The 68,845-nt window shown below is 46.5% G+C and overlaps 5 protein-coding genes across 8 annotated transcripts in view; 2 read left to right on the top strand and 3 right to left on the bottom strand.

Annotated features, from left to right (window-relative positions):
• LRRC49 (leucine rich repeat containing 49) overlaps positions 1-18,604 on the bottom strand; it is a 30,991-nt gene extending 12,387 nt beyond the window's left edge. Inside the window, exons 1-10 of the mRNA XM_087707387.1 lie at positions 18,483-18,604; positions 17,218-17,280; positions 16,042-16,129; positions 14,788-14,982; positions 14,054-14,144; positions 12,823-13,026; positions 11,662-11,728; positions 9,492-9,635; positions 7,808-7,869; positions 1,689-1,836 (exon numbers count right to left, since the gene is read on the bottom strand). Coding sequence (XP_087563513.1) covers positions 1,689-1,836; positions 7,808-7,869; positions 9,492-9,635; positions 11,662-11,728; positions 12,823-13,026; positions 14,054-14,144; positions 14,788-14,982; positions 16,042-16,129; positions 17,218-17,280; positions 18,483-18,539 — 1,119 coding nt within the window. The 5' untranslated portion in view covers positions 18,540-18,604. The remainder of the gene's footprint in view (positions 1-1,688; positions 1,837-7,807; positions 7,870-9,491; positions 9,636-11,661; positions 11,729-12,822; positions 13,027-14,053; positions 14,145-14,787; positions 14,983-16,041; positions 16,130-17,217; positions 17,281-18,482) is intronic.
• Positions 18,605-21,138: 2,534 nt separating this feature from the next.
• Positions 21,139-27,822, top strand: LARP6 (La ribonucleoprotein 6, translational regulator). Its single transcript, XM_087703980.1, has 3 exons — positions 21,139-21,316; positions 24,200-24,389; positions 25,247-27,822. The coding sequence occupies exons 1-3, from the start codon at positions 21,171-21,173 to the stop codon at positions 26,306-26,308; spliced, it is 1,398 nt and encodes a 465-aa protein (XP_087560106.1). The 5' UTR covers positions 21,139-21,170; the 3' UTR covers positions 26,309-27,822.
• MAPDA (N6-Methyl-AMP deaminase) lies at positions 23,875-45,327 on the bottom strand. Of its 3 annotated transcripts, XR_015695409.1 has the most exons (11): positions 45,241-45,327; positions 42,853-42,983; positions 42,015-42,075; positions 40,662-40,749; positions 40,435-40,516; positions 39,278-39,404; positions 39,070-39,150; positions 37,738-37,876; positions 35,929-36,029; positions 34,758-35,010; positions 23,875-24,013 (listed from the first exon to the last, which is right to left on the bottom strand). XR_015695409.1 is itself a non-coding variant. In XM_087703981.1 (10 exons), exons 1-10 carry the CDS (start codon positions 45,298-45,300, stop codon positions 34,810-34,812), a joined length of 1,071 nt encoding a protein of 356 aa, XP_087560107.1. In that variant the 5' UTR covers positions 45,301-45,327; the 3' UTR covers positions 34,034-34,809. The 3 variants fall into 3 exon arrangements, 2 of the variants coding, with proteins under 2 accessions (XP_087560107.1, XP_087560108.1); XM_087703981.1 differs by lacking the exon at positions 23,875-24,013 and having other exon boundaries at positions 34,034-35,010; XM_087703982.1 differs by lacking the exons at positions 23,875-24,013; positions 45,241-45,327 and having other exon boundaries at positions 34,034-35,010; positions 42,749-42,983.
• A 790-nt stretch (positions 45,328-46,117) lies between these two features.
• Positions 46,118-52,704, top strand: TM2D3 (TM2 domain containing 3). 2 transcript variants are annotated; one of them, XM_087703983.1, is made up of 6 exons: positions 46,118-46,248; positions 48,318-48,413; positions 48,886-49,043; positions 50,663-50,837; positions 51,651-51,726; positions 52,387-52,704. In XM_087703983.1, exons 1-6 carry the CDS (start codon positions 46,155-46,157, stop codon positions 52,550-52,552), a joined length of 765 nt encoding a protein of 254 aa, XP_087560109.1. In that variant the 5' UTR covers positions 46,118-46,154; the 3' UTR covers positions 52,553-52,704. The 2 variants fall into 2 exon arrangements, with proteins under 2 accessions (XP_087560109.1, XP_087560110.1); XM_087703984.1 differs by lacking the exon at positions 48,318-48,413 and having other exon boundaries at positions 46,137-46,248.
• Positions 52,705-54,723: 2,019 nt separating this feature from the next.
• LOC106542017 (threonine--tRNA ligase 1, cytoplasmic) overlaps positions 54,724-68,845 on the bottom strand; it is an 18,268-nt gene continuing 4,146 nt past the window's right edge. Inside the window, exons 5-19 of the mRNA XM_087703979.1 lie at positions 67,690-67,811; positions 66,460-66,577; positions 65,572-65,636; positions 65,275-65,353; positions 64,275-64,421; positions 63,828-63,926; positions 61,613-61,779; positions 61,121-61,283; positions 60,283-60,420; positions 60,126-60,203; positions 59,351-59,451; positions 57,855-57,959; positions 57,682-57,754; positions 56,918-57,032; positions 54,724-55,934 (exon numbers count right to left, since the gene is read on the bottom strand). Of these exons, the coding sequence (XP_087560105.1) occupies positions 55,786-55,934; positions 56,918-57,032; positions 57,682-57,754; positions 57,855-57,959; positions 59,351-59,451; positions 60,126-60,203; positions 60,283-60,420; positions 61,121-61,283; positions 61,613-61,779; positions 63,828-63,926; positions 64,275-64,421; positions 65,275-65,353; positions 65,572-65,636; positions 66,460-66,577; positions 67,690-67,811 (1,719 nt within the window). The 3' untranslated portion in view covers positions 54,724-55,785. The remainder of the gene's footprint in view (positions 55,935-56,917; positions 57,033-57,681; positions 57,755-57,854; positions 57,960-59,350; positions 59,452-60,125; positions 60,204-60,282; positions 60,421-61,120; positions 61,284-61,612; positions 61,780-63,827; positions 63,927-64,274; positions 64,422-65,274; positions 65,354-65,571; positions 65,637-66,459; positions 66,578-67,689; positions 67,812-68,845) is intronic.

The raw sequence follows: 68,845 nt of genomic DNA, 5'->3' as shown, positions 1-68,845 counted from the left end.
AAATAAAATCTAGGAGGTGTGGTAGAGGGGGAGGGGAAGTAGGGTAGAGGGGAAGGATGGAGGGAAGATGGAAAGTTGGAGGGGGGCGAAAGAAAGGGTGTATGGAGGGTCGAAGAGGCACATTGGCGCAGTGGTTAAATGCAGCACTGCAGGCTACTGCTAGATCAGCAGGTCAGCGGTTCAAATCTCACCGGCTCAGGGTTGACTCAGCCTTCCATCCTTCCGAGGTGGGTAAAATGAGGACCCGGATTGTTGGGGGCAATATGCTGACTCTCTGTAAACCGCTTAGAGAGGCCTGAAAGGCCTATGAAGCGGTATATAAGTCTACTGCTATTGCTATTGCTATTTTGGGGGGTATTATTGACAAGAGGAATGGCTGTGTTTATTGTTTAATGTTATATGGCCCCGGTTATGCACAGTATATATGTGACTGTACGAAAATGAAAATGGAAAATAAAAAACTATCTATACAAGAAAAAATAAAATCTAGGCAAGCAGGCTGGGGAATTCTGGGAGTTGAAGTCTACCAAGTTGCGGGATATTTGAGGGAAGCCGTACTAAGCTCGCTGCTCTGAAAAATGCTGTAGGAATTAATAGCCAGAATTTTTAAAAAATGAAAGCTCTTATTTAAAAAAAAAAAACCAAGCCATCTTGCTTATTGAAAAGCTGAACCTCTGGCGGCCAACTCAGGGCTTCATGCTGCAGCTTCGTTATGACTATATTGGGCCTTAGAGAAAATCATTTGTCTGCCCTAAAATCTCAGCAACGGCTTCGCCTCCCCAGATTCAAAGGCGGTTTGGCATTTCCTGCCCCCCGGGAAACTTTTGCGGCTGTCAAAGTGTTTCGTTTCATTTAAAATTCAACTCGTAAATCTGCCAAGTTTAAGAACTGTGGGTCCCCTTGTCGCTGTCTGAGCTGGGTGGTTCCCTGGCAGACGTTTCGTGACCAAGCCGGGTAACATCACCAGTGCTTGCTAAGGACTGAAATTTTAAAGAAAAAAAAAGAGAGAGAGAATTTTTATCCTGGTTTTCTTTCTGAGAACGAGGAGGAATGTCCTAGCGATGCTGAAGGGAGACCTCAAGGCAGTGTTTCTCAACCTTGGCAACTTGAAGATGTCCGGACTTCAACTCCCAGAATTCCCCAGCCAGCAAATGGGGACGGGAGTCAACGAGATTGAGTTTAATGGAGGGGAAAATGCGAGGAGCGAGTTGCCAGTTTCATCGGAGCATCTTGGGTCAGAAATTACGAAGATGAGCATTATAGTAAGCCACAAAGCTCAGGTGGAGGCTGTAATGTTGTCAGGAACAGCTCTGAGTAGGAAGATCAGGGATGGATGGATGAATGAATGAATGAATGAATGAATGGACACCAAGGTTAAAAATATCAAGAGTTTTATGCTGGTCCAACAGATTTTTTTCAGACTGGAAATGGGGTAAAATTAGGATAGAAAGAAGTTCGCCTTTCCCTTCCCAGCATTGTAGGATCTTACTCTAAGTCAGTGTTTCTCAACCTTGGCAACTTGAAGATGTCCGGACTTCAACTCCCAGAATTCCCCAGCCAGCATTCGCTGGCTGGGGAATTCTGGGAGTTGAAGTCCGGACATCTTCAAGTTGCCAAGGTTGAGAAACAGTGCCTCTCAAGGGCTGCTTAGCTGCTGGAAGCTCTTCCCAAGGGCCCCGTGTTCTCACTGTGATTTTTTTCATATCCAGCTGCCGGAGCTGCATCATATGGTGGAGAATGGTCGGCTTGTACCATGCCTCCTGCGCTATGGGGTTGCCATCTAGGGCGAGTTCCGAAATGGACGCAGAGTCCGCCAGGCACAGGATGTCTTCCACGCTGGGGAAAAAGGGGAAAAAAAACAAAAACAGGGTCACTGAATGGAAGGCCCCCCCAACCACGGACACAGCCGCTCGGCCTGACTTGTCTTAAAAGGAATCCCACGGCCATCGAAACCTCCCTCGTTCCACAAAGGTGCCTTTTGGTAAGAGTTGTCAATATTACTTTGGTGTGTTTACCTGGGTTCTTCATTTACCTATTGATTTCACCCTGTGCAATATTCGAGATAATGGGATCTCTGGGCAAGACATCCTGCTAAAAGAATGGGGCTAAGGAGAGGGACGCTGAAGCAAGGAGGTGATCGGAGGGGAGGGGGAAATGCAGGAGGACTTTAAGGAACTTTTGGCAACTTTTTAAAACGTGAAGACTTCAACTTCCATGCTGGCTGGGGAATTCTGAGAGCTGAAATCTAGAGCTGAAATGGGATAGATCTATGTATCCAATCATCCAGGCAGGCAGGCAGGCAGGCAGGCAGGCATCCAGCCACTCATCCATCCATCTTATCATTCATCCAATCATCCAGGCAGGCAGACTGACTGAAAGGCAGTCACCCACTCAACCACCCACCAACTCACCCAACCAAATTTCCATCAAATCATCCAAAGATCCAGTAAGTAAGTAAGTAAGTAAGTAAGTAAGTAAGTAAGTAAGTAAGTAAGTAAGTAAGGTAGGAAGGAAGGAAGGAAGGAAGGAAGGAAGGAAGGAAGGTAGGTAGGAAGGAGGAAGGAAGGAGGAAGGAAGGAGGAAGGAAGGAAGGAAGGAAGGAAGGTAGGAAGGAAGGAGGAAGGAAGGAGGAAGGAAGGAGGAAGGAAGGAAGGAAGGAAGGCTGTGTATCTGTCAGGCAGGCAGGCAGGCAGGAAGCCACCCACACATCCATCCATCCATCCAATCATTCAAACACCCAGGTAGGCAGGCAGGCTTGCTGGAAGACAGGCAGGCAGGAAACCACCCATCCATCCAATGATCAATCCAATTATCCAATCATCAGGCAGGCAGGCAGGCAGCCACCCACCCATCCCTTCATCCATTCAATTATCCAATCATCCAGGCATGCAGGAAACCACTCATCCATCCAATCATAAATCCAATTAGCCAATTAGCCAATCATCCAGGCAGGCAGCAAGCAACCCATCCATCCATCCTATCATCCATCCAATCATCCAGACAGGCAAGCAGACAGAAAGGCAGCCACCCACCCACCAACCCACCCATCCAATCATCCAAACATCCAGGCAGGCAGGCAGGCAGGTAGGAAGGAAGGAAGCCACTCACCCATCCATCCAATTATCCAACCATTCAAACACCCAGGCAGGCAGGCAGGAAACCACCCACCCATCCATCCAATGATCAATCCAATTATCCAATCATCAGGCAGGCAGGCAGGCAGGCAGCCACCCACCCATCCCTTCATCCATTCAATTATCCAATCATCCAGGCATGCAGGCAGGCAGGCTTGCAGGAACAGAGGCAGGCAGGAAACCACCCACCCATCCATCCAATCATCAATCCAATTATCCAATCATCCAGGCAGAAAGGAAGGCAGGAAGGAAGCCAGCCAGCCAGTCACATATCCATCCATCCTATCACCCATCCAATCATCCAGGCAGGCAGGCAGGCACACACCCACCCAACGACCCTCCAACCCACCAGTCCAAACATCCACCCAATCATCAGGCAGGCAGGCACACAGGCACTTGCCCATCCATCCACACCCTGATAGCTGGAGAATTCTGAGTGTTGAAGTCCACATCTGTTACTTGGGGAATTCTGGGAGTTGAAGTCCACATCAGGTAGCTAAGGAATTCTACGATTTGAAGTCTAGACCTCCAGTTGGAGAATTCTGTGAGTTGAAGTCTGCACCTATCAGCTAGGGAATTCTGGGAGTTGAAGTCCGACCTGCTATTGGGGGAATTCTGGGAGTTGAAATCTGCGTCTACTAGCTGGGGAATTCTGGGAGTTGAAGTCTCCTGGGTAGGCGTGTTTTCTGGATTACCTCGCAAGGCTGACAAACATCCATCATCCATTCATTCAAAGAAGTACATCTCTCCCTTGGCAAAAACCAAGTAATCCCAATAGGGCTGGCCTAAGCCTGATTTCCAGGCTAAAGTAGGATAGTATGAAAAGTCCAAACACTGGGCCACCCTTGAGACCCCCTAACAGGGCCTGGAATCAGGGTTGCAAGGAAGCGACTGCTTGTTTCCCAAGTCAGCACACGCACACACACACACACACACACACACACACACACACGCTTCCCTGGTAAGGGCTGGGAAATCTGCATCGTGGCCAACTGCCAGTATGCAGCAAGGAGGCAACCTGTGCCAAGGAGTTTCCCAGGTCCTCAAGAGTCCCACCTCCATCAGTGCATTCCCCAAATGCCTTAAGTCAAGCCCGGCACCGGAGTAGGAGCCCCCAGCTTCAGAGAGTGGCCAAGAGGGCTGCGCAGTGGGGCTGCAGGACCTTGGAAAGCTCTCTAAGATACAAGGCAGGAGAGCAGAGATGAGCAAGGGAACAGAGTTCCGCTTCATTTAATTTCCCCTTTTTCCTCGACTTTCCATTTGTAAAGCAGCTGGCCTTTTTCCTCCCCAGGTTTTAGCACCCAGAGATAGAGAGATAAATAGATAGATGATAGAGAGAGAGAGATAAGAGATAGAGAGATACATAGATGATAGACAGATGATAGATAGATAATAGATAGATAGATAGATAGACAGACCGACAGACAGATGATAGATAGATAGACAGAGAGATAGATGATAGATAGATAGATAGATAGATAGATAGATAGATAGATAGATATAGATAGATAGATGATAGATGATAGATGATAGATAGATAGATAGATAGATAGATAGATAGATAGATAGATAGATAGATAGATGATAGATAGATGATAGATAGATAGATAGATGAGATAGATAGATAGATGATAGATAGATGACAGATAGATAGATAGATGATAGATAGATAGATAGATAGATAGATAGATAGATGATAGAGAGATAGACAGAGAGATAGACAGATAGATAGATGAGATAGATGAGATAGATAGATAGATAGATAGATAGATAGATAGATGATAGATAGATGATAGATAGATAGATGAGATAGATAGATAGATGATAGATAGATGACAGATAGATAGATAGATGATAGATAGATAGATAGATAGATAGATAGATAGATAGATAGATAGATAGATAGATAGATAGATAGATAGATAGATAGATAGACAAACAAACTTTGGCTCAACTCTGCTTCAGAGTTGTGGGGTTTTTTTAAAGTAAATGGTACTTTTAAAAAAAAGAAAACAAGTTTCTCTTTTCTTTTTCTCAACAAAAGACTCACAGGGCTATTCCAGCTTCTCCTTTGTGCTTCCTGCCCTCCGGGCACTTACAGAAGCTTCAAGTAACCTTCCTCTCCCTTAGCCATCTGAGGCTTCCCCCTCCCTTCCAAAGAACCCTGGACCCTGCCCCACCGCTTTCCCAAGGCCAGCCCCTCAGCTAGGCACGCAAAGCCCAAGGCGGCTGGAGGAAGTCTCACTAATGTTCACCTTGGCAAGTGCCAGGCGGGAAGGATGAGGTCAGCCACACCAAAACAGAAAATGATCTTCTGCAGAGCTCGCCTCCCGCTGCAGGCAAACCCAGGGAGGCCTGCAGCCTTTCCACCCAGCAAGACCCAGCAGAATAAAAGGCTGGGCGAAGTCCCCCCTGTTGGCCTGGGGGTACGGGCATTCAGCACACAACAACTGAAGCATCGTAGCCCCCCCAAAAGCCCCTGGGCCAGTGGTCGGCAACCTTAAGTGCCCAAAGAGCCATTTGGACCCGTTCCCCACAGAAAAGAAAACACCGGGAGCCACAAAACCCTCCCCGTGCCTGGCTATTTCCCGAGCGCCCACAGAACTAGCCGAGGTAGTTGAATTAAACGGTTCGTTTTCTTCTGAAACTTTTCTTTTCTTGGGATTTATCCATGGTTGGTCTACCGGGAGTCGAAAAGCTCAATAAACTGTGGCGGGGTGCCGCATATTGGCGCTTGTGACGCATATTTTGAGCCACAGGGAGCCGCAGCCGAGGGATGAGAGAGGCAGATGTGGCTGCAGTGCTGTGGGTTGCTGACCCCTTCCCTAGGCTGTGCAAGAGTGGTAGGATCAGCTGCAGATGCTTTGGACCTGGTCCTGGAGGGCAGCTGTATTCACGTCAAAGCGATACCTCCGGCTTTAAAGCAGGGAGAGAGTATATTATATCCCGAACTTCAGTTTTCTTTTCCATTTTTCTGCAATGCAATAATGGAACAGGTCCACCAGGGGTGGAGGTGGCTTCTGTGTTGGAAGAATTGAAAGCAGTGGTCCTCAACCCCGGGGACTTTTAAGAGGTGCGGACTTCAACTCCCAGAGTTAGCAATAGCAATAGCAGTTAGACTTATATACCGCTTCCTGGGGCTTTCAGCCCTCTCTAAGCGGTTTACAGAGTCAGCATATCGCCCCCACAGTCTGGGTCCTCATTTCACCCGCCTCGGAAGGATGGAAGGCTGAGTCAACCTTGAGCCGGTGAGATTTGAACCGCCGAACTGCAGTCAGCTGAAGTGGCCTGCAGTGCTGCATTTAACCACTGCGCCACCTCGGCCAGTTCTGTATTGGCTGGGGAATCCTGGGAGTTGAAGTCCCCACCTTTTAAAGTTCCTGTGGTTGAGGAACAACAACGCTTTAAACAGAAGCTGGGTGTTTCTCTGTTCAGGGATGCTGTTATGAGGAATTCTTGCGCAAGACAGCGGGTTGACCTAGATGATCGTCAACCTCTCCTCCATTCTTGGGTTTGCCTCTTAGTACGACTAAATCTCAAGAACATTAAGGTTACCCAAATAATCCCAGAGGGACGCAATTTCAAGCGGGCGTGGGTCATCGTTACAAGCTCCGTGCCCTGTATCTGCAGAGTGGAAGGTGCACACCGCCCCTCCCAAGCGCCCAACTAGTTTGGGGAGGGTGAGAATCAACGCTTCCCTGCCTGTTGCCCCCCCACCCCAACACGCACTTCACACACACACACATACAAACACAATAGGGGGGCCCCTGGCTGAACAGCTGATGATTATGAAAAGAGACCGGAAGAAGATTTAACGAAGGCTCTCAGCAAAGCGTATTAAAGTCTGCCACGCCGGGAAGGAAACTTGCAATCATCGAGAGGTGTTGGCAGTACAGAATTAACATTTACACGCCCACACAAATAAGTCACTGCACAAAAAAGGAGAGAAGAACTGGCACCCCTCCCACTTCAAGGGATGGCAGCCTGCTTGGCAAGGGCGGACAGAAAAGGGTTCGCCCCGAGGGAACAGCAGGCAAAGAGGAAGGCTGAAAGTCTGCACAGCTGGAACTCAGGAACTCCAGTTCAGGGGAAAACTCCCCCCGTCTTGTTTCCAACCTATAGGAAGGAGGGTGGGCTGCCTAGGTCCGTTCTTGGCCCCCCTTTTATACAAGGGGGCCTCAGGCTGACTCACGACGGGTCACCCGGAATCCGAAGAATGGGGGGCATTGGGTTTCTCTTGGGATCCACTCGGATCCTCTCTTTTTTCCATCTCCTCTTTGAAGAGCAAAAAAAAACCTCCCAGCCGGTGAAAGAGAAGCAGAGAACTTCCCGTCTTGTCGCTTTAAAGAGCGGGAAACACGCTTGTTTCACGCTCTTTACCAAGTTCTGCATCGTCTACGGAGATTCGCCGTCATACATATCGGACTTGTCCCAAAGTTGCTTTCTTCCAAAAGGCAAGTGGAGTTTTTTTTTTAAAACAAAAAAAGGTGCTTTTTTCCAAAAGGCAACTGGAGTTTTGTTTTAAAAAGTCCAGCTCCTTTTTTGGGGGGGTGGAAGCACCTTTGGGACACATTCCACATACACACACACAGACACACACTGAACCAGTGAGATCAAAAAGATTTGGGACAGATCCCCAGAGGACGAAAGGCTCTCGAGCGGCTTCGGCTTACCCAGAGATGTTGTTGAAGCTGAGGAAGAGACGCTGCAGGCTGGGCAGGGTATCCGCATCTTTCTAAAAGGAGACGGGAGGAAGAGTCGGCGGCGGTGGTGGCTGGGGGGGGGGCAGCACTCCCGAGGAGGAGGCAACCGTGCCCCCACCCCACCCCTTCCCTCCTTTCCCTACCCCCTTCCTGCAGCCCTGGTGGGAGGAGACTTGCGTGGCGCAGGTCGGAATGAAGGCAGAGCCCTCTTTGGAGAGGGGGGGAAGGAAAAAGAAACCCCCCGCTGTGCGGCTTGCGACAGGGTGAAGGTGGTGGAGGAGAGAGAGGGGTGGGGAGGCTGGCCGGGGTGCCAGACGCAGCAGCTGCTCTCTGTCTGCTTGAAAGCCGGCCGGCTGGCTTCTCTCTCTCTCTCTCTCTCTCTGGTGCTGTCTCAGCATTTGAGGAGGGGGGGGGAAGCACAGTGGTGCGCAAGGAGGGAGGGAGGGGAAATGTGCCGCAATGAACAGCAGGCAAAATAAAACAGGGCTGGAGAGCCATGTGGCTCTTCCTGCATCAAACTGCTAAGTCATGCCGGCGTGACGGCAAGAGACGGGGCTTTTAAGCCACTGACGGTTTTTTCCTTTTGTTAGGGAACAGAGTCTGGGAGGGGAAGAAGAAACGGATCATTTCTGATTTTGCAAAAGGGAAAAGACTTAAAAAAACTGTGTTGTGAGGGGTGGGAGGGGGGTGGGGGAAGAATTAACAGACCTTGGAGGTCTTCTAGTCCACCCCCCTGCTCAAGCAGGGAAACCCTACAATATTGTCTTGATCTCTTCTTAAAAACCTCCAGGGTTTGAGAGCAGAAACGTCTTGCAAATTGCTAAATATCTATGGAGATTTCTCTGTCATCCAGGCCATCCTTTTTTTTCTTTTTCAAGAGGCCGCTGGACTTCCTGGTTTTTCTTTGAAGGTACGTTTCGCTTCCCATCCAAGAAGCTTCCCCAGCTCTGAGCCCGAGGACACCAATAAACCTCCAGGACTCCCATCGAAAAGGATTGAGAAACGACAGGCTGTCTGCAAGGAATTATCAACCTTTCCGTTCCTCACCATCCAGTCAAAGCCGGAGAACTTCTCGGAAACTTCTTCAAAGAAAAAAACCAGAGAGTCCAATTGCCTTTGGGGACTACGGATCAGGCTGTCTTGGAGCCAAGGGGCATTTTCTCCTTCCCTCTGGTGTTGATTGATTGATTTGATTTATTACATTTGTATGCTGCCCTTTTCCGCGAAGGGGACTCAGGGCGGCTCACAATTCAATCAGGGAAGGGGGATACAGACAAAAAATTAAAAAACGACACGTAACAATGCATAATTTAAAAACACACAACAGTCATACCAATTCGAGACGGGGGCAACAGCTCTTTAGCCCCAGGCCTGTCGGAACAGCCAGGTTTTAAGGGCTTTGCGGAAGGCCTGGAGGGTGGTGAGGGTTCGAATCTCCACGGGGAGCTCGTTCCAGAGGGTCGGAGCAGCCACAGAGAAGGCCCTCCTCCGGGTAGTCGCCAGTCGACACTGGCCGGCGGATGGAATTCGGAGGAGGCCTAACCTGTGGGATCTGATTGGTCTGGTGGAGGTAATTGGCAGCAGGTGGTCTCTCAAGTGTTAAGGAAAACCCCTCTAAGGAACGAGTCGGGAGTCGGGCTGAGCAAGCGCTTACCACCGATCGGATCTTGTTGTAGCGCAGGTTGAGTTCCAGCAACGAATCCAGCCCACTGAGGTTTTCGGCGTGGGTCAAGCAATTTCGGGCGAGGTTCAACATTCGGAGATCTTTTAAGTGACTCAGGTTTTCCAGGACAGAAATCTGGGTTGGTGGGGAAGGGGGGGGGGAGGAGGAAAGAGTCACTATTTGACCCACTCATTTCCCTCCCATCACCGCCATCGAAGAACAATTTGCCTTCTGAAATCTGAGATTTAGCAATAGCAATAGCAGTTAGACTTATATACCGCTTCATAGAGCTTTCAGCCCTCTCTAAGCGGTTTACAGAGTCAGCATATTGCCCCCAACAACAATCCGGGTCCTCATTTCACCCACCTCGGAAGGATGGAAGGCTGAGTCAACCCTGAGCCGGTGTGATTTGAACAGCCGAACTGCAGAACTGCAGTCAGCTGAAGTAGCTTGCAGTGCTGCATTTAATCACTGCGCCACCTCGGCTGTGGCGATTTCAATGCCACAAAGGGATGTTGTAGAAATGAAATTGCCCATTATTTCATTAGAACACGTCTCTGCGCTTATTCCCTTGACGTCTCTAATTAGCCTATAAAGGACAGTAAATCGCCTAACTTGGAGATAGGTTGGTTTCTGGTTCCAGTTCATCCCAGTTTAAATCTGCCATCAGTTAAGCGTCTGAGCAAACCACGTGCCTTTTATTAGAACAGGGCTCTCCAAACTTGGCAGCTTTTAAGACGTGTGGACTTCGATTCCCAGAATTCCCAGTGATGCTGGCTGGGGAATTCTGGGAGTTGAAGTCCACACGTCTTAAAGCTGCCAAGTTTGGAGAGCCCTGTACTAGAATTAATAATTTATCAGAGACGGTGCCACCAGATTCCTCCTGATTTTGGGCTGCCACAGAATAATATTTGTATTTGTATTTTATTATTTGTATGCTGCCCTTCTCCGGGAGGACTCAGGGCGGCAAACAATTCAAGGGGGGGGAAAAAGGGAACATAAAAGACAAAATACAAATAATAAAAGTAAACAACAGTCGCACAACCATACATGTCGAGAGGGGAGGGGAACTCATCACCCCCAGGCCTGCCGGCAAAGCCAGGTTTTGACGGCTTTCCGGAAGGCCTGGAGAGAGGTGAGGGTCTGAATCTCCGCGGGGAGTTCGTTCCAGAGGGCCGGTGCTGCCACAGAGAAGGCCCTCCCCGGGGTAATAGCCAGGTGGCATTGGCTGGTAGATGGCACCCGGAGGAGGCCAACCCTGTGAGATCTAATGGGTCTGTGGGAGGTAATTGGCAGCAGGCGGGCTCTCAAATACACCGCTCCTCCTACACGGTAGAGAAGGTGAAACCAGGAACAGTGTCAGAGTTCCAAGTAACACACACACACCCACGAAAGAAGACTCTGAGGCTTGGGGTTCCTCAAAGTTCCATTTGATTACAGGCGTCATATTGGGACATCTGGGAAATCCTGAATCTGAAAGTTTCCAGGTTTTCCCCACCCAAAAGAAAGTCCAAACCCTTGTCCAGCACCCACATCTCCCTCACATGGCCCAATCAGGCACCGTCCCAACTGGAGATGCCTCCCAGTCACACCCCTCAAGGTGCAGAGCAAGGTGTCCTTGACTCTCTGAGAAAGGAATGTTATTTAGACGATATCTCCCATATTCCATATAATCCCCGCTCCCGTTTCCCCCACAGCGTTGAACAGGCCTGAAGGCCAATGTAAAAAAAAGAAGGCTTCCAGGCCTGAAAAATAGCAATAGCAATAGCAATAGCAGTTAGACTTCTATACCGCCTTCATAGGGCTTTCAGCCCTCTCTAAGCGGTTTACAGAGTCAGCATATTACCCCCACAGTCTAGGTCCTCATTTCACCCACCTCGGAAGGATGGAAGGCTGAGTCAACCTTGAGCCGGTGAGATTTGAACAGCCGAACTGCAGAACTGCAGTCAGCTGAAGTAGCCTGCAGTGCTGCATTTAACCATTGCGCCACCTTGGCTCAAAATAGTTGAGGCTCTCTGTAGTATCTCCTTTACACCCAATCCTTGGACACTCTCTTCTCCTTACTCATCAGGCTGTCGGAAGGAGTAGTTCCTACTAACTGCCAGCTGACAGTGACTCACACCCCCCCCCCCACAACTGCCAAAGCATTGGTGAGTCCTACCTGATTGCCATGAAGATCCAGCACATCAAGGTTGACAAGATTATCCAGGTTGGAAATTCTCCTTATTCTGCAGCGGCATTTGAAGCGGATGGATGGAAGGGGAGAAAAAAAGGGGAAATCCATTATGGCAGTGTTTCTCAACCTTGTCAACTTGAAGATGTCTGGACTTCAACTCCCAGAATCCCCCAGCCAGCATTCACGTATAAACAATTCAGTGTCTAGGACAGTGTTTCTCAACCTTGTCAACTTGAAGATGTCCGGACTTCAACTCCCAGAATCCCCCAGCCAGCATTCACGTATAAACAATTCAGTGTCTAGGACAGTGTTTCTCAACCTTGTCAACTTGAAGATGTCTGGACTTCAACTCCCAGAATCCCCCAGCCAGCATTCACGTATAAACAATTCAGTGTCTAGGACAGTGTTTCTCAACCTTGTCAACTTGAAGATGTCTGGACTTCAACTCCCAGAATCCCCCAGCCAGCATTCACGTATAAACAATTCAGTGTCTAGGACAGTGTTTCTCAACCTTGTCAACTTGAAGATGTCCGGACTTCAACTCCCAGAATCCCCCAGCCAGCATTCACGTATAAACAATTCAGTGTCTAGGACAGTGTTTCTCAACCTTGTCAACTTGAAGATGTCCGGACTTCAACTCCCAGAATCCCCCAGCCAGCATTCGCTGGCTGGGGAATTCTGGGAGTTGAAGTCCGGACATCTTCAAGTTGACAAGGTTGAGAAACACTGCATTATGGCATCGATCTGAGAAAGAGCTCAAGGATCTTGTGGCCAGGTGGCAGGAATTCTTTTAGCGCTGAAGAAGCTTCTTGGGTGAGAAGCTGAAACACCTTCAGGGAAAAACCAAGGCCAGATGCCTCCTGAAAACGCACTCTCGCCAAACGGAAGCACCTCCAGCCATTTGAATCTTAGTAGCTCAGCTGAGGTTAGTTACGTTGTTGGTTTGAGCTCCGAATTGCTTGGCAGCTTGGCTGCAATCGCTTCGTCCCCATTCGGGGAGACATTTTCAGTGCTCTCGGAGACAAGCACCATCGAACCAGAAAGTTCTGGTTGATCTAGACTGGATCTCTGCAGCCAAACCAGAATTCTACTCCGCACAGGAAATAAAACCTGCCATAAGAACCCCGCTTTCCCCAATTTCTTTACCTGTTATTCCCCAGCGAAAGGACCCGGAGGCACCTCAGGGTCGAAAGGCCGCTGATTTCCTCGATCTGGTTGTCGTACAAGTCCAAGAAAATCAGGCGCTGCAAGTTGGAAACGTTCTGGATTCGAGTGATGAAGTTGTGCTGGAAGCTCAGGAGGCGAAGGTGCTCCTCCCCGTCGATGAGGGGGCAAACCGTCAGCTTCTGCCTGAGAAGGGGGTGCCCAGATACAGCTCTGAGAAGGGAAAGGGTAGCCGGTGCCCCGGGGGGGTGGGGGGTGTCGCTCTCCAACTGTGACCCCAGGCCTGTGTTTCTCAACCTTGGCAAAGCTTTAAGCTGTGCGGACTTCAACTCCCAGAATTCCCCAGCCAGAAAAGCTTTTGGGGGAATTTGGGGAGTTGAAATCGGTTCCACCACAAAACCGCGGTAGACAAAAGCGCGCTCGACGAAAGCGCGTACTTGACATCATCACAGCGCGACGAAAACATCGCGCTGTGATCGATAAATGTAAAATTAAAGCGAAAACCTTACCCTAACCCCCCCAAACCTAACCCTTAACCTAACCCTAAACCTAAACCGAACCCTTAACCTAACGGTAAACCTAACGCTAACCCTTAACCTAACGCTAAACGTAACCCTAACGCTCTAACCCTAACCCTAACCCTTAACCTAACCCTAACCCTAACCCTTACCTTTATGTGAATCGGCTTGTTTTAATTTTATTTTTATTTCAATTTTTAATTTTTTTCATTGCGCTGTGATGACGTCATGTACGCGCTTTCGTCGAGCGCGCTTTTGTGGACCGCGGTTTTGACGGGTCACGGTTGAAATCTGCATAGCTTAAAGCTTCCAATGGAAGGAAACAACAACTTGAAACGAAAGGGGGGTGCCAACAAAGCATTACCCCCATTCCTAGATTTTCAAGATTTGAAACAGTTCCCAATGTTTTTAAAAACTGTAAAAAGCTAAGGAAGAAGAGGGGGAGAGGGGAAAAAGGGAAGACTGGAGAAGGAAAACAAGATTTAGCAAACCCGCTAAAAATGAAAGTCTTCCCAGATCCCTAAATCCATCTGTTAAAGCAGAATATCAATTGCAAGCTTTTGTTAATTACTGGTAGAATTCCGAAGCTGGGAAAACAGGGATTCTCCCTCCCAGGGGCAACAGATGTTTGCAGCCAATGTCCAGCTGCAAACACCTGCAACAAGAGCAGTCCCCCCCCCCCGCCTTCTTTTTACCTCTCAAGGGTCATCCGGTCCGAAAGCTGGATTTTCTCTTCTGCCGAGCGGAACACCAGAGGAAATCCTGTGATCCCATAAGTATTGCTATCTAACAAGGAGGGGAAATGAAGACTTTTCTTCAACTACCAAAATTCGGAGCATTCTTAAAGCCAAGCGGCCCTTCCAGTTTCCGATGGGACATACTGGTTTTGTCACAAAGGAAGGGGCCATTGTTAAAGGCATCAGGCTAGAATGGTAGAGCTGGAAGGGACCTTGGAGGTCTTCTAGTCCAGTGTTTCTCAACCTTGGCAACTTGAAGATGTCTGGACTTCAACTCCCAGAATCCCCCAGCCAGCATTCACGTATAAACAATTCAGTGTCTAGGACAGTGTTTCTCAACCTTGTCAACTTGAAGATGTCTGGACTTCAACTCCCAGAATTCCCCAGCCAGCGAATGCTGGCTGGGGAATTCTGGGAGTTGAAGTCCAGACATCTTCAAGTGGACAAGGTTGAGAAACACTGTTCTAGTCCACCCCACCCCACCCGTCCAAGGCCCTGTTCTCCCAGAAACTGGGGGACCATGAGCCGGTCACTTCCTTTCAGCCCTAGGAAGCAGCCAAGGGCAAAGATTTAAGTGACAGTTTAGAACAGAGTTTCCTCGACTTGGGAACTTCCCAATGCGTTTGGGCTTCGATTCCCAGAATTCCCTGACCGGTTTGGACCATAATTGCATCAGGCCTTTGCAGAATTACCTGGGCCGTTCGCACTGACATTATGGCAGCCCTGTTGAACTCTGTACTTCAAAGGGTTTGGGAAAGAGCCGTCGCCACAGACCGCCAGGGAACCCTGGCCGTATTTCATTTCCAGACTGGGGACATCGACAAAATTCGCTGCGATGGGGAGGCAGGCTTTTTTACTCCGTGACAAAGGGCTTAATCTTCCATCTGCTAGAAGGAGGGGGGGAAGAGAGAGAGAGAAAATTATTTGCCAACAGCAAAAAGATTAATATCAAATTTTAGAGCCTTTCAGACTCCTGGGCATAAGAGCCTCTGAAAATATCAGGGGTGGCTATTTCACTATCCGTTTATTATTTTGCAATATTATTTTTTATTTTTTATTTCATATATACATTCACAATTATATGATCTCATAACTGTTATTAATAATATGTATTTATAACAATTTTTCCCTACTGTTAACAATATACTTGAAGATTGCTTTTTTAACATCCCATAGATCCATCTTATCTTACAACGGTCCTACTTCTTCTTCCCTCCCTCCCTCTTTCCTTCCCTCATTTCTTCTCTCCTACTCCCCTTCCTTCCCTCCCACCTTCCCCTTCCCTCCTTCCTTCCCTCCTTCCTTCCTTCCTTCTCTCCTTCTCTCCTTCCTTTCCCCCTTCCTTTCCTCCTTCCTTCCCCCCTTCCTTCTCTCCTGCCTCCGTAGTTTTTTTTTTATTTATCAATTTCATATATACATTCACAATTATGATTTCATAACTGTTATTAATAATATGTATTTATAACAATTTTTCCCTACTGTTGACAATATACTTGAAGATTGCTTTCTTACCATCCCATAGATCCATCTTATCTTACAACGGTCCTACTTCTTCTTCCCTCCCTCCCTCTTTCCTTCCCTCGTTTCTTCTCTCCTACTCCCCTTCCTTCCCTCCCTCCTTCCCCTTCCCTCCTTCTTTCCTTCCCTCCTTCCTTCCCTCCTTCCTTCCTTCCTTTCTTTTCTCCTTCTCTCCTTCCTTTCCCCCTTCCTTTCCTCCTTCCTTCTCCCTTCCTTCTCTCCTACATTCCCTCCTTCCTTCCCTCCTTCCTTCCCTCCTTCCTTCCCTCCTTCCTTCCCTCCTTTCTTCTCTCCTTCTCTCCTTCCTTCCCTCCTTCCTTCCCTCCTTGCTTCCCTCCCTCCTTCCTACCTCCCTTGCAATCTTATATGCTGTTGAATTGTTAGCAATCTTGATTTTGAGACAGCCACTTTCCCCCCCCAAAAAATACCTAGTTTTCCAGGATGGTTTTTCTCAAGGTCGTGCTGCAAGAACCGATTGTGGAGATACGGCTGTTCTTTGTGCAACCTCAACTCCAGCTGCAGTAAAAAACGTCAGGAGGGAAATGCATTAGAGGCACCTTATGAAAACCAAAAATAAAAAGGATTCTCCCAAGAAATACTGAGATGATGAAACACACAAGATTTTATGGGGCTACCCTTGAAAAGTGTTCAGAGACTGCAACTAGTCCAGAATGCAGCCGGGCGAGCGATATTGGGTGTACATAGGTACACCCACATCACACCGCTCCTCCGCGAGCTGCACTGGCTACTCATTGGTCTCCGGACGCAATTCAAGGTGTTGGTTATTACCTTTAAAGCCCTACATGGCTTAGGGCCAGCATACCTCCAAGACCGCCTACTGCCACATACCTCCCAACGGCCGGTGAGATCCCACAGGGTGGGCCTCCTTCGGACGCCGTCAGCCAGTCAGTGCCGGCTGGCGGGCCCCCGGAGGAGAGCCTTCTCTGTGGCTGCTCCGACCCTTTGGAACGAACTACCCCCAGAGATCCGGACCTTACCCACTCTCATGGCCTTCAGAAAAGCTGTGAAAACCTGGCTATTCCGGCAGGCTTGGGGCTGTTGACCTCATTGTTGAGGTCCAGCCCCGATAAGAACGAATGTATGTTTGTTATTTTAACATGTTTTTATTGCCATTTTTTATTATTATTATTCTTTCTTCAATGTAAGCCGCCCGGAGTCCTCCAGGATTGGGCGGCCTATAAATCGATTTAATAAATAAATAATAAATAAATAAAAGGAGTGGCCAATTACAGTGACATTTCTCAAATTATGTCACGAGAAGGCTAATAGGGCTAGGTTTTCCTGGGGTTTTCGCAAAACCATTCCCACTCATTGATTGAACCTTATTACTGCTTCTTTATTTAAGATAAGTTTTATTAATTCCAACAACGGGAATAATGAATGTGCTTGGGAGGTGTAAACGGTGCTCACCACAACACAAAGCATGCAAGAAGCGTGAGCATAAGAAGAGCAAGAGACGGCACATCTACGCACCCACATCAGAAGACATCACAAAACACCAAATTCACTACACAACTACAAGTCGGGACCTGGGGGTGGGGGGGTGGTTCTCTAAATGTTTATAATAAAAATGCAAGTCTCACAGCTCTGTTCCTTTCTGCCGAAGACGTACTTTGGAGAACTAGCTGAACTCCGTAATTGTTGGCCTGCGAACAAGAAAGGAAAATTAAGCACCTCTAAGGATCTGACATTGAAAAGAGGAATAGGCAGAAGAGCATTTTATCTTAGCCTTGTTTTAGGCAAATGGGGTGGGAAAAGGGCTGCTAAAATAATGCATGCATAAAATAGGGGGCATTTCATTCATTTGGGAAACCCCACATTTTTCTAAGAATATATCGCTAAGGTATAAGGTATATTGCTATCTGTCTCACCTGGGTGATACTGAGGGGGTTGGAAGCAGAAAGCGATAGGATGAAATGAACAAGAGAGAGCAGAAATCTATTCCAAAGCATGATAATCAAATCAAAAAATCAAACTTAAAACCTAAAATGAAAATTGGAGCTGGGGGAACAAGTAACATGAAAAATGGCTAAAAACAATGAAGGTCAATATATATATATATATAACTCAAATATAAAAAAAAACAAACAATAAACCATTAGAAGAAAATGATTAAATTTTAAACGGGATAAAAATCGATTAAAGTTTATTTTTAAAGGCCAAAATAAAAATAATTTTAAATGACAATTTTTTAAAAAAGGTGATTTAAATGAAATTTAAAAAGTTTAAAAAATGCAAGGCGACATTATTTTTGGATATTTTTTTTAAAAAAAAAACCTGAAAAGCAAAATTATTTCTGGATTTAAAAAAAAAAAACCTGAAAAGCAAAATTATTTCTGGATTTTAAAAAAAAAGCGAAAAGCAAAATTATTTCTGGATTTTTTTAAAAAGCGAAAAGCAAATTTATTTTTGGATTATTTAAAAAAACGAAAAGCAAAATTATTTCTGGATTTTTTTAAAAAAAACAGAAAAGCAAAATTATTTCTGGATTTTTTTAAAAAACGAAAAGCAAAATTATTTCTGGATTTTTTTAAAAAAAGCAAAATTATTTCTGGATTTCTTTTTAAAAAGCAAAATTATTTCTGGATTTTTTTAAAAAGCGAAAAGCAAAAATGTTTCTGGATTTTTTTAAAAAAAAACGAAAAGCAAATTTATTTTTGGATTATTATTATTTTTCTAAAAAAATGACCAGTTGGAGGAGGAGGAGAAGTGGGGGGGAGGGGGGGAGCCACACTCACAATGGCCTTCCCAAGCAGAGGAAGGACTACAGCCCCCATGCTGCACGCCCCCGGCTGCGCTCCATGGGACCTGTAGTCCCCGGCCTTCACGGGGGGGCCCCCTCGCTTACCGAGACGCTGTGGGCCGGCCTCCCCACCCCGGCGGGCCTGCATTTGCTGGGCACCATGGCAACCGTCCCGGCCGCCGCAACAAAGCGCGGAAGTGGCCGCCGCCGCCGCCCCTCGCGCAGCCCCGCCCAGAAGCCGCCCCCGGCTGTTGCCGTGGCAACGCCCGCTTCCGGGCACGCTTTCCAAGAGACGCCAGGCCGGGGTGCGCAAAGGGGATGCGGGCTTCGAGGCATTTTACAAACACTTCGGGTTCCCCCCCCGTGGGTGGTTGATGAGGGGGGAAAAACAAAACCGAACTTCCTTCCCCTCACAAGCCGTCCTAAACGAACCGGACGTTGCCGTTGCAATTGGAGGAGAAGAAGGGGGGAGAGCGGGGGGGGGGGGTTGCAGGCTGCAATTCGAGTGGGAGAGCAATGGGGGCCCTGGAGGACCAGCCTGGTTTGTCAAGCGGGAGAATAACCTCCTGCTGCTTTGCTACTTATAGTTGGGTCGAGTTGCCTGCAGAATAGCAATAGCAATAACAGTAGACTTATATACCACTTCATAGGGCTTCCAGCCCTCTCTAAGCAGTTTACAGAGTCAGCATATCGCCCCCAACAACAATCCGGGTCCTCATTTTACCCACCTCGGAAGGATGGAAGGCTGAGTCAACCCTGAGCCGGTGAGATTTGAACCGCTGAACTGCTGATCTAGCAGTCAGCCTGCAGTGCTGCATTTAACCACTGCGCCACCTTGGCTCTGAAGCCACGATGGGCAGACCATCATGGTTAGCTTAGCATCCTTGCCCTAAAGAAGTCCCCCCCCCCGTTTCTTTTTTGAGATCCCGCAGCTGGGTTTGAACCCACAGGTTTCCCCTCGGGCCAAGCCCAGTTCGCAAGAAATGCCAAGCACGGATGGAGAGTTTGCTGGCCAAAAAAAAGCATCGACAGCTAAATCTCAAAGTTAGTTTGCTTGGGGTTCCCATGACCCGCTAAGCCAGTGTTTCTCAACTTTGACAACTTGAAGATGTCCGGACTTCAACTCCCAGAATCCCCCAGCCAGCATTCGCTGGCTAGGGAATTCTGGGAGTTGAAGTCCGGACATCTTCAAGTTGCCAAGGTTGAGAAACACTGTCCTAGACACTGAATTGTTTATACGTGAATGCTGGCTGGGGGATTCTGGGAGTTGAAGTCCAGACATCTTCAAGTGGCCAAGGTTGAGAAACGCTAAGCAATCCGAGACTCCGCGCGCTGCAGGAGACACGCAGCTGGCCCAGATTTCCCTTGTGCAAAGTTGCATCCCCAAGAATCGCTAGGCACACGGGTTGAGAGTCCCGTCTCCACGAAGCCCTGGGAGTCAAAATCGGATTCGTCCACCGGTGGGTTTGCCTTCTGCAAGGCTGCAGTTCCCCCACCCCCCCTGCAATAAGCCGAGGTGAGCGCAGTGGTTAGAGTGCTGTACTGCAGCCACTTCAGCTGACTTGTTAGTTGCAGTTCAGCGGTTCAAATCTCACCGGCTCAAGGTTGACTCAGCCTTCCATCCTTCCGAGGTGGGTAAAATGAGGACCCGGATTGTTGGGGGCGATATGCTGACTCTGTAAACCGCTTAGAGAGGGCTGAAAGCCCTATGAAGCGGTATATGTCTAACTGCTATTGCTATCTATCTATCTATCTATCTATCTATCTATCTATCTATCTATCTATCTATCTGTCTCTGTCTCTGTCTCTGTCTCTGTCTCTGTCTCTGTCTCTGTCTCTGTCTCTGTCTCTGTCTCTGTCTCTGTCTCTGTCTATCTATCTATCTATCTATCTATCTATCTATCTATCTATCTATCGATCTATCGATCTATCGATCTATCTATCGGATTGTTGGGGGCAATATGTTGACTCTGTAAACCGCTTAGAGAGGGCTGAAAGCCCTATGAAGTGGTATATAAGTCTAACTGCTATTGCTATCTATCTATCTATCTATCTATCTATCTATCTATCTATCTCTGTCTCTGTCTGTCTGTCTATCTATCTATCTATCTATCTATCTATCTATCTATCTATCTATCTATCTATCTATCTATCTATCTATCTATCTATCTATCTATCTATCTATCTATCGGATTGTTGGGGGCAATATGCTGACTCTGTAAACCGCTTAGAGAGGGCTGAAAGCCCTATGAAGCGGTATATAAGTCTAACTGCTATTGCTATTGCTAATAAAAAGCCTGTCCAATGGCCCATTGACAAAGACGGGGGCTAGTAAATCTGCTCCCTGCCTTAAAAAACACCTTTCTCCATTTCTGATGCAGGGAAAGAGAATATTCCGCCTTTTCAACATTCCCCAGGAGATTCCACGTCTTCTAGGGGAAGGGATGGGTTTTAACCTCCGGCAAGCCCAGCTCTGAATTGCCCACCGCTGGGTTCGACCTTCTGTAAGGCTGCAGTCCCGTCCCCCCCCCCCTTGCAAGCCAAGCCTGGACTCCGCTGGCTCCAAAGGACGCAAAGCGGGGACCACCTCCCTCCTTGCGCCCGGCAGGCAGGGCTGATGCGCGGCGTTCCCCCGTGCAGAAGAGGGGAGGTCTCCGCTTGCCCCGCCGCCCCCAGCCCTGCCCAGCATCGGAGGAGGAGCGCGGCGGAGGCGGAGGCGGAGGCGGTGGTGGACTGGCTGGCTGGCTGGAGCCGAGGGAGGGAGCCGCTGCGCCAAGGCCGGGCTGGAGAAGGATGGCGGAGCCGGAGCCCGCGGTACAGATCCGGGTAGCCGAAGCGGAGGACGAGGAGCCGCGGTGGTCGAGCCCGCCGGGCGGCGGCAGCTGCAGCGAAGACGACTACGGGCGGGGCAGCGGCGGCTTTGGAGGGGACAAATCCAGGTAAGGGGCATCCCAGGGACTAGCGCCTTGCTCTCGTTTGGATCCCGGGGATGCCCAGCGATGGAGGGAAGTGGGGGGGGGGGAAATCCCGGGAGGAGGGGATCCCCTCTTGCTCCGCCAGGGCAGCCTTGGAATAAGAGGAGTGGGTCCCCAAGAGCCCCCCCGCCCACTGCAAAAAGGGAAAGGGGAGATGCAGCCCCGGAAGCCAGAATCCAGCATGGGCTACGAGGCTGCCGGGGGGGGGGGGGAAGGGGGGTGCATGTATGCGTGGGGAGGGGTCTGCTTCAATGCCCGAGGGGCTGCCAGATGAGTGTCGTTCTGAGTTGGGCAGCCTGGGCACGACCCTCCTCTCTGCTGGTGGAGAAAGTCCCAAGGGACCTCCTGTCAATCAAAAGATCCGGGTTTGGTTGCTCACCTTGTGGTCCCCTTTCTGATCTGCTTTGGAGTCCCCTCCTGGCACGAGGTCTGGGGTTTTTTTCCCCCAGCTCTGCAGGGAGATCCTTTCCGGATGGGATCTCCATCAGAGGGAGCTGCCTTAGCTAGAGGTCCCGAGCAAGAGACCCAACAGACAAGAGTTGGATTAACCCAGTTTGTTGTCAAACCATCTTCTCTTCCCCACCCCCCCAAGGAAGCTTCCCAGCTGCTGGGATCTCTAGCTTCATCCTGGCAGATTTTGGAAAGCTTGATTGGGTCAAACTGGATCGGTGTTTGGAAGAGAGACTAGCAAGGAAATTAGAGGGAGGGTACATTTTGTTAAAAAGAAAAAAGGGAGCCCCCCACCCCCGTGTCCCATGGTAGCTCAGCAAGTATATGGTTGCTACTCATTTAGCGACCAAAATTATAAAGGTTTTGGGGGGGGGAATTACTTATGACACATCCTGGCATCATCTATGTCCGTCTCTATTTATCTCATTATATATTGGGCTGAAAAACACCGATGCTTCCATGCTCTTAGGAAACCAACAGGCCCCTTCAGAAAGAAGGATGTTTCCCTTGGCATCTTTCTTTCCAGCCTGGCCATTTCTAGGATATGGGCCCCGAGGTGGTGGGTGGTGGTATGTATTTTCTCTAGGGGAGGAGTAGCCCAGGAAAATGAGACGCTGGGCATCCCCATGTCATTGGCAGAAACAACAACAACAACAAGGAAGAGCTGGTTTGATTCTTTGCTCCCCCTTTGCAAGGAGGAGAAAAGATTTTCGTTTCAGCCGACTCTTCTTCTGCCTACAATCCTGCTGGGAAACAAAATTCTGTTTCTGACATTTTAATATCTTTTGTTGGGTTTAAAAGCTGGGAAAGGAGAGCATCTTTTCTGCCCGAGTTGCAGGGAGGGAGGAAGAATGGGCTGGGGGTGGGGGGGCTTTCCTCCCCACCCCTTCAAGGCTCTCCCCTCTTATATCCTCAATCCAAGCCCACGTGGGCATCCTGTGCCAAGGCTGGGCCGGGCCCGAGAGCTCGCCTGTTGCAAATTCGGACGGATGTTGCAACAGCCCTCCTTGGCCCCCTCCTCTCCCTCCTGAGCCAGATGCTGGGCAAGCAGCCGGGAAGGAGGGTCCCATCCCCACCCCACCCCTGTCCACCCACTAGTCCTAGGAACCATGCCGGGAAGGGGCTCTCCTGCTGACTTGGCACTGGGGCGGGCAGGAGGTGCTTCGGCTGCTGGGGAACATCTGTAATCCGACACTGGGGAGGAGCATAAGCTGCCCTGCCCCACATCTGGTTCTCGGCAAAGCTTCCCCCTGGCTCAACAACCATCCGTCTGACTCAGCTGCTGCTCTGGAGTTTTCTTTTTTGGGAGGGGGAGATGGACTTTTCCCTCCTTTAAGCCAAAGCTTGTGGGTCCCCCACCCCGAATTCTCCAGCCTTTCTCATTCTTGGACAGTTGAAGGGCTGGGGGATTCTGGGAGTCGAAGTCCACCCTTCTTGAAAGAGGCCAAGGTGTGAGAAGGAACTAACTCAGTATTTCTCAACCTTGGCAACTTGAAGATGTCCGGACTTCAACTCCCAGAATTCCCTAGCCAGCGAATGCAGCGGCACCATCTTGTTTTTTGGTTCTGCACATGCGCAGAACAATTTTAATTTGACTGCACATGCATGCGCAGCGGGCACATGAGAAAACCGGCAGTAGTGTTTGCCGGAACTCACCCCTGCTTTGAAGGTCACACAGAAGGGGATCAGAACGACCCCGGGTCCCTGCAACCGTCATAAATACGAGTCAGTTAGTTGCCAAGCGAACCAATGTTTCATCCTGCGACTATGGAAAATACTGCAATAGTGGAGTGAGAAACAATCATGCGTCTCTTTTTTCCCACACTGTTGAAAGTTTCACTAAACAAAATCGTTGTAAATTGAGGATTACCTCCTATCCTCCCTTTAGTTGTTTTATGCCTTTAATTCCCTTTCCTTCCCAGGTCAAAATGTTCCTTTTGCAAACTTCCCACACTTTTTAGGCACGCTGTATTTTATTTTTAAAGATGCACCGTTCGTTGCAAAAGACAGCGATTGTTCCAAAAATATTTGGGAGTTCGGGATGCCCAGAGACCAGAGCGAAATTTGTTTGGATTAAATATAGAGAGAGAGATATTTGTTTTTCTGCTCACTGCTGGAAGCCCGGCTGAATTCTGCAGACTGTTTTCACGCCTGAAAACACCATCGAAGCACGTTGAGCAACATTTGAGGAATGTGGAAAGGAACAGATTCCTGGAAAGGAAAACCACACATACGTTTTTTATTTATTTTGCCAGTCCATTTTATGTAATCTTTTCTACATTTGTTACGGAGAACGGATCCACATGAGCCTGATCTGTTTATTATTATTCGTTCCTTTCCTGGGCTATCCTTATCCTCTCTTTTTTTTCTTCTTCTTTTCTTTCTCCCCTTTCCCAGCGAGAATGACGGGGATGACTCATCCCCTGCTTGGAAGCCCCCCGAGCGCGACCTGATCCTGAAGCTGGTGGCTCAGGTAGAATATTATTTCTCCGATGGCAACCTGGAAAAAGACGCTTTTCTCCTGAAGCACATCCGGCGGAACAAGATGGGGTACATCAGTGTGAAGTTGCTCACCTCGTTCAAAAAGGCAAGCGCTGGAGGATCCACAGCTCTGCGGCCTGTGGTTTGGGGAGAAAAGAACCGTAGGAGATGACCAGGCTGAGCAGGAGGGAGGGTTCAAATGTGTCATCTGTCACGAGTTCCTGCGTGCCCACAACAGATCGAAATCCAGCCCAATTTCAATGCCTTTCTTATCTCCCGCTCATTTCCCTGGACTGTTAGTTGGCCAGATTCTTTTTTTTTTTAATTTTGGGCTTGGGCTTTTTTTTTTTTAATAAATTATTTATTTATTTATTTATTTCCAAAACAAACATATGTTGTAAAAAGTATATCAGCTGGCTACAAAAGGCTTTTGTGCATCTCTTCCACCGTCATCGAATATAATTCATATTAATTCAAATGTCTTAACTCTCAAATATTTACTATATTAGCATCATCATACCTCCACTTTTATTTGACTACAGTTATTTAAACATCCTTCATCCTTAAATATACCAAGATTCAATCCATAACCACCACATGCTGGCATTTCATTTACTTATTTATAAAATCCTCCATTAACATTAAGTCCTCATATTCTGTTTTAGCTAAGCATCCATAATATTTAAGACCAAAGATTTCTAATCCTCCACGTATATAATTTATTATCCTTATCCTTTCTTTATTTAATTATATCCTATATCATAGCATTTCCCCCCATTAGTTAAAATTTAACTGTATATAGTTTTGTTTTTATGATAATTGTTATTGTTATTAATAATCTTTATATATAGTCCTATATATAGTTGTTGTTGTTGTTGTTGTTGTTGTTGTTTTGATGCCCGTCTGTGGCATCTGTGAATGATTCTGGTCTTTTGCTCAAGATGGCCTCCTCTTTCTTTCCAGATCAAACAGCTGACCCGGGATTGGAGAACCACGGCTTACGCTCTGAAATATTCCGACGTTCTGGAAATGAATGAAGATGGACGGAAAGTCCGCCGAAGCACGCCGGTCCCCGTCTTCCCGAGCGAAAACCTCCCCAGTCGAATGCTTCTGGTCTACGACATCTCCCCAGCTCAAGACCGGCGCCCTCCGGATGACGGACAGGAGAACGGAGAAGTCCGGGAGAAGGTCATGGAGCATCTCCTCAAGGCCTTCGTCCAGTTCGGGGCCATCTTGTCCGTCCGGATTCTCAAACCCGGGAGGGACCTTCCGGCGGACGTCAAGAAGTTCAGCGGCCGCTACAGCCCGGTGGGGACCCAAGAATGCGCCATCGTCGAGTTCGAAGAGGTCGACGACGCCGTCAAAGCCCACGAGTCGTTCTGCGTCGCGGAGAAAACCGCCATGAAGGTCATCCTCATCGGGACGAAGCCTCCAAAGAAGAAAGTCGCCAAGGAGAAGAACGCGGAGAAAAACTCCGCCAAGGATCCGGGCAAGAGCCGTTCGATGAACAGGAGAGTGGAGGAGCTTCAAGACGTGGGCGAAGACTTGTCGGCCAACAGCTCCTCGGATCCAGACAGCGACCCGGCCTCTCCCCGGCCGAGGAGAAGCAGCTCCTCCAACAGGCTGAGCCCTTCGGCCTACCCCAACCACCACCTGAGCCCCAACGTCTCCCCGAGGTCAAGTCCCTGGAACAGCCCTTCCTCCCTGCGCAAAACCTCCCGGATGTCCCCGCTGGCGGAGCACGCCAGAGCCCTTCTCGGCACCAGCCCCGAGGCGTCCAAATGGCCGGCTGATTACTCTTCGGACAGCAGCATCACTCCTTCCAGCAGCCCCTGGGTCCAACGCCGGCGGCAAGCTCGGACTCTGGCCCAGGAGAAGGCCCCCGCGGGCAGACCAGAGCCCAGCGTCAAAATAGCCGCCCCTGCTGGACTGCCCGTCGGGGTCCTACGTTTACCCAGGGGCCCGGATGGAACGAAGGGCTTCCATAACAGCCACGAAAGGAGCAACGTGGCCAAGAATGTATAAACTCTTGTTTTGGAGTGGGGTTTGCAGGTGCTCTCCGAAGTTTGGTTGCTGGGGGTAGCCCTGGTGGTGTTACCTAGTTGGGTTATGAGATGTCTGCAAGAAAACCACCATGCTCAGAGAGCACCAAGGACCCCATAGTCTGCCTCCTCCTCCTCCTCCCTGCAAACCCCACTCCCTTCTAATCCTGATGGTGTTACCTAGTTGGGTCATGAGATGTCTGCAAGAAAACAACCAGGATCAGAGAATCCCTCATTTTAATCCTGAGCTACAAATATTCTCCTTTATTGGTACTGATGATGTTACCTAGTTGGGTCATGAAACGTCTAAAAAAAAAACCAGTGCTCAGAGTGCACCAAGGACCAAACAGTCGTCCTCCTCTTCCTTCTTCCTCCCCCCTCTTTCTCCTCCTCCTCCTCCTCCTCCTCCTCCTCCTCCTCCTCCTCCTCCTCCTCCTCCTCCCTGCAAACCCCACTCCCTTCTAATCCTGATGGTGTTACCTAGTTGGGTCATGAGATGTCTGCAAGAAAACAACCAGGATCAGAGAACCCCTCATTTCAGTCCTGAGCTACAAATTTATTCACCTTTATTGGCACTGATGATGTTACCCAGTTGGGTCATGAAACGTCTAAAAAAAACACCAGTGCTCAGAGTGCACCAAGGACCCCACAGTCCTCTTCCTTCTTCCTCCTCCTCCCTGCAAACCCCACTCCCTTGTAACACTGGTGACGTTACCCAGTTGGTCACGAGACGTCTGTCTACCAGAAATCCACCAAGCTCAGAGAGCACCAAGGATTCCTCCTTTCAACCCCGAGCTGCAGAAATTCTCCTTTATCGTAAAGTTCCGTTTTTATTCCGTGTGGACACATTGCATCGTCTCCAATCGCGGAGTTCATTGCCTGCGGGATACAGGCAGCCCTTGACTCACGTCCATTCATGTAGAAACCATTTGAAGTTACGACGGTGCGGGGGGGGAAAAAAGGGACTTATGAGCAGTCCTCGCAGTTAACAACTGTCGCAGTGTCCCACGGTCACATAATTGAGACTCTGAGCATTTGTGGCGCTCCGGAATTACTGGGACAAGCCAAGTCATGGGGGGAAGCCAGATCTATATAATGACCATGCGATTCGCTTAATGACGATGGGAAACGATCGTAAAGTCATGCATGGTTCAACCTGATGTCTCACCTTAATAACTGCATTGCTTAGCAACACAAGTTCCGGTCCTATTTTCGGACGTAGGATGAGGACGACCTCTATCCCTCCCGAGCTCTTGGCACGAGAATGGTCCTTTCCTTTTCCAACAAAAGCTTTTTGTATCTCCATTGCTTCTCAGGTGTTGTCCGAAGCCGCCTTGTCTGCCCTTAAAAGTTGAATTGTTACTGCTGTTTTTAATGCCAGCCGCCGACAAGCCTTTTCAGTGTTTATCTTATCAATGTCTGTTTTGAAAAACAATCCGTGTGCAAATATATTTAGCAAGGGCAAAGCCCGAGGTTGGCTTTATCCCACCAGTGATGGTTGACGTCCTTCTCTCTTGTTCTCTTCTGCGGCTTTTGAAGAACTCAACTCTCAGTCTTTTGTCTCGTGTCGGGAAGACGCTTCCTGGCCTAGAAGCCAGGCGGGGAAGGGCATTTTGGGTGGCATGAATTAAACAGCACCTGCTCTTCAAACCGTCTCTCGGGCTGGATGGGCCGCAGATTCTGGTGCTGGAGCCGAGAGGTCCATGACGATTCGTAATAGCTTTAAAAAGAGACAAAATTAGCAGGGGAGGAAAACATCCCCAGGCTTTTATTACAGGAAATCCGTCTTCCTTGTGAGCCTGAGGAAGGGTTGGGGGGTGGGGGGAGAAGAAGGGAAGGAGGAGAGGAGGAAGCGAAGGGGAAAGGAAAAGGAAGAGAAAGGGGAAGGGGAAAAGGAAGGGAAGGGAAAAAGAAGGGGAAGGAAAAAAGAGAAAGGAAAGGAAAAAGGGAAAGAGAAGAAAAAAGGAAGGGAAAGAAAAAGGGAAGGGAAAAGGAAAGAAAGGAAAGGAAAAAAGGAAGGGAAAAGGAAATTAAGGAAGAGAAAAGGGAAGGGGAAAGGAAGGGAAGGGAAAAAGACGGGAAAGGGAAAGAAGGGAAAGGGAAGAAAAAAGGAAGGGAAAGAGAAGGAAAAAGGGAACGAAGAAAAAAGGAAGAGAAAGGAAAAGGGAAGGGAAAAGGAAAAAAAGGAAGGGAAAAAAGGAAGGGAAAAGGAAAGAAAGGAAGAGAAAGGGGAAGGGGAAAGGAAGGGAAGGGGAAAGGAAGGGAAAGGGAAGAAAAAAGGAAGGGAAAGAGAAGGGAAAAAGGGAAAGGAAAGGAAAAAGGGAAAGAAGAAAAGAGGAAAGGGAAGGGAAAAGGAAGCAAAAGGAAAAAAGGGAAGGGAAAAGGAAAGAAGGGAAAGGGAAAAAAGGAAGGGAAAGGGAAAAGAAAGGAAAGGAAAAGGGAAGAGAAGGAAAAAGGAACGAAAGGAAAGGGAAAGGAAGGAAAGAGGAATGAAAACAAAGAAAAGGGAAGGAGACACCCATTGGAGAATGGTAGAATTCAGGTTTCTTCAGTCATTTAAATTTAAAAATGTTGTGCTTTAGTAGAGAGATTAACCCCAGCCTACGGTGGTCCACATCTCGGGCCACAATGCTTAGGCAGCCCTGGGTACAATCCATTGTGAGATCACTGCTCTTAGCAATGGGGTGGACATACACAAACACACCCACTGGCATCCCAATTCACATACAGGGCCAGCCAAGGATAGAAGATGGCTTATTGCTGCTACAGGTTAGAGTTGCGTCTGCTTACCCCATGGCTGGCTGGGGAATTCTGGGAGTTGAAGTCGACGGGTCTTAAACGTTGCCACAGTTGGAGACCCCTGTGGGTGTCCAGCAAATGTGTTGAGTTCGCTGATGGTCCCACCTGCTGTGGGGATGCTGAAAAGGACCTGATTTGGTGGCCAGGTTTCATATCTTAGCGAATTCATCCTTTGGGCCGGCTGGGTGGAATCAGGATTGGGATTTCTTGTTAGATCTTGGGTTTGTCCGAATAGGTTGGTTTTGGTGAAAAAGAGTGGGAATTTTAACATCCCATGGACCTTTGGGGTTTTGTCATTGTTTTGTTTCCTTTTTTAATTTTTTTTTATTTTAAACACATAAACACATCAACAGAAACAGACACATGACTTAAAACAACATACGAACAAGAAGTTCCATCATATATCATACAGCAGTTCCGTATCGGTTTCTTTGCAGTTAGTGTTTTCCCTTCTATACGTTTCTATCTTGCATTCATGGTCCCCTTATTCGTTATCCATTTTTATGTACAATTCTATATTTATTTATACTTAGCTATTTATAACCAAATATTGTTTACCTATATTGTGCTTTATATTCTTACTATCGTTTATTCTCTTGCATACAATTATAGGTATACATTCACCTAGTTATTCTTTTTCTTTGCCATTCTTATACTTTTGTTATTCCATTTAAAAGGTTATAAGGTATAGTTTGGATTGCTTTGTTTACCATCCTTCGCACCTGTTGTAACGCCACCTTATTTTCTCTTTCTTTTCTTTTCTCCCCTCCCTCCCTCCCTCCTCTCCTTCCCCTTCTTCCTTCCCTTACCTCTCCCCTACTCCTACCTTCTTTCTTCTCCTTCCTACCCTCTCTCCTTCTCTTTCTCTCTTCCCTCCTCTCCTTCTCTTTCTCTCCCTCCCACCCACCTCTCCTTACCTCTTTCTTCTTCCCTTACCTCTCCTACGCTCTTCCTCTTCCTTTCCTACTATCTCTCCTTCTCTTTCTCTCCCTTCCACCCTCTTCTCCTTACCTCTTTCTTCTTCCCTTACCTCTCCTACGCTCTTCCTCTTCCTTTCCTACTATCTCTCCTTCTCTTTCTCTCCCTTCCACCCTCCACTCCTTTCCTTCCTTCTTCCCTCCCTTTCTTTTTCTATTGTTATAGGTGTCTCTTTCAAATCCCAGTTTATGTTTTCTTGGGGATGGTATTTCCACAAACACATTTTAGTTTCATATCATTTCCTTTTTTCTCTTTCGTTCTACAGTCTATATGCCAGCTATTGTCCTGGTTTGATTTCACCAATCTTAACCCTCTTGTTTTACTCATAACTATTATTTTTGAGTATTGTTATATTCTTTCATTGCTTTTTGTTTCTTTCCTCCATCCATCTATACCATTTATCCCATATCTGTTTTGTTTCCCGTAGACCACTCATTCCTCCTTACGCCATTGCTCCGGACTACACCTCTGATAGACCTCCGAACCTCTACTTTCCCAGTCCTGTAAGTCTTGGCCTTTCCTCGTCCTCCTTGGGGGGTTGGTTTCTTGAACCTCTAGAAGCAGCTGAGCAGTCTCCCTCAACTCTAGATTCCCCCGGATCTCAACTCCCAGAATCCCCAGTCACGTTGGTTGAGAGTGATGGGAGATGGGAGATCCACACCTCTGAAGCTCCCGATTGGAGAAGACTGTTCCAAGGCCCAGAGGACTGGACACCAGTGGGAAGATTCAACCGTGTTGGGTTAAAAATTAGACCAGTGTTTCTCAACTTTGGCCACTTGAAGACACCGTGGTAGGTGGACGTCAACTTCCAGAATTCAACCAGCCATGACTTCAAGATGTGTTGGATGTCCACACAACTCCAAGAGGCCAAGATTGAGAAACACTGCATCAGAAGAGGGTCAGGGGTCAGCTAACTTAAAGACTCAAAGAGCCATTTGGACCTGTTTCCCATAGAAAACACCGGGAGCCACAAAGGTCCTAACCGGAAGCCCCCTGTTCAATTCTGGAGCTGACCGGAAGTTCAGTTCCCCCACCATAGAGTCTCCTCCTAGCGCGGCATCCTTTCTCCTCTACCTGTCATAACCGAGAGCCCTATCAATTGTGGAGACAACTGGAAAACCCTCCCCTTGCCATAGAGTCTTCTCCTGGCGCACTGTGCTTCTCTTCCTCCCCCACCTTTCAAAATTGTGGCGCCGACCGGTGACGGAGCCGCAGCAGAGGGAGGAAAGAGCCACATGCGGCTCCAGAGCTGACGCCCCCGTTCTAGGTCCAAGGATTCTGCCTTGAGCAGGCGGGACATAGAAGGATCTTCAACAGCCCAAGTTTTGCACCACATTGTAGCTAACCGTAGCCCTCCAGCTCCGCGGTGTCATGTTCTTTGACTTAGTTGTGGTGTGAAGGATCAAGACATGAACCCGGTATTGTTGAAGGAGATGCTTTTCCCGAGCTCACCTCAGGATGGGTGGGTCTAAAGAGAAGCAGTAGAACCTTTGAAGGACTTCTTCAAAGCTTGGGTTGTCCCCTTTCCACCAGGTTTATTATGAGGAAGTATCAAAATATCCACCTTGGTTCCCGTTTCTATTATTTAAACAACTGGTTCTTAAAAAAAATGGCTCTTCTCCAACACAAGGGAGTTAATTTGCTTTCTTCTCCTCGAGATTGTAGACAACTACGGTTACATGAGAGAAGCGATTAAACAGCGGGGAGCAATGATCATTGATGGGACTCGGGAGACAGGTAAAACCACGGTGGGAGGTTGAAACGTTCACCTTGGAGACTACCTGGATATTCCACATGGATCCGTAGCAAAACTTGGGGTTCTCCTTTCCAGGACCAGGCCGTGCCTGGAATCAGAAGTGGATTAATTACGTCAACGTGATCAACTCCATCAATCCTTGGAGAGCAGCTGGGAAACCATTCGGTCAGTGAGGGCCTCTTCTTCTCTGCCTCCCATCTTCTTCATCACTCATGGGTGGAAAGACACCTTCTGATGATCCCAGGCTTCATTTGCACCTTGGCGAGAAGGCCCCAATCGTGGCTAATCTCTAAGCCAGGAATGTCTCCAAACTTGTGGCCTTCAACTCCCAGAATTCCTCAGCCAACTTTGACTTGTGGGCTTTTAACTCCCAGAATTCCTCAGCCAGCCATGCTGGCTGAGGAATTCTGGGAGTTGAAGTCCACAAGTCTTAAAGTTGCCAAGTTTGGAGAGCCTTGCTCTATAAAGGGGATTACGACTGGTCCTCACACTTATGACCATCGCAGTGCGCTTGTATGCCATTTACAACAATCGCATGTGATTCCCCCCTTTGCGATCTTCCCAGGGGGCTGAGACAAGCAGAGTCAAAATAGGGGGAAGCTGGTTTCATTTAATGACCAAGAGATTCACTTAATGACTGGGGAGGGGGAGAAAAAGCTTATAAAATTGGGTCCGGTTGATATAACGGCTCACTTAAGGAATCGCATTGCGTAGCGGCAGAAAGTTCCGGCCTCCCTTATGGTCATAACTCAAGGACCACCCGTATTTTTCTACCGATTCTAGTTTCCCGGCTGTTGCCTGTTATATCATTCTCTTTGGCCCTTTGCAGTGTGCGACCGTCACTGGCTTTGGACTTCCTGAAAAGCAAGGGAAGAAAAGAACGAACGAACGACAGAAAATCCACGGGAATCTCCTGTAAAACTTTGGAGACTTTTATTAAATTTGCCAGTTCCCAGGTCACTCCAGCAGGCCAGGCTAAATTGGATGCCAGCTTTTCTCTTCGAAAACTTTGGGAGGGGGATTGGGTGGGTGGGGGAGGGCAAAACTGGGAAGGTGTTGGAGGAAAACCCCAACTTTTAAAGGGAGGGGACATTCGGAATTGGGGACCGTTTTCTTCCATATATTGTGTTGTTTTTTTCCCCATAGATTTATTCTCTGTATCATATAAGCTAAAGGTTCTCCTTGCACATCTGTGCTAGTCGTTCCCGACTCTAGGGGGCGGTGCTCATCTCCGTTTCAAAGCCGAAGAGCCAGCGCTGTCCGAAGACGTCTCCGTGGTCATGTCGGCATGACTAAACACCAAAGGCGCATGGAACACTGTTCCCTTCCCACCAAAGGCGGCTCCTATTTTTCTACTTGGAATTTTTTACCTGCTTTCAAACTGCCAAGTTGGCAGAAGCTGGGACAAGTCACGGGAGCTCACTCCGTTACGCGGCGCTAGGGATTCGAACCGCCGAACTGCCAACCTTTCTGATCGGCAAGCTTCAGCGTCTTAGCCACTCAGCCACCATGCCCCAATTTCTTCCATATATTGTGTAGTTTTTTTCCCCATAGATTTATTTAACGTCCCAGAAAACTTAAAAAAGTATATGAAATGGAAAAGTAACAATGTGGGAACTAATAGAAGTGATAAAAAGACAGGGAAATGATAAAACTCCAGGGCCCGGATGGGCTACCCGCAGAATTTTTAGAACCGGGGAGCGTTAAGGATCCGTCTCTCCATCTTCCCTCCGGAATCCGGAGGCCGCTGAGATACAAAGATATGGAGGGGGAAGTTTAAATTCTCATTTTGTGGATATTGTAGTCTTTGTTTCTAGAAGAACCGAGGTGGCGCAGTGGTTAGGGTGCAGTACTGCAGGCCACTTCAGCTGACTGTTATCTGCAGTTCAGCGGTTCTAATCTCACCGGCTCAAGGTTGACTCAGCCTTCCATCCTTCCGAGGTGGGTAAAATGAGGACCCGGATTGTTTTGGGGGGCAATATGCTGACTCTGTAAACCGCTTAGAGAGGGCTGGAAGCCCCATGAAGCGGTATATAAGTCTAACTGCTATTGCTATCTATCTATCTATCTGTCTGTCTCTGTCTCTGTCTCTGTGTCTGTCTGTCTGTCTGTCTGTCTGTCTGTCTGTCTGTCTACCTACCTACCTACCTACCTACCTACCTACCTACCTACCTACCTACCTACCTACCTACCTATCTATCTATCTATCTATCTATCTATCTATCTATCTATCTATCTATCGGATTGTTGGGGGCGATATGCTGACTCTGTAAACCGCTTAGAGAGGGCTGAAAGCCCTATGAAGCGGTATATAAGTCTAACTGCTATTGCTATTGTTTAAGAGAGCTACAAGCATTCAACAGCTCCTCTTCGCCCCAAGAATAAGAGAGGGAACCCATATTTTGACCACCTAACCGTGGGGATGCTACGACGGTCCTAAGAGCGAGGAACGGGGCCTTAAGTACAAACAGTCCTCGTCTTAACCACAGTTCATAAATTACTACGGGACTGGAAAAAAAGGACACGTCCTTTTTTCCTCACTTAACGACTGACACAGCCTCCCCGCGGTCGCGCGATCAACATTCAGGCTCTTGGCAAACTGAGTCATGTTTACGACGGTCGCAGCACCCCGTGTGTGTGTGTGTGTGTGTGTGTGACGTGATTCGCTTTTTCGTTTAACAAATGTGGCGCTAACTGAACAACGGCAAGGAACCCGCAGAGCCGGCGTGGCAAGGGAAGTCGCAAAAAGGGGACAAAGGTCCGCCCGTGTCTCACTTAGCAACCTAAAATTTGGGTGTTGGCACAACTGTGGTCGTAACCCGAGGACCGCCCGCCCATGCCCGTTGCCGTCGCAACTTTGAACCGTTGCTAAAGGGAGGGTTGTAAGTTTTAGGACCACCTGTGTCGATCCAACCCTCCACGGATCCCACCACGCATGTCCCGGGGGCCTCTCAATGACGTCCCTGCAGCAGGACCGGCTTCAGCGTCCGCCATCGCTCCTTCAGCTTCGTCTTCGTGTGGCCGCAGGCAAAGACGTGGTCGATGGCCTGGGAGGAGAGCGCCCAGATTTGCTCGTCGGACAACTGGAAGGTCTCGGCCACCAGCTGGTACTCCGTGGACAACTCGGTAGCAAATACGCCTTTGTCGTCCGTCTAGGAAGGAGACAAAACTATGAGGAGCCAGACCTTCCTTCTTTGGGGGGGGGGGTGCAGAAAAGGGGGGTTTAGCAAAGAAAACTCCTAAAGGTGGAGAGTGTAGGTAGCTCGGGGTGGACACGAGGGGTCCTTACCACTCTCTGAGCTGGGATGTTTTCTTTAAGACGTTTCATGACCCAACTAGGTAACCTCATCAGTGCTAGAAGAAAGGAGGAGGAGGAGGAGGACAACAACAACGAGTATGGGACCTTAGCGCTCTCTGAGCTTGGTGATTCTCCTCAGACATTTCATTACCCAACTAGGGAACATCATCAGTGCTAGAAGGTTGTGTGGAGAGGAGGAGGACTGTGGGGTCCTTGGTGCTCCCTGAGCTGGGTTGTTTTCTTGAAGACGTTTCACGACCCAACTAGGGAACGTCATCAGTGCTAGAAGGGAGGAGGAGGAGGAGGAGGAGGAGGAGGAGGAGGAGGAGGAGGAGGACCAGAACAAAGAGGACAACAATGACGATTACGGGCCTTAGCGCTCTCTGAGCTTGGTGATTATCCTCAGACATTTCATTACCCAACTAAGGAACATCATCAGTGCTAGAAGGGTGTGAGGAGAGGAGGAGGAGACTGTGGGGTCCTTGGTGCTCTCTGAGCTGGGCTGTTTTCTTGCAGACGTTTTCATGACCCACACTAGGTAACGTCACCAGTGCTAGTCAGTACTGGTCATCGCTAGCACGGATGGCGTGACCTAATTTGGCTCATGAAACGTCTGGAAGAAAACCGCCAATTTCAGAGAGCGCCAAGCATCCCTCGAGCAAACGCCTGGGTTCTTTTTAAGGGCTGGAGGAGTTTAGGCAGCCATGCGGGGCCCGTAGCATCCCAAAAGAAGGCCCTGCCGTGTCCCCAGGAGAACCCAAAGACCCCTTACACAAAGGGCCACGGGATGACCCAGGCGGTACCAGAATCCGAAATGGTGCTCCGCCCTGGAGGGAACCGTCTCCGCTTTCAGGTTGGACGTCAGGCAGAGTTCTGGAGGGGGGCAAAACAGGGATTTAGTGCAGTATAAAAGCCAGTCCACAAAAACAGGTGGGTAAAAAAAAAAAAAAGGCCAGTTTAGTTCATTACTTCTCAACTTCAGCAGTTTCCAGATAGACGGACTTCAACTCCCAGAATTCCCCAGCCCGCATTTCAAACTTAACACCTCCCCAAAGTGACCTCCAATTCCTAATAGTGCTTTTCTTAGCACAACATATCAGCTTGCCCAATAGAAGGAGTGGGGAGTGCGGTTCCTTTCTTTAAAAAAATGTTTTTATTCAACAGGGTGTGTCCCCCCCATTTTTTTAAACACAAATATCATCTTTGCAACATTTCCACATCAGTAAGCCTCCATTATACTCCTTTTATGCGTACATGTATACATATATGTATGTATGTATGTATATCTATGTGTGTATGTATGTGCATGTATGTGCGTGTATGTGTATGTATGTATATATGTGTATATGTGTATATGTATATATGTATATGCTATGTATGTATTTATGTATATATGTATATGTTATGTTTGTATTTATGTATATGTATATGTATATGTTATGTATGCATTTATGTATATATGTATATGTTATGTATGTATTTATGTATGTATGAATGCATATGTGTGTGTGTGTGTGCTCCATTTGTGCTGATAAATATACATATACATATACACACACATTTATATATATACATATACACATACATACATACATACATATACATACACATACATATATATATATACATACATATACATACATACATATACACATACATATACATATACATACACATATATACATACATATATACATACATATACATACACATATATACATACATATATACATACATATATACATACACATATACATACACATATACACATACATATATACATACATATACATACACATATATACATACATATATACATACATATATACATACACATATATACATACATATATACATACATATACATACACATATATACATACATATATACATACATATATACATACACATATACATACATATATACATACATATATACATACACATATATACATACATATACACATACATATATACATATCCATATATATATACATACACACACACACATTTTTCATCTATTCATATGGTAATTTATGCTTATATTTCTTCTATACCCATTACTCTTTCAATGTACTTATTTCTATACATCTCATATCATTCTATGTACATATATTCCTCTGACAACTATTATTCTTTACTATTTTATATACAATCTATCTTACATTTTTTCCCCCTTCTTCTTAATTATGCAGCTTTAAGATCGTTTTCCAATTTCTTAAATCTTTTTTCCCTTTAATGCTTTCTTATTCTTTACATCTTTCCTCTAACCATTTGTTCCATAAATTCCATACTAAGTAGCACTCAGATTCTTCGTTCTTTATTTCTTTTGTAAATCTGTCCATTCTAATACCTTTTTTTAAAATCACATTTTCTTCTGTTGGTGCATTTTTGTTTTTCCAATTTTGTGCGTATATGATTCTTGCTGCAGTTACTACATCCAGTATTAAGCATTGAATTTGCCCCCCCTCATAATTCCCTGTAATTATCCCTAATAGAAATAGTGGAACGCAGTTCCATCATTCCCCACCCAGCCGACCCAACACCCTTCGCCCAGCTTCCGCCCCAAGTCTTTCCTTGCCTAGAGGTATCCTCTTTCGCCTCACGAGATCCACCAGATCCTGCGTGGCCAATTCTGATGTTTGAAGAAACGTCCCGTGTCCGATTCGGTCGGGAGAAAGACCCAGAAGCAGCCGAGTTTCGTCCTCCTGTTTTGGGATCTGGAAATGAAGACGTGTTGTGAGGTTTTATGACCCAGCTAGGCAACATCATCGGTGCTAGGCACTGTGTGACTTACTCCTTTGCCTTCTTCGAGATCTTCTACTTCTCAATCTAGTCCACCAACTAGAAGAGTGATCACCAACTGGTGGTCCCTGGTGGACCCCCTGGTGGTCTGTGAGGAAATTTTCGTGGGCTGCAGAAAAATTATTGGCATTTTTTACACTGCACTAAATCAGGGGTCCTCAAACTACGGCCCACCTGGGATGGATAAGTGCAATGGACGCTTGTGTTGTCAGGTTTCCGAAAGATGCCCTAATTAATTCACGAGCCTTAAGCCAAGTTTCAAAAGAAAACCAGTCACTTATTAGGAAATCCTGGCAACTTGATAACAGACATGCCAACGCTTTATGAGTTAAGTGTTGCTGTAGAGTCTCCCCCTTTCGGTGTCCTTTTGTACATGTCGGAGGGGGGCAGAAATTCTGACTTGGGGTCTGCTTCAACCTCCTGGTGGGGGGCTTTGGGCGAAGGCTGGAAGGAAGAGCCACTGGTGGCGAAGAGCCGGAGGGCCTCGTTCCAGTGGGACTGCATCACGGCCTGGAACTGGCTGACCATCTCAGCCCGCTGAGCCTCCAGGCGCCGGCACCTGGCCTTGTACTCCCTCCAGAGGTCTTCCCTCTGCTTGGAAAGCTTATGCTCCTAGTCCTCAGTGAGGTGCTTCTGCTGAGCCTCCTTCTCAGTCAGATCCAATTTGAACTGAGCTCTTTTGCCAACTCTTTCTCCTGGAGGCTGCTTAACTCCAGCAACTGCTCCCTGTTGGGGCCCTAAGGAGCCCGGGCGGGCAGGCGCGGAGTGGCGAGTAGAGGTTGGCAAGGCACCCCTCAACGTGACATTGAGTTGGCCACACCCACCCAATCACATGACCACCTCGCCACACCCACCCAGCCAGTCATTAGGCAGATCATATTAGTGGTCCGCGGGATTTAATATTATGAATTTAGTGGTCCCGGAGGTCCGAAAGGTTGGTGACCCCCCCTGATCTAGAAGATGCCCTGGTGATCTCTCTCCGTGTACAGATGTGAGCCAACGAAGCGCAGAGCTTTCTCGGGGTGACCAGTCCAGTGCTCAAACCCTTTTAATGAACCTTCTCACCCGAAAACCCAGAAGGATGCTCGGCCGGCATCCAAGCCGTTACCTCTGAGAGATGCAACGACAGCTTCAAACCAGCTTTCTTGGCTTCCAGAAGGGGCTCCAAGAAGTCCTGGGCACGCCCCGCCTTCAAGATAAGAGAAAAGATCAAGTACAGCCCCATAAAATAATGATCTGACAGAACCTGTCCAAAAAATAAATGAATAAATAAACCCCGCCTGTCGCTTAAGATTTTACTTTCTGAGAAAGCTTACTTTCGGATTTCCACTCAGGTCCAGACCAAGGACCACACCGTCGGTGGAGAGCAAAAAATCCCCCGCCAACTTCACGGTTTCCTTGGCCGCAGCTGCCCCCTTGCTTCTGTCCACCGAGACGAGAAACCTGGAACGTATATTAAAAAAAAAACACTCACTGGGAACTTGGAAAAGCCAGGGATAGCACCAAGGAAGCGGGGAAGTTTTCGTTCCGGCCGAGGTTTCCCCAGCAGCACGAAGCCACGAATCCCCGTCCCGATAAACCCCCTTTTATTTCATTGACAGCGAATTCCTCTCCAGCAAAGTCTTTCCTCTCCCGCAGCCTTTCAAGATAGTTCACCAATACCGACCTTGATCAGGTTTGGAGAGCGGCCAGGCTGATATCTTTCAGACGCCGCAATACTTGGCGAGAATGCAGGAATGGACTAATTCCCTCCTGCAAACTCCACTCCCCTTTCGCTCCTCTTTTATTTCCCCTGGGAGGGGCCATTCACCGTCCACTTGTGGCCTTCCTCCCAAGTCGACCCCTGTTCCTTAGCTGCTCCCTTCAACTGGCAACACTGCGCATGCGCACACTGGGAACAGGCTCCAGCTGTTCTTCCGCCTCACTGATGTCTGACTCCGAAGGCAGCTGATAACTGTCAGACGTCCCTGGTCCCCCTCTCTGCCTCCGACACAGAGCCCTCATCCGAGCCTTCCCCAGACTCCAGGACTGGCCCATCTTCCTCCCCAACCTCCCTCCCTCCCTGTCTGAATCTGCTGTTCAGCTCCGCTGGCGGGCCACAACAGTTTTAAATTTGAAATTTTTAATTGATTTCTGAATATTTCAGAGGCCAAGGGTCTTCAACCCTTAGCCTCTGAAATATTTTGGTTTTGGACACACGATAAACAGTTAAATGGTTTTTTTTTAAAAGCAAATGGAGATGAAATGCAATATGAGGATTTCCCCGCTGGAAAGAAATAGGGGGGCATCTAGTTTGGGTTCCGTCCAGTCTCCGCTGGGAATTGGGTGTTACCAACTGGTCAACTTGGGCATTAAGTGTAGTAAGCTACGATTCAGCCGTAGTCGCTGAAAAACACACATCCTGGGTTTCACTCAATGCCCCAAACAAAGCAATTTTGCAACGTGAAACTGGACTCTTGAGGATCTAACGTACCTCACATCTATATCCAGTCCGTCTTCCTGACTCTGCTTGATGCCCTCAAGGACAGCTTCCACGTAGGTCCGTTTGGTCATGCCTGCAAACGAGGGAAAACAGATCATTTCCGGCTGCCAACAAGGAACACATTGGAGATGTACCTCTGGAGATGGTTTCCTTCAAAGCCAGCCGAGAGGACATTTCAGGAAGAGGAGGCGACTTGGAGAAGCGCCGAGGAGAGTTACCTGTGCTTTTCTCCTCCCTGGGCGTGCTCCTTAGTTCGAGATACTTGACTCCATCTGCAGCAAATTCTCGAATGACGTCTTTGGTTACCTAAATAAAAATAGGCCGGGATGGATTCAAAGGAGGCTACGATGTCTCTTCTACCGGCTCTTCTGAGTACCCCCAACCGATAGAATAGAAATAGAATAGGAGAATAGAGAACAGAATATAGAACAGAATAGAATAGAGAATAAATATAGAATAGAAAAGAGAATATAGAATAGACTAGAATAGAGAATATATAATAAAATAGAATATAGAATATGGAATAGAATAAAATAGAATAGAATAAAATAGAATAGAATAGAGAATAGAGAATAGAATGGAATAGAGAATATAATAGAGAATATAGAGAATATAATGGAGAATAGAATAGAATAGAGAATAGAATAGAGAATAGAGAATAGAATGGAATAGAGAATATAATAGAGAATATAGAGAATATAGAGAATATAATGGAGAATAGAATAGAATAGAAGAATAGAATAGAGAATAGAATAGAATATATAGAGAATAGAATAGAGAATATAGAATAGAATAGAATAGAATAGAATAGAATAGAATAGAATATATAGAGAATAGAATAGAGAATATAGAATAGAACAGAGAATAGAATAGAATAGGAGAAGAGAATAGAGAAGAGAATAGAATAGAATAGAACAGAGAATAGAATAGAGAATATAGAATAGAATAGAAGAATAGAATAGAGAATAGAAGATAATAGAATAGAGAATATAGAATAGAATAGAAGAATAGAATAGAATAGAGAATAGAAGAGAATAGAGAATATAGAATAGGAGAATAGAATATAGAATAAAACAGAGAATAGAATAGACAATATAGAGAATATAGAATAGAAGAATAGAATAGAATAGAATAGAAAATAGAATAGAATAGAATAGGAGAATAGAATAGGAATAGAACAGAGATTAGAATAGAGAATATAGAACAGAATAGAATAGAATAGGAGAATAGAATAGAATAGAAAATATAGAATAGAATATAGAGAATAGAATAGAATAGAGTAGAATATAGAGTAAAATAGAGAACATAGACTGGACTGGAATAGACTAATTTATTGGCCAAGCGTGATTTATCTTTGGTGCAGATGCTCTCTTGTGTACATAAAAAACATGAAAAGGCACATTTGTCAAGAATCCTCAGGTACAAACACTTTAGTGATAGTCAAAGGGTGCAATGTAATAAACACAACATTATCCAAAACGAGAGAGACCTTCCCCCACCAAAGCCAATGATGGAGCAGCAAAGGGGCCTTTTCAAAGGTTAACCCGGGATCTGGGTTCAAAATACCTTACCATTAATATGTCTTCGGGTCTGCTGGTCATCTGGTGTATGAACTGGAACATGTCGAAACATCTGCATGGACAAACATGTGTAAGAACCACAGCAACGGGCAGAAGCTGGGAAACATACAGCAACCAGCATATAAACAGCCGTCTTTGACTTACGGCCGCAATGGAGACCCAAGATAATTATGTTGTTAACCGAGACAGTTGTTAAGTGAGTTTTTGCCCCATTTTAAGACCTTCCTTGACCCCGTTGTTAAGTGAATCACTGCGGTTGGTAACTTAACGACAAGGTTGTTAAGTGAATCCGGATTCCTCGTTGACTTTTGCCTGCCAGAAAGTCGCAAAAGGGGAATCACAGGACCCCGGGCCACTGTAACCGTCGTAAGTACGAGTCAGTTGCCAAGCGTCTGAATTTTAACCACAGGACGCTGGGGGATGCTGCAGTGGTGGTTAAGTGTGAAAAACAGCCACAAGTCACTTTTTTCAGCGTTTGCCGCTGTAACTTTGAACAGTCACTAAATGGATCATCGTAAGTTGAGGACGATTTGCATTTACGACAGTTGCAGCATTGTGGTGTCCTATGATCGTTTTTGTGACCGTCCCAGCCATCCCCAGAGAAGCAAAATCAATTGGGAGGTGTGGGGGGGGGGGGTAAGCTAGATTCTCTTAATAAACACTGTCTTAATAACTCTGTGATTCACTGACTAACAAACTGTGGCAAAAAAAACGGCACGACTCACTTAACGACCGTCTTGCTTGGGAATGGAACTTCTCGTCCCAAATGTGGCCATTAAGTTGAGGACCAGCTACGTGGTCTCCAAGGTGCCCCTGAAGTAGGACTCACTCTTCCAGAGTCCTTTTCGACCCCTTGTCAATCACGACCATTTCCTCTCCGATCCGAAGGTGGGTTTTTTGGGCCATCAGCTTCTTCATGGTGGCAGCGCTGATGGAGCCATTTAAGTGGGCGTGGAGCTCCTAAAACGGAAAGGGAAAGGGGTTTGTCTCCTTGGAAGAGTCCCGGGAAGAGAATTTGCCCCCTCGGGAGTTCTCCACGCTGATCTTTTCCCTAAAAAAAAGAAGCATTTAATTCTACTCCCAGTGAACTTTCTAGTACTGCATTTCTCAAACTTGTTGACTTTTGGATGTATGGACTTCAACTCCCAGAATCCCCCAGCCAGCCACGCTGGGAATTACAATCCATTCATCTAAAAGTGCTTTATGGGTGTATGACCTCATAACTGAGGTCCAGCCCCACTAAAATTGAGTGCATGATGTGTTTTTTAACCTGCTTTCTCTCTATTTTATTCTTTCCTTTTGTATTCTTTTTTAGCTGTTTTTATGCAAGCCGCCCGGCATATAAATTCATTAAATTTACAATTTAATTTACAACTTACAATGAGCCAGGAAAACTCCCTACTTTGGTTCCTTTATCTATGGGGCCCTGATATTCCGTGTAACAATTTCTTCTAGGTTGTCAAGAACATCCCTAGCTTTGAAACCAAGAATAGAAAGCGGAGACACAGCAGCGAGATAACATTTGCAGTTAATGCCATCCAGGTATGAAGATTACCATTAGAAAGCAACTCCTTTCTGACAGTCTACTCAATAATATAAACAGAAACCAAATAACAAAGCTTAGTCCCTTAATAAATGGTTTTTTAGCAGTCTATCACAGCAGAAGCCAACAGCAAATATCGGTTTAATCAGTTAACAATTATAAATAGTAATGTAAGGTTTTTGAATTCAGCTCAGAATCTGGTCATTCCAATGAAACTCTGAACAGGAGGCTACTGATAATCAGTTGTTTTTTTTAATTTTCTGCAGAAAGCAAAAAGACTTGATGGCATTTTTGTCTCCCACCTTAACAGAGCAGGTAGAGAGGGAGAAAAAAAAACAGGTGTGAGCCTCATCATCCGTGGAAAAACACCTTTTTGTCAAACTTCTGATAGTTTTACAGATCGTCATAGTGTTAGAAACATTATTTCATGCTACGCAAACCTCACGATTTTTCTCAGCGCACTGAAAACAATGGACCTTAGAAGAGGAAAGAAATAATACTTTTTTGGGGCATATAAGGCAGAGAGCTTTGTTAGGGAAAGCTGAACACGCATTTCAAGTTACCAGCAAGATTGCTTTGCAGAAATCCACTTGTTACTTTGCTATGCTAAGCTTGGCAATTCGCTTAGAAGTTTTATCTATGAGGTTGGCGCCTTTAGGTTACAATGGAGCTTCTCTCGACAGCAATTTTAACAAAAGCTGAATTAGGTTACACCTTGCGTATGCTCTAAATCAGTGTTTCTCAACCTTGGCAACTTGAAGAGGTCTGGACTTCAACTCCCAGAATTCCCCAGCCAGCAGAGCCCCACCTCTAGGCCACTGCACCACTTAGAGCAGTGTTTCTCAACCATGGCAACTTGAAGATGTCCGGACTTCAACTCCCAGAATCCCCCAGCCAGCAGAGCCCCACCTCTAGGCCACTGCACCACTTAGAGCAGTGTTTCTCAACCTTGGCAACTTGAAGATGTCCGGACTTCAACTCCCAGAATCCCCCAGCCAGCATTCGCTGGCTGGGAATTCTGGGAGTTGAAGTCCAGACATCTTCAAGTTGCCAAGGTTGAGAAACACTGTCCTAGACACTGAATTGTTTATACACGAATGCTGGCTGGGGAATTCTGGGAGTTGAAGTCCAGACATCTTCAAGTTGCCAAGGTTGAGAAACACTGTCCTAGACACTGAATTGTTTATACACGAATGCTGGCTGGGGAATTCTGGGAGTTGAAGTCCAGACATCTTCAAGTTGCCAAGGTTGAGAAACACTGTCCTAGACACTGAATTGTTTATACACGAATGCTGGCTGGGGAATTCTGGGAGTTGAAGTCCGGACATCTTCAAGTTGCCAAGGTTGAGAAACACTGCTCTAAATCCTCCAGGGGTCCTTTCAGTAACATAAGCAATTCATAATGAAAGCAAAGAGCTGATATTGATTCATATACTCCTTCAATTAAAAGATTGCTAGGTTCTGAAGCATGCTCAACCCCCGAGACCCTCCCGATGGTCACTGGGTGCCCCACGCATTGCAAGCAGCTGGAGGCTCAGCTGCCCTGTCCAGTCCAGCGGGGGGCAAGGGGACCCTCGGCTGGGGTCTCCCCGAGCTCCTTCCCCTTCCCTGGAGACCCCCCGACCCGCCACCCGCAGCTTCCCCACTCCAGGGATGCCCCCGGGCGGCTCTCACCACTTTGGGCAGCCGCTGGAAGAAGCGGGGCGCTCGCCCGGTTGCAGCCGCCTCCGCCATCGCCCGCAGCTGCTTTCCCAGGGCGGGACGGAGGACGTTGCCCGCCTCTCGCGGGCGGAGCTCGGGTGCCGCTTCTCTGCAAGCAGCCGCCCCGGGGAGGGTCCGCTTCCCATCTTCCCCAGCCACCTCTTTTCTCTCTGCGGCTGGCTGCGGGATTGCAACTCCCGTCGTTCCCGGCGGCTGGGGAGGATGGGAACCGCCGTGCAATGCCGTTGGAGGGCGAAGGGAAAGGCTGCAGGGGCGATCCCCCCCCCCACCCAAACCAAGGGAGCCTCGGTGGGCAACGGGGCAAGGCTCTGGGTTGAGAATGCTGGGTTCACACGACCCTGGCGCTTCGCCTACTGGGGGAAATGCCCGTAACCCTCTTTTTGGGGAAGCACTGGACCATAAGTACACGAGCTCCTTTTGCACACTCCCGAACCAGGTTTAATTTTTTTGCACAAGGGGCAAAACTCCCAAACTGGGTTTAATTTTTTTGCACAAGGGGAAAAACTCCCAAACTGGGTTTAATTTTTTTGCACAAGGGGCAAAACTCCAAACTGGGTTGGATTTTTTTGCACAAGGGGAAAAACTCCCAAACCAGGTTGCATTAACCAAGTTGGCTTGTCGCGCCACCGCACCAACAGACGGTCGATGCCCCTCCGGCCCTGGCGGGGGCGACCGAGAGCAATCGCCGAGGACTAAGAAAGGAACGTCCGACAGCCCCCAGAAGCGCTTCTCCTTTTTTTTTAATCTCCGCGCAGGCGCAGAGCCGCGGTTTGCCTCGCTGCTCCGCCTCTTCCTCGAGGCCGTTTCCGTGGAGAGGGGGAGGGGGCGGTGGGCGGAGCCGGGCGCAGTCCCCGGATGAGGGCAAGATGGCGTTGGTGGGGATGGCTGCGCTGCGGGCGCTGAAGCGGCTCTGCTGGGTCGCCGTTTTCCTCTCGCAGCTCTACGTCCTCTCCGGCCGGGGTGAGGAATGGGGACGGGGGGGGGCGCTCGGAGGGTCTTCTTTCCCCGCCTTCATGAATTAGGCTAATCAGGGGAGGCTCCTGGGGGGGGCACTTATGGGGTGGGGCCACAGGAGGAGGAGGAGGAGGGGGCATTTAGAAAGGGGGGGCACTTATGGGGGGCCTTGAGGGTCCCAAGAGCCCCTCTGGGGTATATGTGGGGGGGGCTCTTAATATGGGCTGGGGAAATGCACTCTGCACATGTCCAAGGAGGCTTTGATCCTCCCCAGTTGCTTCTGAATTGAGTAGGTGGGCTTCTGCCATGGGGGAGGGGGGCTGTTGGAGCCCCACAGAGCGGGGAGGGGGGTCTTCTCTGGAGGAAGGGCTCTGGGGCAATTCTTCCCCCCGCCTTTGGGGATCGTTGGGTGGGGTGCAGGATGGGCTGAAAGCATAAACAGGAGGGGAGAGTGGGGAGGGACCTCGGAGGTCATCTAGTCCAACCCCCTGAGACCTCTCCTAGGATTCGAACTGCCGACCTTTCTGATCAACGAGCTCAATGTCTTAGCCACTGACATGGCTAAGGGGGTGGGGGATAAAAATGAAAAATGCAGGACCAAGGACAGCAGTGCTGCTCTTTAGGATGAGCTCTTCCGTACAAGCAATAGCAGTTAGACTTATATGCCGCTTCATAGGGCTTTCAGCCCTCTCTAAGTGGTTTACAGAGTCAGCATATCGCCCCCAACAACAATCCGGGTCCTCATTTTACCCACCTCGAAGGATGGAAGGCTGAGTCAACCTGAGATTTGAACAGCTGAACTGCAGATAACAGTCAGCTGAAGTGGCCTGCAGTACTGCACTCTAACCACTGTGCCACCTCGGCTCCTATTCTTAGACATATATACAGAATCAGCCTCTTGCCCCTTCCTTCCTTCCTTCCTTCCTTCCTTCCTTCCTTCCTTCCTTGCTTCCTTCCTTCCTTCCTTCCTTCCTTCCTTCCTTCCTTCCTTTCCACTTATTTCTTAGACATATATACAGAATCAGCCTCTTGCCCTTCCTTCCTTCCTTCCTTCCTTCCTTCCTTCCTTCCTTCCTTCCTTCCTTCCTTCCCACTTAGTTAGCAATAGCAATAGCAGTTAGACTTATATACCGCTTCATAGGGCTTTCAGCCCTCTCTAAGCGGTTTACAGAGTCAGCATATCGCCCCCAACAACAATCCGGGTCCTCAGTTCACCCACCTCGGAAGGATGGAAGGCTGAGTCAACCTTGAGCCGGTGAGATTTGAACCGCTGAACTGCAGATAGCAGTCAGCTGAAGTATCCTGCAGTGCTGCATTTAACCACTGCTTAAAACAGTCCTTTTAGCGACCCCTTGAAGTTACAACAACTTAAAAATAGTGACTTAGGGTCATTTTTCAGATTTGCGACCGTTGCAGCCTCAGAATCCAGATCAGAATTCGGATGCTTGGCCACAGACTCGTATTTATGACGGTTGCAGTGTCCCCGGGGGGGGGTGTCACGGGAGCCTCTTTTGGCGACCTTCTGACCAGAAAAGCGGTTAAGATTCACTTAACAACTTTGCTGGTCGCAGAGAACTTCTGCGCCGAAGGCAAATTCCTTGCGTTGTCCAATCACTCTTGGCCAATCAAGAATTCTATTAACAACGGTGTCATTAACTTAAGAACCGCAGTTATTTCCTTAACGACAGCGGCAAGAAAGGTCGTACAATGGGACACTGGGTACAATGGGTTGACTCAGCCTTCCATCCTTCCGAGGTGGGTGAAATGAGGACCCGGATTGTTGTTGGGGGCGATATGCTGACTCTGGAAACCGCTTAGAGAGGGCTGAAAGCCCTATGAAGCGGTATATAAGTCTAACTGCTATTGCTATTGCTAAAGCTCACTTAACCGATGTCTCACTTAACAAACAGAAATTTTGGGGCTCTGTTGTAGTTGTAGGTCAAGGGCTACCTGTAAGTCTCCTTTTTTGTGGGGTCCCAGTGGATTCCACCCCGAATCGCCTTAAGTTCTAGCTGAAGGCAGCCCTGCGCGGGCTCAGTCTCCCTGTGTCTCAGGTCCTCTCTCTGCTTTTCCAGGGTCGCTGAGCTTGGAGCATTCTCAATCACAGGCTTCGCTCCCCAAGATGGCGGGGCCCCCTTCCAGCACCCACCTCCCAGCGTCCCAAGTGCCAGGTAGGTCAGGGGTTACAATCCCATGGCTTGGTTTCAGAAGAGTTCCCGCTTTCTGAAACGTTCCAGCAAAAAAAAATTTTTTTAAACGTCCGTGGGTAATAAGAGTTCAGGAAATCAGCTTAATCCAAACCGCCCGGAGTCCTTCGGGATTGGGCAGCATATAAATGTGTTTAATAATAATAATAATAATAATAATAATAATAATAATAATAATAATAATAATAATAATAATAATAATATTGATTGTTGATCACATACTCAGCTGCTGTAAAAAAAATCGCGCAGACTGATTATAAATTGCAGCACAATTCAGTAGCACAAATGATCCATTGGAATTTGTGCAAAAATTATATTAAAACAGCAACAAACTGGTGGGAACGTCAGCCTGAAAAAGTCACCGAAAATCAGATGGTCAAGATCTTGTGGGATTTCCGTATACAAACGTATAAAAAACTATATTTTATTTCTGCAGAGGGTACCTCCATCCCAACTTATGTGACCCGATGCCCCAGTAATGGGATATGTAGCCGGCTGCCTCCAGAATGTATGGCCTGCAGAACGAACTATTCTTGCGTTTATGGCAAATCGGTTGCGTTTGAATGTGAAGCCAAACCCCAAGTCCATTGTGTTGTAAGTTAAAAAACCTTTCTTTATCAATAAACAGACGTGGCATGGAAATAGCCCCTGGGGGCTTCACTTCAGATAGGAATAAGTAATTATTTTAGTCTATTCCAGAAAAACTGAACACTTAACAATTTCTTTCTCCTTCTGATTTGAAGTGGCGTTTCCTTGCTGGAGGGGAGATCGGTTTACTTGAAAAGAACAACGGCAGAATTCTCAACTAGCAGAAACATCACACTTATTTAAATGATTTTTTTTAATTAAATAGCCTCGATTTCTATTAGGGCTGAAATCTGTATTTTTTTTTAGGTTTGTTTTTATTCTCGTATATAGTTACAGTTATATGTTCACATAGTTATCATTCTTATTTATCTCCATCAACTTTTACATCTTTGTTTTTCCATATAAGGTTAAAATATACATTCTGGCTTGCTTTGGTTACCATCCCATATACACCTATTTTGTATTATCACTACCCTATTTTTTATTTTTATTTTCACCCTCCCTCCCTTCTCTACTTCCTTCCTTCCTCTCCTTTCCCTTACCTCTTTCCCTTGCCTCATGCCTCTCCCCTACTCCTCTCTTCCTCCTCCTGCACTCTCTTCTCTTTCTATCCCCTCCTTCCTCTCCTCTCCTCTCTTCCTTTCCTTTTCTGTTATTGTGGTTATCTCTTTTCAACTCTGAACTGGTGTGTTTTCGGGATGATATTCCCGCAAACCCTATTATAATTTTATGCTTTCCTTTTCCCTTTTCTTCCATTATCATGTCCTAAATGTTAAGGCTGAAATCCGTTGTTCTATTTTTTCCCCCCTGTAAATGTGTTTTTATTTTTCCATTTCATTTTCATACAGTCACATATATTCTGTGCATAACCGGGGCCATATAACATTAAACAATAAACACAGCCATTCCTCTTGTCGACAATACCCCCCAAAATACAAACCCAATGTACCTCTTCGACCCTCCATACACCCTTTCTTTCACCCCCCCTCCAACTTCCCTTCTTCCCTCCATCATTCCCCTCTACCCTACTTCCCCTCCCCCTCTACCACTCCTCTCTCCCAATACACTCCCTCCCTTCCTTCTCCCCCTCCCTCCAGTCCTCTCTCCCACCCTCTCTACCCCTCTTTCTTCTATCCCTCTACTCCTCCCTTCGGTGTATTTCTATGCTCTGTTAATATATTCAGCTTGTCCTATTTTTACACTGGAATTAAAGAGCAACAGTATACAGGTGCCGTCACGTTACTTTAAAATCTAGCACATACTATATATCACCCCCTCCCCCCTAACACCCCACCTCCCTTCCCCGCCCCAACTTCCCAGAGCCCGTAAATGGTATAGATTTTTAACAAACACAGTCTAAAATATATAAGGCTGAAATCCGTTGTTGACAGCGGAAGGGATGAAACAGCAAGTGAGCAGAAACGTATTACTTTTAATCTCAATTTTTCAACCTCGACAACTTTAAAGATGTTGTGGACTTCCAGAATTCCCTAGCCAGCCATGCTCTCTGGGGGATTCTGGGAGTCGAAGTCCAAACCCTCTTAAACTTGATGAAATTGAGAAGCCCTGGTCTTAGCTGTGAATCACACCCAGGAGGGGGATGACCTTCACTCCTTCCTTTGCAGGATCAGAATAACAACCCTCAGAAGACTTTCTTGATTAACATGACTTGCCAATTTTGCTGGCAGCTGCCACCCTCCAGCTACCTTTGCTCCAATCCTACCAACTGCAAGACGGTCTCGTGCCCTCGGGAGCGCTACACAGCCAATTGCACCGTGAGAGACCACATCCATTGTCTAGGTAAGCCAGGCGTCTCACCAGAGGAATGGGTAACCCGTCCTCTTTTCCTGCAGTTCCCGGAAGTCTGCCTTGTAAATCTTTAGCTTTGTATTCTGAAAGAAATAACGAGCTTATTTTATTTTTTTGGGAAAGTCAGCAGCTGAGCTACCCCCAGAGATCCGGACCCTCCCCACTCTCCCGGCCTTCTTCCAAAAGGCTACTAAAACCTGGCTATTCCGGCAGGCCTGGGGCTGTTGACCTCATGAATGAGGTCCGGCTCCGCCTAGATTGAGTGCATGATGTGTTCTTTTTTAACCTGCTTTCTTCTCTTATTTTTTAATTTTTTATTCTTCTTTCTTTTATTCTTCACCTCTCTCCAGGCCTTCCGAAAAGCCGTCAAAACCTGGCTTTGCCGGCAGGCCTGGGGGAGATGAGTTCCCCTCCCCTCTCGACCTGTGTGGTTGTGCGACTGTTGTTTACTTTTATTATTTGTATTTTGTTTTTTTATGTTCCCCTTTTCCCCCCTTGAATTGTTCACTGCCCTGAGTCCTCCCGGAGAAGGGCGGCATACAAATAATAAAATTCTATTCTATTCTTTTAGGGATGTATTCCTGTAAGCCGCCCGGAGTCCTTCGGGATTGGGCGGCATATAAATTCATTAAATTTGAATTTTTCCTCTGTGCCCCAAATACCGGGCTTATAATGTCTCTCTTGTTGCGATGGCAACTTTGAGGTGACAACAATTTCAAGGCTGTGCCTTGTTTTTCTCGTCCGCATCCATCTCTGCAATCGCACTTTCAAGATTTTTACATCTGTTTTTTTTTTTTTTTAAAGGAAATCGTACTTTCCCCAAGATGCTCTATTGCAACTGGACTGGAGGCTACAAATGGTCAACAGCCTTGGCCTTAAGGTAGGATAAAGGTTAAAGGTTTATTGCATTTATATGCCGCCCTATTCCCGGAGGGACTCAGGGCGGCTAACAAACCCTGGGGGGGGGGGGTGGTAGTACGCACAAGGTAACACAACAAACAAAATACAGAGAAAAGCACCAACCTCTGGACACTCTGGATAATACTCGGATAGTGCTTTAAATATATATATATACCAGGTGCTTGGACAAAACACCTAACCATTCCCCTGGCTCAGCTGACAAAGGAAGGAGAGCTTGTGGCTTAAAGGTTAATACAACTGCCTAACATGTAAAGTAGCCCAAGTTCAAATCCCAGTAAGGGTATGGCTAGCTGATGAGAGATAAATAGCTTGAAATAGATCTATACTAGTCTCCATTTATTTATCAGCAAAAAAATGTTATATCTATCTGTCTATATTTCAAATTCAGGCTGCTGGGAAGAAATTGTAATCTACGTGTTAAATAAGCAAACTTTCTCCCAATTTTTAACCTGCCAAAACCGGCAGCATGAGTTCTTTCAGCGCATTGTGTTCCCGAACAACCCACTTAGGATTTGCAGAGTCCTTGTTGTTGTTGTTTTGCAATAACATTTATTCACTTTTGCTGCAAAAACCACCAGTGCCGGGGCAGTTTCTAATCTTTTCCCGTGTCGCCTTTCAGCATCACGCTCGGCGGCTTTGGCGCAGACCGTTTCTACCTGGGACAGTGGCGGGAGGGGCTGGGCAAACTCTTCAGTTTTGGCGGCCTGGGGATCTGGACGCTGATAGATGTGCTCCTGATTGGAGTCGGGTACGTGGGTCCCACGGACGGTTCGCTCTACATCTAAGCATCGCAAACAGTTGGGTGGATCACCCTGAGGAATTCACAGTTCGGACTTGATCTCTCTCTGGAACCACGTGCACGTCTGTTTTAATGTACAGTATCTGTACTCGGCCTGCCTTTATTTTAAGGTAAAAATAAAATGACTTGTGGAACGCCTGGCTGGTGTAGATTTCTTTCTGTTTTGGGGAAATCACCTTTATTTTATTTTTACGAAAAAAACAAAGCCTACAGTATTATTTCCTTGCTGCATTGAACAAATTTAGCACAAAGCATTGGTGTTATATCATAATCGTGCCTACTACAAGTGTTAAGGATGGAGTTGGCTATTTAAGATTATTTATGATAGAGCCAAAATACAGCCTATACTAGAGGCTTTGCTGATTTCCTGGTGGGAGAAATGAAGCAAAAAAAAAAGGTATCTGGACATATATTTATAATATTTTATACTTTTATCTCTTGTAAGATTTTTTTTTAATTGAAATGTGATGCGAATGTGCGATACGATAAATTGTAATTTCCCAAAGAAAGAGGCTGGTTGAGACGGTTACCAGGATGAAATGTTTTAGTTTTATTCAGCCAAAGAGGCAGAGTGCTCTCTACGTATGCCGTCCCTCAATTCAAAAGCTCCAGCTTTGGAGAATCTTCTGCGGCTTTCTTAGAAAAACTCCAGTGAGAGAACCAATCCAGGAAGACACAAATCTGCTTTCCTCCCCCCCCCTCCCCCGGGCAAGAAAGCAAAGTGTAAGGCAGGCATCATCAGGAAGGTACTTGCAAGCTCTCCAATGCACTTGTACAAATTCATACAGCAATGAGACGGCAAAATTGATAAACTCATTTGGACAGAACAGCTTCCTCACAGATAGCATCCCTCCCAAAAATAATAATAAGATATGAAGATGGAAGTTGGCCTATTTTGCAACAACTTCCTTGTAGGATTTGAACTTGAGGGGTCTGGAGAACCGGTAATGGAAATTGTGAGTAGGAGAAGGAAGGGAGGGAATGGATGAAGAGAGGGAGTGATAGAGGGGGAGGGGAAGTAGGTAGTAGAGGGGTATCTAAGAAGGAAGAATGAAAGTTGGAGGGGGTTGAAAGAGGGTGTATGGTGGGCCAAGGTGGTATATTGGGTTTGTATTGTAGGGGGCATTTTCTATATAAATGAAGGCTGTGTTTATTACTCAATGTTACATGCTCCGGTTATGCACAGTAAACATGTGATTGTATAGAATGCAATGGAAATAAAAAAAAATTAAAAAAAAGAAATTGTGAGTAGTTCGGAGAACCGGCAAATGCAACCTCTGGCTGGCCCCAGGAGTGGAGAGGGAATGGAGATTTTACAGTATCCTTTCCCTGGAGTGGGAAGGGAGTGGAGATTTTACAGTATCCTTTCCCTGGAGTGGGAAGGGAGTGGAGATTTTGCAGTATCCTTTCCCTGGAGTGGGAAGGGAATGGAGATTTTGCAGTATCCTTTCCCTGGAGTGGGAAGGGAATGGAGATTTTACAGTATCCTTTCCCTGGAGTGGGAAGGGAGTGGAGATTTTGCAGTATCCTTTCCCTGGAGTGGGAAGGGAGTGGAGATTTTGCAGTATCCTTTCCCTGGAGTGGGAAGGGAGTGGAGATTTTGCAGTCTCCTTTCCCTGGAGTCGGGAGGGAGTGGAGATTTTGCAGTATCCTTCCCCTGGAGTGGGAAGGGAATGGGGATTTTGCAGTATCCTTTCCCTGGAGTGGGGAGGGAATGGGGATTTTGCAGTATCCTTCCCCCAGAGTGGAGAGGGAGTGGAGATTTTACAGTATCCTTTCCCTGGAGTGGGAAGGGAGTGGAGATTTTGCAGTATCCTTTCCCTGGAGCGGGAAGGGAATGGAGATTTTGCAGTATCCTTCCCCCAGAGTGGAGAGGGAGTGGAGATTTTGCAGTATCCTTTCCCTGGAGTGGGGAGGGAATGGAGATTTTGCAGTATCCTTTCCCTGGAGTGGGGAGGGAATGGGGATTTTGCAGTATCCTTCCCCCAGAGTGGAGAGGGAATGAAGGTTTTGCAGTATCCTTACCCTGGAGTGAGGAGGGAATGGGGATTTTGCAGTATCCTTCCCCTGGAGTTGGGAGGGAATGGGGATTTTGCAGTATCTTTACCCCTACAGTGGGGAGGGAATGGAGATTTTACAGTATCCTTCCCCTCCCATGCCCACCAAGCCATGCCCACAGAACCGGTAGTAAAAAAAAATTGAATTTCACCACTGGATCATTCCCTGCCTCTGGAGATGATGGTGCCTTCGGGTCAAGTGCCAGGACGTGACCCAGCAGTTTTCTTGGCAAGATTTTCAGAAATGGTTTGCCATTGCTGCTTTCCTAGGGCTGAGAGAAAGTGGCTGGCTCTGAGTCCTCCTCCTAGATCCATGCCTAAGGCAGGATTAGAACTCACCGTCTCCTGGTTTCTAGCCTGATGCTTAATCACTCTGCCTCTCATTCTGTATCTATATTCTACCTTATACTCTGCTTATCCTATATCATCAGATAAACTAACCCGATTCTATGAAGTTGCCTATAAAAGGCGGCTTCTGAGTCTAAATATTTCTGTCCATGAGAAGGGAGTATATCCTGCTCCCTTGCCCATCAATAGCAGCAACCACACTTAACAAATAAATATCCGCAAAAGGAATCTCTTACGCTCTATGACGGGGCTCTCCAAATTTAGCCACTTTTTAAGATTTGCGGACTTCGGCACCCAGAATTCCCCAGCCAGCCGCCCTGGGAGTGGAAATCCACAAATCTTTAAAAGTGGCTAAATTTGGAGACCTTTTTTTTCTATGAGATCCAAGCCATTATCTTTGGAACTCTCTTTTTCCTTTTAAAAACAAAACATGCACGCAAATAGCCCAAAGAATCTAAAAGTAGTTTCAACATCTTTGGGTGACTCGAAACGCTACAACCCTGGATAACAGCAAGGAAATCCAAGGTTACAATTCCACCTTTCTGGAATTTTTCTTGGTTAAGCAATAGAAGTTAGACTTATATACCGCTTCATAGGGCTTTCAGCCCTCTCTAAGCGGTTTACAGAGTCAGCAAATTGCCCCCACAGTCTGGGTCCTCATTTCACCCACCTCGGAAGGATGGAAGGCTGAGTCAACCTTGAGCCGGTGAGATTTGAACCGCTGAACTGCAGATAACAGTCAGCTGAAGTGGCCTGCAGTGCTGCACCCTAACCACTGCGCCACCTCGGCTCCGGTTCTTTGTTGGCGATGGAACTAGAATTCTTCCTCTGCGTGTAAAGTACGGGAGTCTTTCAGCTTCTGTAGTTTCTGCAGGGCCAAAGGAACCGAAACTTCTCCGTGAATTTTGTTATCCCGGGTTCGGACGTTGACGGCGTTGCTTGCTTTTTCCTTCTCCCCAACCACTGCAAGGAAACCAGATTAGAGCCACGGTGCCTCAAAGGAGGGTTAATTCCTCAGAAACCCCCGATGGCACCAAGGAAGCATTTAAAAGACTGCACTGTCAAAGAGTTATTTCCAAGAATTGCCCCCTTAAGGAAATTTCAACTTGTACAAATCTTAAGTTTAGAGTTCTCATTTACAGAGAAGTCCTTGACTTAACAACCGCTCCACTTGGTGGCCAAAATTACAGACTTTGTGATCTAGTTTGGTTGATAGGCCATAAACCCAAACTTCTTCTCCGTGAATTTCAGCCTCGATGGCCATTTGTAGTGGCCTATAGTCACAGGAGCAAAACTTACAGTATTTTATTTTATTTTTTGCTGGAAACTAGCCTTTATTTAAAATAAAAATGGGTTTATTTAACTATTACTTGCTTTCATAACACTGCCCCAAAAGTTATAAAGTTGGGCTAGTCATGTAATGACTTGCTTAACGACTGACATAACTTAAGGGGATAATTCCCAGCTCAAGCGGAGAACTGCCTCTATCAGCGATGTCCAAACTTAGCAGTTTTAAGACTCGTGGAAGCTAAGACTTTGAGCCCTGCTGGCTGGAGAATTCTGGGAGTCGAAGTCCACACGTCTTAAAGTTACCCAGTTTGGAGACCTCTGATCTAAATGGAGAGATTGCAGAGGAAGGGATGACAAGAGAATCAATTATGCTGGCTGGGGAATTCTGGAAGTTGATGTCCACATGTCTTAAAGTGGCCAAGTTTGGACACCCTGGCCTATAAGGTTGGAAGAAATATTAATGGTAATTCTCTTTTTTATAACTTGGCAAAGAGGCTCTTTATGTATTGGGAATAACATTTATCCTCATCACTTCTCCTAACCCTGTAAGGTGATTCCCAGCCCTTCCAATGATTTAACAATTCTACCGCGCTCAATCGGCAGACCCGGGACATGGGAGAGCCGGTTTAATTTTTTTTAAAAAATATCATAGGTACCAAAAATGAAATTATACTGAGCCAGCTGTGCATTTCTTATCTTCTTATTCAGCGTGCAGCTCTGGTCCAAATCAACATCCGCCATGAGCCCAGCTTCACAAGCCTCGTTGCAGACCTAAGCGTGAAGAAATGCTGTTTTTATAGCCCTGGCAGAACAAGAGATTAAAAAAGCAACAGAACCACGGAGTTGGAAGGGACCCTGGAGGTCCTCTAGTCTCACGTAGGAAGCCCTACAGCATTTCACAAAAATGGTCGCCCAATCTCTTCGTAAACGTTCCCCTCGCACATACGTGCTAGTCGTTCCTGACTCTAGGGGGCGATGCTCATGTCCATTTCAAAGCCAAAGAGCCAGCGCTGTCCAAAGACGCCTCCGTGGTCATGTGGCCAGCATGACTCAACGCCGAAGGCGCACGGAACGCTGTTTCCTTCCCACCAAAGGTGGTTCCTGTTTTTCTACTTGCATTTTTTACATGCTTTCGAACTGCTAGGTTGGCAGAAGCTGGGATGAGTCACGGGAGCTCACTCCGTTACACGGCGCTAGGGATTCGAACCGCCGAACTGCCGACCTTTCTGATCGACAAGCTCAGCGTCTTAGCCCCTGAGCCACCGCATCCCTTAATCTCTTCTTGAACACTTTCAAATTGGAGAAGCCACAATTGAAATATCCACGGCAACGTTTTGAAGCATCAAAATGGGGCGTTTTCCCCCCTAGCAGCCCACTACCTGCCCTGCGCTTCCTTTCTACGGATCACCTCCGCTCTTACCTGCTGGGCATATCCTTCGCAGGTAGGTCCGACGGGAACCAGCATGACTTGCCGAGGGGAGAGCCAAAAGGGCCTGGATGAGAAAAGGGATGGGCTGACGTTAACTGTTTTCAAACCTCACCCTGACAACCCGCAGGGAACCCTTTTTTTTCCTCCTAGGATCAGCTGCCCACCATTTGCCACTGTAGTTTTCTGCCAGGATAGCCATCATCCTCTCCACAGAGCCCAGAATCGCTCGGTGGATGATTACGGGCCTCGTCTTGTCGTTGCCGTCTTTGCTGAAAAGCGAAACGAACGAGAACATTTCAACTTCCATTTTTTGCTGTCCTTCTAATTTGGGTTTCTGTTCTGTTCCCCCCTTCTTCGCTCGTTAACAGACGACAGGCAGACTTAAAAGGAAAGAACTTTATCAGTCCTCGGCTCAGACTGGCTGCGAGCCCAAAAATAAACATAAATAAAGTCTCTGGCAAGAAGATAACAGAATGCAAAACAAAACTCTTACAAAGCAATTCACTTCTCCAAGTGTCTCCTTGAATCAGGGTTACAGAAAGCCAATCACTTCTCCAAGTGTCTCTCACAAACAAACCATGAACGATGAACGTTGACTCCTGCAACCAGGGCGTGGCACCATCCGTCCTTATTATCACCAGAAGACGCCACTAACGAGCCCCAGCTGCATTGTTAATCTTGCATCCCGACTCAACTCACAGCAAACTTCTGCTGAGTCACAACAGGTTTCATCGTTTTCCGCTGTGGAACGTGGCCAAATAAGGCTACGGTTCCGGTTATTCCTTGCCCCTTAAGAGACCTTTTCAGCAAGTCGCCATCAAATGTCTAAGCCAGGAGCTGGATATAATCAGAAAAGCATTGGCCTTCGCGGAAGCAGATAGGCTCACTCTTGAACTTAAAAAATAAAGGGGATTCGGAATATTTCGAAGCCTGGAACAGATTTTACGATTGGTGTAAGACAAGGTGATACGATTGGAACCAACTGTATTATATTGTGATTGGACAGAAGGATAGATAATGCACTGAGTAGGCTAATAGTTAAATGGTTGAGACTAATTGTGTATAATGTGAATGTATGGTCACTTTGCATTGTTTTAAATGTTTTAAATGTAAAAATAATATATATATATATAAAATGTCTAAGCCAGGGCTCTCCAACCTTGGCAACTTTTAAGCCTGGTGGATTTCAACTGCCATAATTCTGGGAGTTGCCAAAGTTGCCAAGATTGGAGATGCCTGATTTAAGCACTGACGTTTCTGTTTCTGCTCCTATCCTTCAGCTTTGCACAATGCAATATTCCTTCTTTCAGCTAGCACTGATGACATTCCCTAGTTGGGTCATGAAACGCCTGCAAGAAAACCACCAAACTCAGAGAGGATCAAGGACCATACAGTCCCTCCGTGCTCAAATACAAAATATCAAACGTTTCTCTAATCCTTCTGGCCACACAGTTGGATTGAAGGACATTCGGGAACTGCCTAAGTGCAGATCGAGCATCTGACCTGGTTCAATTCCTCCTCGCCTCGTTGCTACCCCCTTTGCTCCATCGCCTTGCCATTCCTTCCTGTTTTCAGCCTCTTTGGTCACAGCCTTTTCCGCAAAGCCTTCCAAAGCTCCCCCGATTCCTAAGGGTTACAACCTTGGGTTGTGGATACTTACCCAACGTATGTCAAATTGAACCGGACAGGTAGCTGGAAGTCAAGCTGGATCGTAGCACACTGATGGTAGCGGCCGATAGCATCTTTGATTGTAATATCGATCTGCAAAAGTCAAAATAATTATCTGTCCATCCATCCATCCATCCATCCATCCATCCATCCATCTAATAAATCTCTCACTATATCTCTCTAAACTATCATCTACATATCTATCATCTATCTATCTATCTATCTATCTATCTATCTATCTATCTATCTATCTATCTATCTATCTATATCTATCTAATAAATCTCTCACTATATCTCTCTATCATCTATGTATCTATGTATCTATCATCTATGTATCTAGCTATCTATCATCTATCTATCTATCTATCTATCTATCTATCTATCTATCTATCTATCTATCTATCTATCTATCTAATAAATCTCTCACTATATCTAATCTATCATCCATCCATCCATCCATCCATCTATCTATCTATCTTGTATGTTGCCCATCTTGTCTGCCATTATGAACCTATAACTTGTGATCACCAAAAAGCATGCATCTCTTTAACTTTAAAAGGAAATAAAAATCTAATGCATTGATGACCCACAAAAAAACCCACAACAGGGAGCTTAACAACCACAGTGCAAAAGGTGGTAAAATTAGACGCAACTCACTGCTTAACGACGGTACCAATGCTGGTCAGAAATTGAGGACTACCTGTGCAGAATGGAGTTTGCGTGTTCCCGGGCAAGATTTTGGCTCGAACCCAGAGCCTCTCACTAACCTTGGGCCCATAAAACGCCCCGTCACCTGGATTGAGTTTCCAAGGTTCCCCAAAGTCATCCAAGCTGTTCTGGAGTTGCTGAAGTCGGAAAGAAGAAGCATGGCGGTTAAAATCCCCTCTGTGTTCTGCCCCGCCCCACACACCTGGCCACCCTCACCTTCTCCGCCTGGTCCCAGATCTCCTTCTCCCCTAGGAAGTTGTTGGGCCTTGTGGACAGATGCAGCTGGAAGGTGAATCCAAAAACAGCATAGACGGACTGCAGGAAATGAAGACATCCTTTCATCTCCTCCTCGATCTGAAAGCGAAGACATCCATCAGCAGGAACTTCAGAGGTGAAAGGAGCTGGCATTTTCCTAAAAACAATCTCCCTGATGTGCCCCACCAGTGGCCAGTGGAGCTGGCAGCAGACTCTGAGAGTGAGGAGGTTGGGGAGGAAGATGGGCCAGTCCTGGAGTCTGGGGAAGGCTCTGATGATGAGGGCTCTGTGTCGGAGGCAGAGAGGGGGCCAGAGCCGTATGCCAGTTATCAGCTGCCTTCAGAGTCGGACATCAGTGGGGCAGAAGAACAGCTGGAGCCTGTTCCCAGTGTGAGTTGCCAGATGAAGGGAACAGCTAAAGAACAGGGGTCGACTTGGGAGGAAGGCCACAGGTGGACGGTGAATGGCCCCTCCCAGAGGACATAAAAGAGGAGCGAAAGGGGAGTGGAGTTTGCAGGAGACAATTAGTTCCCTCCCTTAATTGGTTCCTGATTCTCCAAGCTCCTTGCCAAGTTTTGCAGATCTCAGCCTGGCAGCTCTCCAAGCCAGATAAGGTCCGTGACCGTAAATCCTCCCTTGAAAGACTTTGCTGGATGTGGACGAGCAGAATTCACAGTCAATTAATAAAAGGGGTTTTTGTCGGGACTAGGATTTGGCTTCAGGCTCTCGGAAAGCCCCGGTCAGAACACTCCCTCCCTTAGTTCCCTGCAGTGGAACAAGCCCAAATGAGGTGTCCTACCTGTTCCATCGTGCAGAAGAGGTGAGCGTCATCTTGTTGGAAGCGTCGGACTCGCGTCAGACCGCTGAGGGTCCCCGAAAGCTCGTTGCGGTGAAGCACCCCAAAATCAGCCAGTCTCAGAGGCATCTCCCTCCAAGACCGAGGACGATGGGCAAACATCAGGCTGGCAGAGATGGGGAGAAGTCTGCTAGATCAGTGTTTCTCAACCTTGGCAACTTGAAGATGTCCGGACTTCAACTCCCAGAATTCCCCAGCCAGCATTCGCTGGCTGGGGAATTCTGGGAGTTGAAGTCCAGACATCTTCAAGTTGCCAAGGTTGAGAAACACTGTGCTAGATCAAGCAGCAATGTTCACCTCCACTTATGGAGATCCCATGACCCCGTTTTTCCCTGTAAGATTTCGACATGTAATCCCGAGGGGGGGTCAAAGGAGCCTCACGTTAAGGGCTTAATTCCCCAACCTGCTGAGAAAAGAGAGACGGGGGACTCTCACCAGTGTCCGGGACAGTTCATCGGCTTCAGGGCAAAGATTTCTTTTTCCGCCTCGAAAGAGAACATGTTCTCGCTGTAATGCTGCCAGTGGCCAGAGGTTTCCCAAAGTTTACTGTTGTAGATATTGGGGGAAACGACTTCCATGAAGTTACGCCGCTGATACTCTTCCTGTACAAGATAAGGTGGTGTCAGGCCCCCGAAACACAAGCGCAACACCCGGAGATACTGCTGAGTGGTTTACTCATTGATCCTACGGACAGAATCTTGCCAGATTAAAGCAACTATGCAGAATGAATTAGATACACTCTATACAATGTTTACTGTGCATAACCAGGGGATGTAACATTGAGTAATAAACACAGCCTTCTCTTATATAGAAAATGCCCCCTACAATACAAACCCAATATACCACCTTGGCCCACCATACACCCTCTTTCAACCCCTTCCAACTTTCATTCTTCCTTCTTACATACCCCTCTACTACCTACTTCCCCTCCCCCTCTATCACTCCCTCTCTTCATCCATTCCCTCCCTTCCTTCTCCTCCTCCTCTCTCTCACCCTCCCACCCTCCTTCTTCTTTCACTCAACTCCTCCCTTCGGTGTACTTCTATTGCCTCCAATATATTCAGCTTGTTCTATTTTAACACTAACATTCAAAAGCCACAGTATACAAGTGCAATCATGTACTTTAGAATTTAACACATATTATATTTCCCCCCTCCCCCCTCCCCCTAGAACCCCACCTCCCTTCCCTCCCCCCGACTTCCCAGAGCCCATACGCGGTATAACTTTTTAACAATCACAGTCTAAAATATCTCTACATTGAGCTCAGCTTCTTACTGTTACCCAAATTTTAAACAGTTTAAGTTATTGCTGATGTTAAGCATAGGCTATCTGGAGTTTCTTAGTCCCATATTTACTTTGGAATTAGATAACACTCTGTGAGCTGCTAAGGAGGGGCAGTCTTAGCTGTCTTCCTGCCCATCAGACTTTCCAAGCTGGGGGTTGCCTCTTTGCCCTCTGGAAAGCAGCCCCTCCCCTCCCCCTTGGACTCCAGACTCCATCCCGGCACAGGTGGTCAACAGGTGGTGATGGGACAAAATATACCCTTTACACATGCTGACCGCCTTTGATCTGAGGCCCTTAAAAATTCACGTGATTTATGCTAGATTTGGCAAATCAGACCAAAAAGTGTTGTGGCCCACCAGTGGCCAGCAGAGCTGGCAACAGACTCAAGAGAGTGGGGAGGTTGGGGAGGGGCATGGGCCAGTCCTAGAGTCTGGGGAAGGCTCGGACGAGGGCTCTGTGTCGGAGGCAGAGAGGGGGCCAGAGCCGTCTGACAGTTATCAGCTGCCTTCAGAGTCAGACATCAGTGGGGCAGAAGAACAGCTGGAGCCTGTTCCCAGTGTGCGCATGCACAGAGTTGCCAGATGAAGGGAACAGCTAAAGAAGAGGGGCCGACTTGGGAGTAAGGCCACAGGTGGACCCTGAATGGCCCCTCCCAGAGGGAATAAAAGAGGAGCGAAAGGGGAGTGGAGTTTGCAGGAGACCATTAGTTTGCTTCATTGGTTCGTGACTCTCCAAGACTCCTTGCCAAGTTCTGCAGAGATCAGCCTGGCAGCTCTCCAAGCCAGATAAGGTCTGTGACCGTAAATCCTCCCTCGAAAGACCTTGCTGGATATGAATGTGCAGAATTCACAGCAAATTAATCAAAGGGGTTTTTTGTCAGGACAAAGAGTTTGTTTCATGCCCCTGGGAAGCCTCAGTCAGAACAAAAAATATGTCTCATTTATACATACTTCATTTCTACAGGTAATCATTTTCTGGTTCCAAAAACCAAGACACCCTGAGGTTGGTGTAAGTAATGTGAGGTTATGGCCTCTCTATAAATGGCTGGGGAATTCTGGGAGCTGAAGTCCACACATCTGGTGGCACAGTGGTTAGGGTACAGTACTGCAGGCCACTTCAGCTGACTGTTATCTGCAGTTCGGCGGTTCTAATCTCACCGGCTCAAGGTTGACTCAGCCTTCCATCCTTCCGAGGTGGGTGAAATGCGGACCCAGACTGTTGGGGGCCATATGCTGACTCTGTAAACCGCTTAGAGAGGGCTGAAAGCCCTATGAAGCGGTATATAAGTCTAACTGCTATTGCTAACTGCTATTGCTATCTTAAAAGTTCTCAAGGTTTAGAAACGCTGCTGTATCGGTGCACTTACTTTGATGAAATCCACGAGTGTATTGTAAATAAAAGCTCCACGGGGAAGAAAGAAACAGCTTCCAGGGCTCAGGTCATGGAAAAAAAAGAGCTCTTGTTCCTGTAGGGTCAACCCAAAGTTAAAAGAAGAGTCAGCTTTATCAAGAGAAGAAATATATGTAGCTCAAGGTTGACGTTTTCTTGCAAATCTTGCTCCTTTCTAGCACTGAAGAAGTTGGGCCAGCCCAGAGAACACCAAATGCACCACAGTCAACCTTGACAGGCTGAAATTGTGTAACTCTCAAATGTAACAACAGATGCACAACAGCCCCCTGAATTTCCTTGCACAGGATTCCAACCTACCCTACAGATTTCTGACCCGGGATCTCTAGGCCACCATAAATCCGAAGATTTTCAGGACCCTAAGAAGCTTCACTCTTGAGTTTCTCCCTCAAAGTCCAAAGCCCACCTTGCCAATTTTCCTGTGGTCTCGTTTTTTGGCTTCCTCCTGGAATTTCTCCCACTCCTTCATCATTTTGGCCTCCGGGAAAGAGATTCCGTAGATCCGTTGCAAGGTTTCCATGTTGGACTTCCCCTCCCAATAGGTCGACGAGTTCTAATAACGCAAAACAACGGCACAAAATGAAATTCACCAAAAAGTGGGGAAATGGAGAGACGATTTAAGAGTCTGAGAAATAAATGCGCTGCTATGCTTCTCTGATCATCCGAACCCGTGCTTCTCGACCTCGGTGGCTTTAAGATGTGTGGACTCCAAGTCCCAGAATTCCCCACCCAGCTGAGTTGAAATCCAAACATCTTACATTTGCCAGGATTGAGACGCATTCATCTGAATCCTTCCCAGGGACAAAAGTATCATAAACGGCCCAGGGTTTCTTGATAAAACTCAACACGTACTCTTCGTTTTTTGATACACCCTACTTATATATCAGGGACACGGTGGCTCAGTGGCTAAGATGCTGAGCTCGTCGATCAGAAAGGTCGGCCGTTCGGCGGTTTGAATCCCTAGCACCGTTTTAACGGAGTGAGCTCCCGTGACTTGTCCCAGCTTCTGCCAACCTAGCACTTCGAAAGCACGTAAAAATGCAAGTAGAAAAATAGAAACCACCTTTGGTGGGAAGGGAACAGCGTTCCGTGCGCCTTCGGCGTTGAATCATACCAGCCACATGACCTTCGGACAGCGCTGGCTCTTCGGCTTTGGAACGGAGATGAGCACCGCCCCCTAGAGTCGGGAACGACTGGCACATATGTACGAGGGGAATCTTTACCTTATATATCACTATATTTATATTCCTCAGGCTGGCTGAGGAATTCTGGGAGTTGAAGTCTACACATCTCTCCAAGTTCCCAAGGTTGACAAACACAGCTCTATTCGTTACGACTAATGCTTTGAATTGGGCCTGGGATTTTATCCTGACCATTCAATTTCTGCTAAAGAAAATCTTTCTTACCTTAATGATCTTTAAGGCCTTTATTTTTCCAGTGTGCCTCACATGAGGCCCTCTGCATAAATCAATCAAGGGACCGCACCTATTAGATGAACATCGAAATAGTTAACTCTGTTCGAGTTATTAGCCACTTCAATCACCACGAATAAACGTGGTTACCCTGAAACATTTCTACACTTCCACAGCAACATCGTAGGTTGCTTAAACTTAAACCAACATTAACCTCATGTGCTTCTCCTCTCTAGTTAAGAGAAGAGAAACTATTATTTTAACACAAAAAAATCAAATCCATCTGCTTACCTGTATACTGTTGTGGTCGGTGTGTGAATTTTCTCATTCAGGATCCGGCATTTGAACTTGTTGTACTGTGAAGAGTGTATAAAGAAAATTGGCAAATAAATATATTGAAACTTAGCCTTTTTTGGAGCCCAGGTTCTCTATCCTTGACTGCTTCACACCAGGACTAGTTGAAAAATTGGAGATCTAGAATTCCTGCATTTTTAGAGGTATCAACTAGGAAAAAAATGCTATTCCGCTAACACTTCACAGAATTTGAACCAGGGAAAATTCCCTGCTCCCAGAAATTCTATGAATCTTTTTGGAGAAGCTCTGAATTATTATTAAAGGGATATTTTCATTGTATTCATTTATTCAGCCAATGGCCAGCCACATAAAATAACAAAAAAAGGGAATAAAAGAGAACAATTGTGATCGGGATCGACAAGAGAAAAATGAGTGCAATTATATACTGACAAAGAATGAAATGATTCAAATGTGGTATAATCTGAACAGTCCTATTACAAAAATAATATGTTTGTTTGCCTAGCCCTAATGAAATTATACACTAAAATAAATACACGTCCTCCAAAAATAGTTGAAAATAACTAAGGATGTTGATAAAAAGAGAGGTTTTGCCTTATTATCACTGCAGTAGCACAAAACCAAATAGAGAATAATGAATTAATCAAGGAGAGAAGCAACCTAGAACTAAGGAGAAATTCCCTAATGGTGAGAGCAATTAAACAATGGAAGAGGAGTTGCCTTCAGAAGTTGTGGGTGCCCCATCCCTGGAAGTTTTCAAAAATCAGACTGGACTACCATCTGTCTGAAATGATATGGGGTCTCCTGTTCGAGCAGGGGGTTGGACTAGAAGACCTCCAAGGTCCCTTTGAGAACTCCAGGACTTACTTTAAACATTTCTAGCAAATCTTCTTTTCGCACTTCGAGCCTTTCAAACGGCTGCTTTTCCTTCATGATGCTTTTGCAAATGCTCTCCAGAGTCAGTAACTCTGTACTGGAAACCCCTCTGGGAAAAAAAAATTAAAAATTCTAAATCAGTTTGTCCAGCTGCAGCTCCAATAAAATGAAGCCCTGGTCACTTTCCCACCACAGGTGAGTCCTACACCCCTTTGACCCAGGTGTAAAGGTAAAAATTCCCCTTGCACATGCGTGCTAGTCGTTCCCGACTCTAAGGGGCGGTGCTCATCTCCGTTTCAAAGCCGAAGAGCCAGCACTGTCCGAAGACGTCTCCGTGGTCATGTGGCCGGCATGACTCAACGCCGAAGGGGCATGGAACGCTGTTCCCTTCCCACCAAAGGTGGCTCCTATTTTGCTACTTGCATTTTTTTACGGGCGTTCGAACTGCTAGGTTGGCAGAAGCTGGGACAAGTCACGGGAGCTCACTCTATTACACGGTGCTAGGGATTCGAACTGCCGACCTTTGTGATCGACAAGCTCAGCGTCTCAGCCACTGAGCCCCCGTGTCCCTCGACCCCAGGTGAGGTCATCCTAACTGTTAAAAAATTCTTAAATTATTCCTGTGTATTGCAGGTAATTTATGTAAGATATTGTTTAAAAAAAAACCCACACCCTTGCAGGCTATTAATAACTTCAGTGATTTATTTTCATACATTCCAAACAAATTAGAACAGGAAGTCCTCAATTTACGACAGACACTTCCCCAAAGGTACGACTGGTTCTGAAGTTCAGCAACCGGCCAGCATTTATGATCGTTCGCAGCACCCTGGAGTCACATGACTGCATTTTAATGACATTTTTTTTTTAAAAAAATGTGTTTATTTCTGATTTTCAGCAAAAAACACCCAAATGGGCCTAGTTTACAACTACACCATTCACTTCACACACATTGTCATAAAATTGAGTCTTATCACATTACAGGTGACCTTCTTTACAATCGTCACAACTTATGACCGTAATGGGCATAAACTCCATTACGGTCACAAATTGAGGACTACTTATAACCATTACAAGCATTTTGGGTTTTTTTAAGTTTAGCCAAAGCATCCTTGATTATTGCAAGCTGCTTTGGATGAAACATGATAAATATTTCGTTCTATTTTAATGGAACATTTTATGCACCCCCCCCACCCCACCCCCCCACTAGCTGGCAGAATGTACCTGTTTTCCATGTGCATGTCATAGTAGAAGCCGTTTTCTATGGGGGGTCCGTAACATAAACAGCCCCCGTAATAATTTTCCATGGCTTCACCCAGAATGTGGGCGCTGGAATGCCAATAAACCTAGAAAAAGGGGGAGAGGAAGGAGCCACAGAGATGAGAGTCAGGATTGGGGTGACTGGTTTGTATAAATCCAAGTGCCAGGGAAGTTATCTGCTTCTTTTGCTTTTATTGAACTACGATTAACAATAATATAAGATTAACATTAACCCAAGATGCACAGAGGGGGAAAAATAGACCCTATAAAAATATATGAATAGAATAGAATAGAATAGAATATAGAATAGAATAGAATACAGAATAGAATAGAATATAAAATAGAATAGAATATAGAATAGAATATAGAATAGAATATAGAATAGAATATAGAATAGAATATAGAATAGAATATAGAATAGAATATAGAATAGAATATAGAATAGAATAGAATATAGAATTTAGAATAGAATATAGAATAGAATAGAATATAGAATAGAATAGAATATAGAATAGAATAGAATAGAATAGAATATAGAATAGAATATAGAATAGAATATAGAATAGAACATAGAATAGAATATAGAATTGAATAGAATATAGAATAGAATAGAATACAGAATAGAATAGAAGATAGAATAGAATAGAATAGAATAGAATATAGAGTAGAATATAGAATAGAATATAGAATATAGAATAGAATATAGAATATAATATAGAATTGAATAGAATATAGAATAGAATAGAATACAGAATAGAATAGAATATAAAATAGAATAGAATATAGAATAGAATATAGAATAGAATATAGAATAGAATATAGAATAGAATATAGAATAGAATATAGAATAGAATAGAATATAGAATTTAGAATAGAATATAGAATAGAATATAGAATAGAATATAGAATAGAATAGAATATAGAATAGAATAGAATACAGAATAGAATAGAATATAAAATAGAATATAAAATAGAATATAATATAGAATAGAATAGAATATAGAATAGAATATAGAATAAAATATAGAATAGAATATAGAATAGAATAAGAACACAGAATAAGAATGGCATAGAATAACTTTATCGTCACTTTACACAATAACTGGCATTCATTAAAAAT

The sequence above is a fragment of the Thamnophis sirtalis genome, unplaced genomic scaffold (genome assembly GCF_051295495.1).
Source record: "Thamnophis sirtalis isolate CommonGarterSnake01/CBP01778 unplaced genomic scaffold, rThaSir2_p1.2 scaffold_2, whole genome shotgun sequence".
Classification (NCBI taxonomy): domain Eukaryota; kingdom Metazoa; phylum Chordata; class Lepidosauria; order Squamata; family Natricidae; genus Thamnophis; species Thamnophis sirtalis.
Note: the sequence above shows the minus strand (reverse complement) of the source record. Positions and strands in the feature narration are given on the sequence as shown.

Coding starts and splice junctions, on each gene's coding strand:
- LARP6 (XM_087703980.1), top strand. CDS start 21,171: ATGGCGGAGCCGGAGCCCGCGGTACAGATCCGGGTAGCCGAAGCGGAG. Junction 21,317..24,199: donor TTTGGAGGGGACAAATCCAG/GTAAGGGGCATC, acceptor CCCCTTTCCCAG/CGAGAATGACGGGGATGACT. Junction 24,390..25,246: donor TGCTCACCTCGTTCAAAAAG/GCAAGCGCTGGA, acceptor CTTTCTTTCCAG/ATCAAACAGCTGACCCGGGA.
- MAPDA (XM_087703981.1), bottom strand. CDS start 45,300: ATGGCGGAGGCGGCTGCAACCGGGCGAGCGCCCCGCTTCTTCCAGCGG. Junction 40,517..40,661: donor CAGGGAGGAGAAAAGCACAG/GTAACTCTCCTC, acceptor CCTCGTTTGCAG/GCATGACCAAACGGACCTAC. Junction 39,405..40,434: donor GGACTGGATATAGATGTGAG/GTACGTTAGATC, acceptor TATACGTTCCAG/GTTTCTCGTCTCGGTGGACA.
- TM2D3 (XM_087703983.1), top strand. CDS start 46,155: ATGGCGTTGGTGGGGATGGCTGCGCTGCGGGCGCTGAAGCGGCTCTGC. Junction 46,249..48,317: donor CTACGTCCTCTCCGGCCGGG/GTGAGGAATGGG, acceptor CTGCTTTTCCAG/GGTCGCTGAGCTTGGAGCAT. Junction 50,838..51,650: donor AGACCACATCCATTGTCTAG/GTAAGCCAGGCG, acceptor TTTTTTTTAAAG/GAAATCGTACTTTCCCCAAG.